This window comes from Panthera tigris, chromosome D2 (assembly GCF_018350195.1).
Source record: "Panthera tigris isolate Pti1 chromosome D2, P.tigris_Pti1_mat1.1, whole genome shotgun sequence".
In the NCBI taxonomy this organism is placed as follows: Eukaryota; Metazoa; Chordata; class Mammalia; order Carnivora; family Felidae; genus Panthera; species Panthera tigris.
In genome coordinates, this window is record NC_056670.1 from 78,124,831 (window position 1) to 78,196,770 (window position 71,940).

Sequence of the window (71,940 nt, forward strand, 5' to 3'; positions counted from 1 at the left end):
TTTCAGTGGATTTCGTTTCATGATGCGTGATATTTACACGGTTTTGCTTAAGTGAGCTTTAGGAGAATTTGGATTCTTTCTTGACTGGATGATTTCAGAATGTCTCTTATTGGAGCCTTCTGCCCAGTCTAGTGGACAGAGCCGGGTTGCATTTTTAATGCAAGTGTCCACTTGAGGCAGGGAGTGGAGCGTGGTACCATTGAGCTTGGGCTTTGGGGGCTAAGACCTGGGGCATGGAAGTCCCTCCTTCCTCCTCTGCAGAACACTCACCCTGCCCAGTAACCAGGATCTGTAGGTGAGTGCAGTGAAGTGCTGGGTTGGGGGTGAGGCTTCTGGACCTGTTCCTACTAGCTGTGTGATCCGAACAGTGGCTTGATTTCTCTGGGCCACTGCTTCTCATCTCTCTAAGACAACAGAAACAGAAGAGCCCGTGGGAAGCGCTTCTGGAGGGGTGGGTTTCACAGTCCCATCTCCTGGTATCTCTTTCTGACTCTTGGACTGGTTCTCCCCAATGGCTCAGTGTCCACATGTGTTCCCATATTAACCTGCTACAGGCAGTTTTCCACTGTATTTTTGATTGGTTTTGAAATGTAATGTTAGGCCTCATCACGCTGCTTAAAAATAAATTCACAGATACAGACACGGCCGTTGGCAAAGGAAATCGGGACAGTAGCTGAGCACTGAAAGGGAAAACACGGTGATAAAACTGGAAAAGTAAATTAGACTTTTACAGGCAGGAAATGAGACCAGCCCTAATTGACCCAGCCATCTTTGCGCGAACCCTCGGTCGCACACGGAGGCCTGCCCTTTCTGGTACAGCTGTCTCTTCCCCCAGTCCTGAGTCATCCTCAGCTGGCTCTGAGTTGCAGCCTTGGGTTTGGCAGCTCATAATAGGCGGTGGAATTAGATCTGACCTTTACAATTGTGGCTTTTTTTTTAATTATTAAATTTAAAAATGGTTAAATCTCAAATGAGCTGAAATCTTTTGTATGAAGAACCCGTCTATCATTGCTTTGGTCCATAAAATATATTTAACCTCAACCACGTAATTAACGCCAGTGAGTCCGCCAGGCCAGTTGGGTTTATTATGTGAGCAGAGAGCTCAGCCGTTCTCATTTGCAAAGGACAGCACCCGTTCCCTCACGAGCATTTTCTTGAGTTGCTTGGCAAAAGCTATAGGCAGGAAGTTGAATCTTATCTGGACTAGCTCCCACTTTGCCTCCTTCTGTTCCCTCCACAATCCAGGTTGAGCAGAAAATGCTTCACAATTAGAGAGAAATGTCCAGCAAAGGATAGTTAGCCAGGCTGATAGCACGTTCCGGGGAGAATATGTGTCAGGGGCAGGGATTCGTAGGCCCCAAGTCCCATCATAAAGCCCTTAAGCTAAGGCCCAGCCTCAGACACCCAGCTGCAGTTTCCAAGCAGGGCAGAGAAGAGGTCTGTGGAAGTCCAATGGCATCTGCAAAGGAGATTCTAAACATGGTTCCAGGAATCCAGGCTTCCCCAGTGATACCGAAAGAGCATTGGCTTGAGAGTCCAAAAGACTTGAATTAAGATTTATAACTTTGCTGCATTTAATGTGTGCATTTGGCAAGTCATTTAACCATTTTGAGCTTTAATTTTTTAATTTATAAAATAAAGGTAAATAAATAAGTCTCTACTTTGCAGGGTTATTGTGACTTAAATTCTTAGCACAACAGTTGGCATGTGGAAATCAGCTATTGTTCTTCTTTTACTTTTCTTCTTCCTCCTCCTCCTCCTTCTTTTGCTTCTGGAAGATGGGTCTGTCAAACTGAAAATTGCCAAATAAAAGTTATACGTGCATGAGGTCATGAGGTGGGGAGGATGCCTTCCCTTTCCAACAACATGAGTTATTAGAAAGCTGCAGTCATTGTGATAGTGCAGTCCTGGTCCAACAAAAGACAACACTCCAAGGAAACTGAAAAAGAGCCTAGAAGCAGACCATGCATAAATAGCACTGTGGACCATTGGTGGATATCATGGACTACTCAGTAAAAAGTGCTGGGAATGCCAGTTAACAGGGTAGGAGAAATTGAATGGGATCCCTACCTCACACCGTATGCAAAAATTGATCCCAGGTAGATTAAATATGAAAGGCAGGGGCACCTGGGTGGCTCAGTCGGTTGAGCATCCAATTCTTGAGGTTGGCTCAGGTCGTGATCTCACGGTCATGGGATTGAGCCCTGTGTCAGGCTCTGTGCTGAACGTGAAGCCTGCTTGGGGTTCTCTCTCTCTCTCCCTCTCTCTCTCCATCTGTCCTCTGCTCACTCTCTCTCTCTCTCTCTCTCAAAATAAATAAATAAATAAATAAACATTAAAAAATATGAAAGGCAAAACTTGAATATTTAGAAGAGAAAATAGAGGAGACCACTTTATAACTTCATGGTAGGACAGGGTCTCTTAAGCAAAGCACAACGTATTGCTAAGTTAGACCACATTAAACTTCAGAACTTCTTTCAACAAAAACTTAGGTAACATATAAGAAAAGATTGGCATTTGGAATATAGACAAATGGAAAATAATCTATAAGAAAAAAAAAAACAACCCCAAAGAAACATGGGCGAAAGACATGTAGTGGACCTTTTATGGAAGAGTAAATAGGATTGGCCAGTTGACATGAAAAGATGCTCAATCTCCATTGTAATTAGGAAAATGCAAATGAAATCTATAAGGGAATTATGTGAGCTGCTGGATGTGTTAACTAACCTTATTGTGCTAATCATTTCACGACGTATACATAAATCACAGCATCGTACCCCTTAAACTTACACAATCTCAAAAATTTGGGGGGGAAAAAGCATTACCAAACCACCAGTGACCTTCTACAACTAATCCCACTCGTTTCACACGACCAGTCCCTGAAGTTTTCTTTCTTTTCTGATTTTTTCCTAAGTATTACTCATCGGCTTTAAATAACAAAGATACAACTGTATTTAGGCACCAACACACAATATACCAAAACCCACAAGACCCACAAAGGTCTAGCATTTTATACTTGCCAGGTTGATCAAAGTCAAGCCTGACAGAGCCACTCACGGGTGACGATGTGGAGACTGGAGACTCATATATATCTTGCTGGTGAGAGAGTAAGTTGGAAAACCACTTGGAAAATATGTTGGCAAGGTCTTGTAAAGCTATACACGTGCATCCCCTAAATCCCACTCCTTGGTGGATACCTCAGAGAAACCCTTGTTCGTTCGTTCAGGGGGACGTGCCGTGAGGACTTTCACAGCAGCACCATGGGTAAAAGCAAAACACTGGAAACCACCCTCATGCCCATTGATAAGAGAATGGTGAAAGACACTAGGGTGTGTCACACACAAGTGAAAATGGATGGGGCATAGCTACGCACAGACACCTGTGTGAATATTACGAACATAACACTGAGTTTCAAAAGCAACCTGTGGAAGGCCACATCGAGTAAAATGCCACTTTTTATGAAACTAAAAAGCCAATCAACACTAAAGACGATTTATTGTCTAGAGGGTGAAATGGTGAACGCACAATTCAGAGCTCTCTCTTTTAAACGTTTAGTTAATTGATTTTGAGGGAGAGAGAGAGGGAGAGGGCAGAAAACTGTGCCTGTGCATGCGTGTGTGCACATGTGTGCAAGCAGGAGGGGAGTCAAGAGAGGGAGAGAATCCCAAGTAGGCTCTCAGTGCTGTCCGTGTGGAGCCCGATGTGGGGCTTGGTCTCATGAACTGTGAGATCATGACCTGAGCTGAAACCAAGAGTCAACCATTTCACTGAGGCCCCCAGGCCCCCCAGTTCAGATCTCTTTGGAAGAGGCAAGGGGTGAGTTAGGATCGAGCAAATAGGTGACGTTACTATTGTAGGTAATGTTCTGTTTTTCCGGGCCAGTGCTGGATTCATGACATGCGTGTTATAATTATGCTTCATACGTACATACGTGTTTTGTGTGTTCTTCCGTGTGTCTAATAGGGGGTAGAGATACAAATGGAGTATCTTTACTGGGGGAGGGGGTGGCTAGGACTTGACTGGCTGCAGCCACAGTCCCAGGTTGGCTCCCTGGAAGCTGAGGAGTGAAGGGGTGCCTGTGCGGTGTCACCAAGGAGGCCCTACTGGTGCGGGTGGATGAAAGGAGGGGAGCTCTCGTGGGAGCCAAGCTTGAAAGGAACTGCAGCTTCCTTCCAAGGTCTAACAGCTTTGGTGATGTCCTGGGAAAGGGGGGGGGGGGGCAGGGGAACTAAATGTGGAAGCAGGTGCGCCTCCAGCATGTTGACATATGAAAAGAACAGAGCCTGGAGTTTCTGGTGAGGGGACCTGTTGTGCCAACCAGGGGCTCTTGGGATCTCTCTGCCCACTTAGTGTGTGGTATTAGTGTTGTACAGTGTTTCCTGTTACTGAACTTCTCGGCACAAAAAATAAAGCTGCTGTGACGGGAGAGTGTCTGTGAGTTGACCTGTCTATAGGGATGTGGAGCCGTAGGAAGGGACGACAGGAACATTCTATGTTCTATAGGTCTGGGGACCCAGTGGTTTTGAGGACAAAGACAGTGGGAGGGGGCTAGTTAGCCTTTTGAAATACCCATAGTTCTAGAGACTTTTCAATGAACTCAAATAAAACAATGAAAATGTAGAGCATTCTTTCAATTTTAGGGCAATTTTAGAGTGAAGGCTGTTCGCCCTGTGAAATGAGGATCAGGCCCCCGTCGGGGGTGATGATATGACTGTTTCTGGGGCTCCCAGCCCTCTGTGATCTTTCCTTCTGGGTGTGTTAAAAGTCCCCTGCTCTTCGGTATAATGGACGTGAAGAAGTGTGACTACTCCATTGTTTCAACTGAACAGGGGTTCACACTCCTGAACGATGCCTTGACCGGCTGATACCCAGGCCTCTTACGGACCCGGTTGTGCCATGGCAATGACCGGGAGAACACTTGGAATTTGGGGTGCTCGGTGTGGGTTCTGTTCCTGGTCATTTAGCAAAGTCCCAGTATGATCTATTGTCTTTTGTGACAAAAGAGGTAGAGGGCCCACATGACCGGCAGAAGGCTAGTCTTCTGGGAGCCTTGGTTTTCTGCTCACGCCAACACTGCTGAAGCCGTGTGACTTTCTGAAATGCCGTCCTAATGAAATCACCAGCACAGAGTAGCAGGGGGAGCTTACTGCTAGAAATCTGAATCTGATCGCTCGTCAGGGATTGTGCTTCTTCCTGTGAAGTTAACACAGGATCCGGCCCCCTCCCTCCGTCCTTTTCCTGCTGTCTTCCGTACTTAAGTTTGGTTAAAAACGTCCGCCCCAAATTGATCTGAGCAGGGCTCAAGGAACAAAGCCAATCTCTGGCTTACAGCAGGTACACTTTAAGTGCAAAACCTAACTTGATAACGCATGGCTTCTCCGTGCTTTCCAAAGATCGATTTTTAAATGTGTGGAACATCAGGATACAGAAAGCCTTGGCCACCCCTGACCCCTGCCGCCGAATACTTGACATTTTCCCAGTGCTTAAAAGATGGAAAAGGTAACAGTGAACATCGTGCTCCTAGTGTGTGTGGTGACTCCAAATAGCTCATGGGCCTTCTGTATGTATGTTGGAAGCAATAAAGTCATGTTTGCTATTATTGCATTAGATAAAGGAAGCAGCTCAGATCGTGGCATATGGAGATCTCTTTCGCAGTGACTGGCAGAACCATGGGGAAGCCCTACCTTTCTTTCCCTTCACGATCGGCTTGAGATCTGGGAGGAGGGGCAGGAAAGCCTGGAAAGCCGGTGGGCTTCTAATTGTGTCTTTACAGCCAACTAGGCTACCAAAATGATTGTCTTTTTCTCTCCAAGCCTTACTGACCTGTGGCTAATGAGATTTGTGCTTCGATTGGTTGTAGAACATAAATTAGCTAATCAATGGCAATGGATTCACATTATTTCTCATCCATGAGTTCTGCTGCGGTGATCTGTATTGAATATTCAAATCAATTTCGAATACTCCAGATGATTCCCTTGACGTGGCCCGCTGGAATCTGGAGGCATCTGTAGCCTTGCCGGAGAGGGCGAAGCCAGGCCCAGCTACCACACTTGCCTCTCGTGGTTTCCGGAGCTCTGCAAACTGCCTTGTTTTCCCTTGTACACAGTAAGGGCCATACAGGGTTCAGGAGAAGGTTGTACGTAAAAGGCAAGAGAGACCCCCGGAGAACGCACAGCCCGAGGTGGCCTCTTTCCCGAAAAGGGACAGGGCTAAATGGACATCAAAAAAGTAGGTGAGCTGCTTTCAGGTTTTGGATACGCAAACTTTACACGGAGTAAGTCTTGGGTCAGCATCTTCACTTTTCCGCGCTGGGAAGCGTTTCCTCGCGCTCTGCTGTAGTTGTCTCGTCTGTACAATTAACCGGCATCTTGGCATAAAATGTGGAAATTTGTACAGTCTTTAAGGCATCTGTGGGCTTTATGGTAGAAGGTTCTGTTAGTACTGAAGCCACAGAAAATTAAATGTTCCCCAAAGAACTTCCAGATGTGCTTTATTCTAATGGGGTCATTATGCAGTAAATTAAAAGGCAGGGTAAATGGAACTGTAAAATTTAAATTACTCTAAAACCACATCTCTTTGCTTTGAGCATTCATTTGTGGGGTTGCATTTGCAATAAATGTGAATTAGGCAGCTGCAATAACTGTTAATCATATATTTATAAAATAGTAATGAGGAAATGAATAGCAGAGTAAGACAGCTGCACATTTCTCTAATAGTGTGTCAACTGTGAACATAATAAGATGTGGAACATTGTTTGGTGCTGGGCTGATAATACAGCTGAATGTAAGAGATCGCTTCAGCCTCTTAACTTTACATGAAATTATACGTAAAATCCATAAAAGCCCATAATAATGCATTATGCCTCTGAATTGTATTCAATATTTTTCTTTGCTTTGATTTTCTGAAATGAGCTCTACTTTCACCAAAGCCATCTTCCAGGCATCGGTGAGGCTTTTGTTTCAGGCGGTGTCGGGCTTCGAAGATTGCAATTGGATTTAAAGAAAGCAGGGCCGGTGCAGGCGAGAAGTTAATGGTAGGGCTTTGTTTTGCTGTCTTGGGGTTGCTGTACACAGCCGAAGGCACGCCTTGTCCTGGGTGAGGACGGTGGGTGGACAGGCCTCCCCAGCCGCCCCCTGATGTCAGGATTGTGGTGAGAGGCCACTCCCAGCCACTCCCAGTCCACCAGAGACCTCGGGCTGCAGGTGACCTTCGGCCACTGTCCAGACAAGCATCTCCTCTGGGGCCGGGGATGGGGGCGCGGGTGGGTCTAAAAAGATGGGGAGCATCCTATGGACCAGAGTTTGGGAAGGATGGCTCTCCTGGTGGGTGGGAGGATGGCTATTACTCAGAAGCTTTCATGGCCTGGTGTTTGGACAAACCCCTTTGCAGTGACCATCTGGAAACTGGGGCTTTGAGGTAGATTTCCCCCTGAGGGCAAAGAGGCAGGGAAGGGGATGATCGAGTGCTCATGTGGAGAGCTGGTTCTAGGACGATGTCCTCCCTAGCATGGCTGGGATAAAGCGGGAGCTCCTTGTAGAACATTCGGGCCTCTGCATGGGCTGACCCAACCGAATCTCTCCCATCCCCACATTAAACACCCACAGGGTGTCAGATCTGCCACACCCTTGGGGTTTGGTGCTTTGAGAATGCTGTTCCTTTTGTCTGAAATGTTTTTCCCTGCTTGGCAAATTCCAGTTGTTCCCAGACTTCCCCCTTGTGAAGCCTTCCCAGACTCTTGGGCATCTTTCCCTTCTTCCCTGGTACTCATCGTACAATGTGTGCATCTCCATTAAAATAGCAATCTTAACTGCACCTCGGGGTACTGTAAGCTGGTATTAGCATTCCCCTCTGACTGAGGGCTCCATGATTGCATCCTGGGTTTTGGTGCTTGACACGTTTTGTTTTGGAAAATGAGTGCAGAATATAGTTACTGGAGATTGGTATAGGTTTAGCGAAAATGGCCTGGAAGGGTCCAACTTGAAACTTTGTTGGTGTTTCTAAAACTAGGATGGGTTCCCCTTTTCTTTTTTTAAAAACAATTTTTTTTTTAAAGTTTATTTATTATTGAGAGACAGAGAGAGAGACAGAGCATGAGCGTGGGAGGGGCAGAGACAGGAGAAGGGACAGAATCCGAAGCAGGCTCCAGGCTCTGAGCTGTCAGCACAGCGCCCGACGCGGGGCCCGAACTCACAGACTGTGAGATCATGACCTGAGCCGAAGTCGGACGCTTAACTGACTGAGCCACCCAGGCGCCCCGGGTTCCCCTTTTCTAAGGGCAGCCCCCAGTTCTTGGGATGAAAGGTGGCTGTCTGCAAGGGCTGAAGGTGCAATTCTAATGGTTAGAGTGCCCCTACGATGTTCATTGTGGGATGTTTCAAAATAGAAAGTCAAGAGTTCATAACCACTCTCCCATCACACAAGACTTTTTTTGTATGCCCTCACTGAATACGGTGTATTGGCAGAGACCGGAGCCCCCCATTCCCCCTGAGAGGGAGGGAGAGAAAGAGAGAAGAGGACAAGGGGAGGAAAGGCAGGGGGAGGAGGAGGAGGGGGAAGGAGATTGTTATACACACATACACTGAACATCCTAAAATCTCCTCCTAAACAATATTTACTTCCCAGTATTTCAGTACTGAATGTTTTTAACCAAAAATTTTTTGTTACAAACATATAATATGGTCATTATTGCAGAAAATGTGGAAAACAGAACATGCACAAAGAAAAAAATAAATGTCACCCACAACCACTCCCTTACCTGGAGATAATTCCCATTAACATTTGACGTACTTTCTTTCAGTCTCTGTTGTACTTGCATTCATATTCACCGATCCAGATACGATCGTACTGTGCATAATAACATTTTGAAACTGGTTTTTATGTGATATAGTACGGACATCTTTCATATCATTAGATATTCTTCGACCTCACAATACGTCATTCAACATGACCTCATAGAATGTACAACATAAGGAATTCCATAATTTATGTAATAACCATTCTCTTTTGTTTAAAAATTCCGTAGCTTAATCATTCTTTGCATGTTTAACCGTTCTCTTACGGTTTAGCCATTCTTCATTTGTTGAATATTTATGAACATTTTTTTGCTCTTTTAAATAATGTCATTAGAATCCTGAAAACCCTTTGCTAATTTCATAAGTAAAGTACGATGCGTCATTGTAATTGTATTTTTACTTTATTTCTAGTAAAGTCGAATTTTTCTCTTTGTGTTTTGCTTACTTACATGCATTTTTTCTTCTGAGATGATTAAGTACAGCCTTATTAAATTAGGGAACAGGGCCAGCACTGAGTGTTTATGGGATGCATTATTCATTTAGTCCTCGTATTAACCCCATTCATAGACACTGTGGTCCACGTGGGATAAGGGGGACCAAGGCTCGGAGAGGTTGAGGGTCCTCCCTGGGACACAGCCAGTAGGTAGTGGACCCCGCTACGTTGCAGTGAATGAGGCGTCATTTTTCTACTGGAATGCTGATGGCTTTCTTTTTAATTTAATGGAGCTGTTTCCATAGTAAGTATTTAATTTTCTGTCCATATATATATATATATATATATATATATATATATATATACATATATATATATACAGCATAGTCCTTTGAACGGAAACTGTCATGTCCCAAGGAAAGGACTCCCCCTAGAAAGCCATTGCTCTTTCCATCCGACTTTGTTTAGAGATTCACCTGCTTAGTGGTTCCACTTTTTGGATTCTTCCCTCTTGTCATCTAGTGATATTGTCACCATTTGCAAGGTTGGGGGAGTGATGACTATGGTTCGTCTCCTTCATGTGAGGAAATTGAGGACTTCCCGGTCTTAGAGATTTGGCAGGCAAGCCAGTTAAAAACAAACAAAATCCCAAATAGCATTAACAACACAGACCAACAAATCAAAGCAACCAGAACAAAAATACCCCAGTGTGGTGAGTCAGTTGGTTTGGATTGTGGGTCGGCTTGCCAGGTAAAATATAGAATGCTCAGTTAAGTGTTAGCATCAGATAACCAATATTAAAATTACTAAAAATAGTAAAAACAAAAAAAAAAAACCCTGAAAAATGTTCTGTGCTCTATTTGGCACATACTTACCCTAAAAAATTATTGTTGTTAGCGATTTGTTAGGAGACTTTTAGTCTTTCTACGAATATAATTTGGAGCCCTAACATATGTAGCAGCTAAAAAGGGCATTTTAGCAGTATAAATTTATTTTGGAAGTTCAAATGAACAATATTTTAAAATTGATCAATAAGAACCATAAAACTGTTTTGCATTTGGGCCTGTGAGTTACCTTCACAGCTTATAGCAGCCTCAGCTCCAATTCAAGTGAGATTCTGTTTTTTTTTTTTTTTTTTTTTCATGGCAGTGAGTAAATCCTCTTGCAAATGGTAATTAAAAAAATAGATTACCTTGAAATTAGAGGATGCTCATCAATTAAAGAGTAATACAGGAGAATATTTATTCTGAGATGTGCTCAGAAACAAGTTGCCACAATTGTTAATACATTTGACTATCTCCACTGTGCTCAATTTCTGAAAGGCATGTGGCTCTGATAAAAGAATATGTAGAGTAAAAGATGAATTTGATTCAAGTATTCAAGACCCTCTGAGTATTCAGAAGAGCCCCAGGCTAGAGCAACACTTAAAACTTGGGGTAGCCTGCCCTTGTCCATGGCTTTCTGGACAACAAGGCTGTGTTGTGCAGTTGGGGTGGCCAGTGCCCAATGCAAAATTGTTGGTCGTCTTGACATCAAGAAGCTCTTCTTGGGGCACGCCAAAGCTTGCTGTGGTAGCCTCAGTGCTGGCTCCAAGGGAGGGCCTGTGTATGCCCGTAGGAGCCTGTAGGTGTTCGATCACTGTCCGCTTTTCCCTCTGGAATAGTAATGGCTACCCCTTATTGAGTGACTGCTAAGTGCCAGGACTCGTGCAGTGGCTTTACCTCGCTGAAAGTGTACTATGGCGGAGAAATGAAGTGTGCTTACGTAACTCCCAGGCAGAGGAGTGAGTGCGGCTGGAGGAGACTCTGGAAAGCCCTTTATGGGTGGGTGACCAGAGCCAAAGGGCTTTCTGGGCGGGTGGGTCTGGTGCACCACACAGCCTTGGTTTTGATGAGCGGGCTAGTCCCCTGCAGGTGGGACGCCATCCCACGGCCTCCCTTCTGCCTCCGCTCCACTAAGCAGGGTAAGGTATGGCTGTGATGGCACCAGAGAACGTCTGTTGAGGAACAAATGAATAGCGTGAGACATTAGACTGCTAGGGGACGTGCCCACGTCAGTCCAAGCCTGCTGGAGGATGAGCAGACCAGTAGTAGCTTGAAGAAGGTTGAGGTCAGAGGCCACTTCTTACAGTGGTGAGCCAGGCACTTAACCTTTCTGAAGTTCAATTTTCTCGCCTGGAAAAACATGGGGCAAACAACCACAGTGGTGATAATAGTCACCAGTTTAGGGGATACTCTCCGGGAATGCGTGTCAGACGCGGTTCTCAAAGTGTCTCCTGTATCAATTCATGTAATTCTTGCACTGACCCTCCCTATGAGATAGGCAATTTTACCCCAGTGTACAGGTGAGGAAACAGAGACGCACAGGACCTTGTGCCCAAGGTCACACAACTAAGGCAATCTGGCCTCCCCGTTCATGCTCTTAATTTTTGTGTCCTGCGTCTGTGCAAAAGGTGTCTTGGGGTATCTTCCAGGCCCGTTCTCTGCTTCTCTGAGAATTGCCCCTCCCCATCTCCCATATGTCCTTGCAGCCATATTTATGCTGTGATCTGTTCCTTGGCCACGGATCCGATCACAGGGGACCTTAGAGCCAAGCTGGGCCTTGTGTTCTGTCTGAGAATATGGAGTTGGGACTCTGGGATATAAGTTGATCTCCACTGTTTACGTAAACGTATAGTGCCAGGTGGTAGGGGGTGTCTCTGTTTTCCCCCCTCAGTGTCCAAAGCAGAGAAAGGAGAGAGTGGGTATCTGATTCCTGCAAAAAAGGGGCTCTGATGTGAAGATCACATTAAACAATGCCTGTAGACAGGACTTCATATACTCTGATCTTGGAATAAATGATCATTTAGGATGCTTTAAAAGTTCATAGGTATTACGCCCTCGCATCCTTTTTAGATTAAGTTTAGCCAAGATGAATTCCCTGCGCTATGTTAGTTTGACGGGAGTATTCTTATTTCACAGAGATGATGCTATGCCCACGGGGCCATTTTTCCACATGGGGGATGGGTGGGGACACCCGTGAGACTCCCTGAAAACGCCCATCTCCCCAGCAGCCTCAGCCACATGGCTTGAGTTCCATTGGTAACATTCTGGCGGCAACAAAGGAAAAGGTTGCGCAGGTCGCCGTGGGCCTTTGTGGAGGACTGCTAATCTCCCCCAAATCACTGGCCTTTGAATCTCTATTGCATCCAGCTTTCTTTTTGTATATCGGCTCCATTAAAAGTGATTAAAGTGGAGATCTGATTGGATAAGGTCATCCAAATTCTGTAAACGCCACTTGCACACAAACGGACGCTTGCAATCAGTTTAATTTTTCAAATAAGATGATTAAATTCTATTATCGTCAGACCATTTTTTATTAAGAAAAACCTTTTAAAATGTTAATTATCGGGGCCCTTGAAACACTTTCATCTTCCCCGACTTCACTCTTGAGCGGGAAGTATCTGCGTGTTCCCAACACCAACCAAAGGGAGGTGCAGGCTCCCCTATTTTACATCTGCAACTATTTTCCTTTGCTCTAATATTTACGTGAATTTAACTTTAATTTTTCTGCCTTTCATCTTCTGAATTAGTCGTATAATGCACAGATCGCTCCTTCGCGGCTTCCTTCCTGTTTATTTGCCTTGACAATAGATTCATTAACTAGATTTGGGTGCTCAAGCCATGCGACCACATTCATTTCAAAGGAAGATTTAATGGCATTTCATATTTTTCTACATTAAGGAAGATTAAAGTATATTACAATACCCTTTGCTGCCCTATTTTCTTCATTTTAGAAGTGGTCAGTTTTAACATTTTTTCCCCCCTCTCTTTCTTTCATCTGCAGTGTTCGATAAATTGTCCAGGCCCTTTCAGATGATAGGCCCAGCAAATTGAGTTCTATATTACGACTCAGAAGCATTGTTTAGCCCATCAGCAGTCAGATAAAGCACCCCTATTCACACAGGACATCAAAAGAACAAATATATGTTCGAAGTGGGTAAAAAGAGGACTGAGGCTCAGATACTTCATTTTCTTAATTGTTAGTGATTATTGGGCCAGTTTCAGGGTGATCATCTTGCGGACTCTGAACCTATACTTACTTGCCTGATGTAATAGTGCTGTGAAATCTACATCCGTGTCTGCATAGACCTGGATCCAGATTCATGGCCACAAATGACACCATTTGCAGACAGGGCGGGGGCGTCATCTTTTTAATAGCCCAAGGGGCAGGCACACTCACCTTTTAATAGTGGGCAGTAGTGTGAAATGCAAGATTCGAACTTATGCCTTTTTATTTCAGCCACGTACCATCTTGTGAAATAGTCAGGAGACTTTGAGGCATTCTCAAGCTAGAACAAGGGAGAGATTAAGATTGAAGCTTTTTTATTTTTATTTTTTGTAAGGTAGGGGAGGTCAAGGCTGTCAGGTGGCCCCTGGGCCGAAGTTTTATTCAGGAGTGCCATCCATCAGCCCAGATCATCACAGGGAGCCCTCCCCCATCTCAATAAATGCAGCATAACCTCGCTGGACACAGACCCTAAACAAAAAGTTTGGGGATGTCAGTGCGATGTGGGAGGAGAGGGCAGAAGACAGATTTTACGACAGTACAATCATGGGGTGTGGGTTTTAGGCAATAAGCAGGTAGCCTAGTTTTCTCAAAAGAAAAAAGAAAATAATGGAAAAGTGTAACATTCATTCGGAGGCCTCAAAGGCATAAAAAACCCAATTCCAACTGTTATAGGTCCCTGCAGGAGTCTACAAAAGAACTAAGCTTTTTAAGTAAGAAAACTAGATTCTGGCCCACAGGGCCCTGTCACAGCTGCTTAATGGATGAAACTCTTTGGATATAAATATGCTGTTTACTTCTCAGCTTCAGCTTTCATAAAATATAACCTTTTTATGATTTACGACCCACAGAAAAACTGGAGGATGGATTTTTAGCTCTGAATTGGTTGGATGTCAACAAGAAAAATATAGACAACATATCGAAGTAGCAGGGTGTTAATGCCACACAAAATGATGAAATTATTTTTGTTTAGAAAAGTTAAGTTTGTTCTTAAAGTTGTTGGCGGATGGCAGTTGTGAGAGGCAGGGCTCATGAAAACCTGTGAAATGTCTCCTGTTTTCATGTGCTTGGCCAGTGGCTGAGAAGTTCGGGCATATTGACTTCAGTCCTCAATCAATAATGTCTTGTTGAAAAGTTTAGGCCAGCCACAGATTCTTGAAAAGCGGGAACGGTCCTTCTTTGTCTAAATCATTCATTGCTACATTTTGGTTATGTTTCCCCCTAAGAGACGTAGAAGCTGCCCCTGATCCTGCCACAGGAGATGACAGAAGAAGACTTTTTTCCAGAAAGATGATTGCAAAAATGAAAAGCAAAACAACAAATAAGCAAACCAAAAATCAAGTGAGCAAACAAACGAAACCCCCAAATAAGCAAGCAAGCGAGCAAAAGCAAAACCCTCGAATCGAAAGCAACTACAAACTCCCCCTAATCAATCACAAAGGCCAACCTGGTCTTTGGGTGTCAGACTGGAAAAAGATTGCATGCTAACTTGGCATTCAGGGATTTCTATTTGTTTTACAGCTTTTTTAGTTTAGTATATAAATATATATTTCTATATCCAGTTTGTCTTTTGTTCGTCCCTTAAAAAAAATCATATAACATTAAGGTTCATTTTTTTTTTTTTTTGATGGGTGTGGAGAGAATCTGATACCAGATAGATTGGCTAGAAAGTTTGAAAATAGGATTGCCAGTTAAAGGAATGAGGTTGTCAAAACCAAAGAGCTTTTCTCTTTTGACTCTTCCAAGCACTGAAAGAAAGAATTTACTGTGTGCTTTGAAAGCTACACTTAGCAAATTAAAATCTCTTGCTCTGGACGTTGGAAGACCAGACCTTTAGTCTGTCTACAGTCTAGAAAGAGCAGAGGTGTGAGGCCATGCCTTGGAGGGCTGTCTTGTGGTGACCCGAATGGAAGAGATCCTTCTCATCCACTGTTCTCTCATTTTAGACAAAAGATCCACCAAGAAGAACACCAAAGATGCCCACCCACATCCTTGGGCAGCCATGCATAACCTCTGTCCCTGGGAGAGACCTGTAGCCCTAGAAGGTAGAGCTGCCACAGCCATGTGGTTTAGGGGGACAAAGAACATCGGCCAGAATTTTCATGAGTGTCAGCACCTACCTGTAGAATATCTCAACTCTTGTATTCTTTAGTCAACCAAGGTTCAGGAGGTAACTTCAAGAAGTCTCCTGGCTTTCTGTTTATTTTTAGAGGAACATGCTGTTTATCTTTGGTTAGAAGTCCTCAGGGTGGGGACGCCTGGATGGCTCAGTCAGTTAAGTGTCTGACTCTTGATTTTGGCTCAGGTCGTGATCTCACAGTTCATGAAATCAAGCCCGAGGGGGGCTGTGCACTGACAACGAGGAGCCTGCTTTGGATTCTCTGTCTCTCCCTCTGTCTCTGCCCTTCCCCTGTTCACTAGCACATGTGTGCACATATGGTCTCTCTCTCTCTCTCTCTCTCTCTCTCTCTCTCTCTCTCAACATAAATAAGTAAACTTAAAAAAAAGAAGCAGAAGAAGTCCTCAGGGTGGAGAAAAGGGCTGTGTATTCTCAGCCAGGACCACTCAGTCAAGCTAGGAGCCAGTGCTGAGTTCAGGCAATGTTTTGTAAGCAGTGAGGAGTGCCTGAGGGCCCTTAAGGTCTGTGTTGGCTGTTAGGGGAATATTAAGATAAATTTCCTCATGTACTCAGTCCATATAGATTGTGTACTACAAACCAGATGCAATACAAGGTGTTTGGACCTAAAATAGTGATTTCATTCCCCATGGGACTCTCATTTTAGAAGGGGGATCTATAAGCCCACAGGCAATTACGATCTAAGTGGATCAATTTTTAGGCCCCTTTGAAATCACATGGAAAGGGATTGATAGGGATAGGGGTGGTTATCAAGGAAGGCTTCCTCGTGGGAGAAGCAATCGGTGTTTCTGGAAGCAGTGGAACCACACCACATGGAAATGTTTGGAAGTCGACAACTTTATGGAATGATAAAAGAGCAGACGAGATTCAGGACGGCCCGAGTATGGAGTATACTTAGATTAAGCATCAGTTCATAGTGCAGAATGGTGTTCCCCAATCTTTAGTGAGTGTGTGGTGGGGTGGCGTAGGGTGTAAGGGAGAACTCTTGAAAAACATGGACTGCTGAGTTCCAACCAGAGAATGGGCTTGGCCCTCCATAGCCCAGCACGCATGGCCCAAGGCTTCAGGTTAGAGACCATTCAGAAAACCCATGAGAGCACATGCCTCCGAGTCAGAACCTTGCATGAATCCCTGCTTAGACCGGAAAAGTCAGACCTGAGGGGTGCCTGGGTGGTTCCGTCGGTTAATTGTGCAACTTTGGCTCAGGTCATGATCTTGTGGTCCATGAGTTCAAGCCCCACGCCAGGCTGTGTCCTGACAGCTCGGAGCCTGGAGCCTGTTTCAGATTCTGTGTGTGTCTCTCTCTCTGACCATCCCCTGCTCACACTCTCTCTCTCTCCAAAATAAATAAATATTTTAAAAATTAAAAAAAAAAGGCAGACCTGAGATTGGCCCAGATATTGTCCAGGGAGCATTGCAAACCTTGAGGGGCAGTTCCTTGTAACCTCGTAATCCCACGAGGTTCACCCTCAACCCCAGAGGCCAAACTTGACCCTCTCATGTCTTCCAGAGCAGACTGAGGGTTTGCTCTGCCATTGATACAAACAATGTCCGTTTATTCTGCACATATTGGGTCCTTGCCTAATCCTGTGGTGTGGAGAGGGATGTGGCCATGTTAAAGGCCTTGCCGCACCGGCGGGGACTTCAGAACAAGGTTTTGTTACTTTTCCAGTTTAAATGAAGTAACTCCAATGCTCATGGCTCCTGCTTCAAGAATCCCCTTCTTTGCTTTCCAAGGACCTCCTCCCAGGAACACAGGCATCTATGCCTAGTCCAAGGGATCAGTCCTGTGACTCTCCCCTTCCTAGGCCTTGTATCTATCTGGACATAACCATAATTGCACATGGTATCAAAACCATCAACATTGTCTTCGTCACCATCACCACCGTCAGCATCAACATCAGCATCATCATGACCGCATCCTAGAGCTGCTTTATGCACACAATTGCTTGCAATCCCCCTAACAGTCCTGGGGGGCGTGTGGGGTGGGATTATTGTCTCCATCTTACAGATGCAGAAACTGAGCCTCAGAGGTTATGGCTTTTTTTCCAGATCACGCGGAAGGCGTGATCCCTTGCACACAACGAAGCCAGCTCCGCCTGCCAAAGAGATGTCAGGAACGAGAGCTGAAAAGAACGTTTCCGTTTCGGGCGGGGGGCACTGCCGTATAGCAGTGCCTTGCAGAGAAGAACGTACCAGCTGCCAGACGTGCCCCACGTATGCTAGCTGCCCTCAATCTCTCTGGGTCAGGGAGAAGGCCCATCCAAGGGGGTAAACACAGGCTGCAGAGCTGGGAAGTCAGAGATCTCTTTGCCTCCTTCAGGGCTTAGTTTAGGAATTACAGATGCTCAAGGAAGAATGAAGCAGGCTTGACGCAGGCTGGGGAGATGCCTAGGGCTGGGCTGAGGGCTCCTCAGGAAGGATCTCTTCCCGAGGATCCTGACAGCAATGCCCTGGAATTATTCTTCCCCAAGACCTGGGTCAAGAAACTTACCAGACATTCTTAAAGAACTGATAGCTCAGTGTGGTCCTCAAGAGAGGTTTGCAGACCTGTCCTGGGAGTGCGTGTGAATCGGTGGGTAATGAGGCGCCTTCGCTGCTCGGGGCCACAGGGCCTTGGGGCGCTAGGAGCCAAGTAGGGCTTCCCCTGTGTATCCTGCCACCATGCCGGGCAGTCTGGGATACCAAGAAACGGAGATAAGAACGCTTCCTGCCCCTGGGGAGAGGGTGTGGGTGTGAGGGTGTGGTGGGCATTTTGCCGTCCAGAGACAGGTCACAGAATGCACTCATTTGAGGAGCCCGTGAGGCTCCAGCCCAGGAATCACCCTGTGTGGAGGCTTGAGGACCAATGGGGCAGAGGGAACAGGTGCTCTGAGTTGGAGAAGAAGGAAGCTTCTTTAGATGGGGATACACAGCCTTGATCTGGGCGGGCGTGAGGAGGGGAGCTGGGGATAATGGAAACCCCAGCAATGGCGAGTGACACAGCCAGAGAGAAGCCAGAGAGAGATGGACTGTCTCTAAATGTCACTTTCTTCATCTAAAAATGGGGCTCTGGCACCTGCGTGGGTAAGTCGGTTAAGCCTTTGACACTGGCTCAGGTCACGATCTCGCGGTTTGTAGGTTCAAGCCCCACTTCGGGCTCTGTGCTGACAGCTCGGAACCTGGAGCTGCTTCAGATTCTTTGTCTCCCTCTCTCTCTGCCCCTACCCCGCTTGCACGCTCTCTCTCTCTCTCTCTCTCTCTAAAACAAAAACATTAAGAAAATTAAAAAAAAATGGGGCTCATGATGTGTCTCTTCATGCACAGTGGTCACAGTCAGGTTGGGAGTTGTTTTCTTGGTTGAATTAGTTCTGGTTTTGTTTTTAGTCTTTTCCAGTGCAAATCTCTGGGGGCCCAAGGGTGCTCAGTAAATATTTGTTAAGCTCTTGAAGGCGGAGCAGGGGTTCGTGTGGCCCGCAGGGCAGCCATAATTATAATGGATCAAGAAGCCCTACAGGCCCGTCTAGACACGGAGTGACGGCAGGAATCGATGGGCGTCGAGGAGAGGGAGGTGAAGGAGGTAAGACGGGCTGAAATGAGCAGTGGCTGGGAGTCAGCCATTCTGGGTTCTGTTCTCATTCTGCCTAAGGTTTCAGGGTGGCTTTGGGTGAGTTCCTGAGCCGGTTTCCTTGCTCAGAACAGAGGTGGGGGGTGGTCTTCAAAAGGCTCTTCCAATGCCAACATTCTGAGAATGTGTTTGGCGTTGAACTACTGTGGACCTAGAGACTGCGCCCCGCTGGACCCTGTCCCCCAGGCCACCATGTTGTGAGACAGGCGTTTCCATTTTACAGATGTGGAAACTGAGACCAGGGCGCAAATCTGGTTGTCAACAAATGCAGTGCTGGGTCCTGCTCTGTCGTCTTAGGTGGCGCTCTAGGTCGTAACCCTGTCAACCAAGGGATGCCACTGTGCCAAGCTGCGGACTGGAACCTCCGGGGCGACCACGGAGCGTGGTCCCGCTGCCACCTACATCCCCGCTTCCTGTCAACCAGTAGCCTGGTGACAAGCAGTCCATGCCAGTGTCCTTACAAGCTGTAGAGTGCAGAGTGTTCTGAGGGCCTGTGAGCCGTGAGTCTTTCTGCATCAGAGGACTGTAGGGCCAGGAGATCATTTCTGTCTCCTGCTCACTCCAGGATGTGGTGGGTCCCGGAGAAAGAAGACAAGCCTAGAAGTCAGGTCACTTGTCCCCAAATAAAAGTCTCCCATTCTTTCTCTCTTCCCCTTGGAGTTCTTTCATCTTGGCTCACAGGGGGCGTCTTTTGAAGGTGGGAGCTCAAACTCCCATCTCCTATGGCTCTTCTGGTTGAACTCCAGGAAAACCCATCCCTATTGCTTTTTGACCTTCAGCTCTCCTCAGAATCCCGGCCCCAGTTTCCAGGCTGGCCCTGCCACAGCTAACTAATATCCAAAAGGAACAATCGGTAGGAAAAAAAAAAAAAAATCTTGGTGCTTTAATTAAAAACCCATGTTTGGCTTGTGTTCAGAGGCATATTTTTGCATCTTAAAATGTTTCTTTTCCCTTTGTAGTTGGGCTTTGCTTATAAATAGGGCTGGCTTGGAGTCACATTAATTTAATTTTATCTGTGATCCAGATCAGCCTAGAATGCTATTAATTTGGGTTTGACTGCCAGCAGAAAACAGCATTCACTAATATCCACTTTTTAGCTAGGTAATCGTGTAGTAATTAGGATGCGTGTTGTACATAATCTTGATTTAAATAATCCTCGGTTAGTTTTTTGTCTACATAGATAAAAAAGCTATTTTGTCAGTATTTTGGAAGTAGGAAATCATCTTGATTATTTTAATCAAAATCAGCATTTGTGAATTGTGGCGTTCTTTTATGAACAATTAATGTACAAGGCAGAGATTTGTCTCCCTGCCCTGCGTTGTAGATCTGTCTTGAATGCATTAAGATAGAGGAGAAGTGGCAGTCTTGAGGCCCCCAACCCACACTGGTCTCATCTCTAGGTCTTGGTGGCCTGAGGGTTAGCCCTGGAGCAATTCCAGGTGATTGCAAATCCTGGCTCTGTCACTCAGAAATGGCAGGTAAGGTAAGGACCTTGGCAGGTACTCACATGACCATGACGGTTGTTCGGATTCCTCATTTGTAAACGCGGAGACTGATACCTGCCTGGGGATGAGTTGTGGCGTGTTGAATTCCCCCCAGTGTCCTTTCCGTATGCTTTCATCGCCAAGAGGCAGTGTCCCACAGTGATCCAAAGCAGGGATTGGCAAGCTTTTTCTGCAAAGAGCCAGACGGTAAATGTTTTAAGTTTTGCAGGCCGTACATTCTCCGTTGCATCTACTCAGCTCTGCCGTTGTAGCTCAGAAGCAGTCATAGACAATACACAGATGAGCGGGCGTGGGTTTGGGCCACCCGTCACAGCTGGCCAAGCTCTGCTCTGGAGAAAGGCTTAGGAATCAGACGACCATAACGTGGAATCCGGTCTGATACTCAACTGTCACGTGTGACCTTGGACAGAGTATGTAAGTTTTCCTTTGTCCATACCAACCACAAGGGTTAGGGGCGGAGAGAGAGATACACACACAGAATCCCAAGCAGGCTCCAGGCTCTGAGCGGTCAGCACAGAGCCCGACACAGGGCTCGATCTCACGAGCTGTGAGATCGTGACCTGAGCCGAAGTCGGACGCTCAACCGACTGAGCCACCCAGGCGCCCCAGTCACTGACATTCTTACTCGTGATTGCCTGTGTCTCTTTCCTTGAGCTTCATCCATGTCTTTCCTTTGTTTCGGCTAACAGGAGTGATGTAGGGGAAGTCACAGGGCCAGTGGCCTGGGTTCTGGGATCTGCTGGGGTGGACTGGGAGCTCTGTGGCTGGAGAAGCTGGTGTTGGGGATGTGGAATGCTGGTGCTACTCCCACGACGGCCGCTGGGCTTGGCAGAGGGGATGGTCATTTGTAACATGTGTCCTTTGTAGTCTCTTTAGTGCCACCAGGTTTTTCACATTTTGGTGCTTTTTGTTGGTGATCTTAAAACAGCGCCCAGATGTAGGGAAGTGCTGTGTAGTACCCCCAAGAGTAAGAAGGCTGTGATGTGCCTTACATTAGATAAGTTTCATTCAGGCGTCAGTTACAGTGCTGTTGGCCGTGAGTTCGGAGTTAATGAATAAACAATGTATATTAAATAATATGTCTTTTGGGGGCGCCTTAGGGGCTCAGTCGGTTGAGCGTCTGACTTTGGCCTGGGTTGTGGTCTTGTGGTTTGTGGGTTCAAGTCCCGTGTCGGGCCCTCTGCTGTCAGTGTGGAGCCGGCTTCGGATCCTCTGTCCCTCTCTCTCTCTGCCCCTCCCCTGCTTGCGCTCTCTCTCTCAAAAATAAACATTAAAAAATAAATAAATAAAATGTCTTTAAACAGAAACACACATAAAATAAAGTTGTCTATTTACTGATTTTTGAAACTGTGCCCAGGGGCGCCTGGGTAGCTCAGTCAGTTAAGTGTCTGACTCTTGATTTCATGATCAGGTCATGATCCCAGGATTGTGAGATCGAGCCCTGTGTTGGGCTCCATGCTGAGTGTGGAGATTGCTTGGGATTTTCTCTCTCCCTCTCTGCCCCTCCACCACTAACATGCACGCAGGCATGTGCTCTCTCTCTTTCTCTCTAAATGAATAAACATTAAAAAAAGAAAGAGAGAAAATGTAATGGAGTTGCCTACATGAGGAACAGTTTGGTTAGGAGATGATACCTGTGGCTGGAGCTTTGTGGCTTTCCATTGAGACTGATATTTGAATATTGTGTCTTTAAACCCTGTCCGTTTGGTTGGATTTACCAGATAAAATATAGGATGCCCAGTTAAATTTGAATTTCCAGTAAGCAACAAATATTTTTTTAGCGTAAGTATAGTCCACGCCCGACTTTCTGCATCAGACAACTCTCTACGTTGCTTCAAATGTTTGGTCTCCCTGCTCGGATTGGGGTCATGCTGGCGTCTTGGGACTCCTGTTTCAGGGGATAGAGGGCTTTGGGATTCACCAGCACCTCTCCCTGAATGAATTTCAACCTGACACATAGGTCACTTACGAGTCAGACCATTGCAAATATACTAAAAATCCAGCTCACCAATTATAGGTGGTAAACTAGCATTCAGAAAGAAACCTAATTTCATTCTCAATTCCATGGCACTTTTCCTGGCAGCACAGTAAGGAATGAGGCAGGGTAGGTTGTGGATCTGGAAACCTGTGGATCATCTCACCTTTGTCCCTGACCTGCTGTGTGACCTTAAATAGGTCAGGTCCTCCTTCCGAGTCTTGCTCTTTGGATCTGAGTCAAGATATTGCGTGGGGGTGGTTCACAAGGCCCTTTGCAGCCCGAAAACCCAATGAAACATTGAAAAATAGGCAGATATGATGGTCTTAATTTAAAAACCTAGAATTTTTCCATCTGGAGGGGAACTTACTTGGTCATGATTAAAAAAAAAAAAAAAGATGCGTTATATTTGTTTCCTAAATGCTTAAAAACATGATTGACTATAAGAAAGAAAATCCCCAAACCCTTAAGGAAACATTACATTTTATGGTGTATCCTCTTTTCCATTGAGGGACCATTTGCAATCTGTTTAGGGTAGAGTAGTGTCTGAATCATTACCACGACTCTGCACCGAAGGCAAGCATTTTCTCCAGCTGGAGAATGCCTGGGACTGATGCTGCAGCTCGCGGGCAGCTATGCAAATGCATCCTGGTGTACAAACCTGCGGAGGCAAAGCAAGGCTGAGGCCAGGGGCCACACGCATGATTAACAGCCACAGAGCTGGTGACAGTAAAGACTTTCTTGTGCCCAATGCTTCCTTTGTCTCCGGGCGCCGTTCTAGACCGACTCTGCGCGCTTTGTCTTTGGTTCCCACTATGGCCACCACCGCACAGTGGTCCACGCAGCATTAGCCTTATTTCTTTCTCTCTTCTTGTGCAGAGGGGAGTTGGACTGGGGGACCAGGCAGGAGGAAGAAGGCTTCATCTTCCAAGGCTGGAGAAGAGAAATAAAATGTCTATTATCCTTATTTTAGAGACGAAGAAGCTCAGAGAGATAGAGAGAGAGAGAGAGAGAGAGAGAGAGAGAGAGAGAGAGGTTAAGTGGCTTTCTAGGTCTCCTGCCTGCCGGCAGCACAGCTGGTGTTAGAACCCAAGACTCTGGCTCAGAAACCTCCTCCCAAATGTATCTTTCGCCTGGACCCGAAAAGGGAAAAAATTCAAATGGTATTTCGAATGTTGACACTTTTATTCCCAGGGCCATAGAAATGAAGAGCTGTGAAGTCAAGAGCATTAGCCTTGATTACCGGCTCCAGGAGGTGAAAGCCTATTTGTGTTTCACACATAGATTGAATTTCTTGAAGTAGTCCCGGCAAACACTTCCAGGCAGTGGACTCTCTGATTTAAGGTAGAAAGCTGTAATTAAATATACCCATCCTTGTGAATCACAACAGAGATACGCCATGCTAGGAAGTCTTCCCTGCTGTGCGTATCTTGGCTCTTTGTAATGTGTAATGCATTTGCATTTATTTGCATGCATGCTTAATGTTTTGAAACAGTGCATCACGTCAGGGATGGGTTGCCTCATTCCTGAGGACTTGGGTGGTGCAAAACAAGCCAACTTTTCCATTCTGAGGAGGCAGTAAAACCCAAGAAGAGAGAGCATGAGACCAGAACCTTGAGTTCAGATCGCACGTTGGACCCTTAGACTCTCTAGTGATGGAAGGCATCACCTTCCTCTTTGAGGCAGGGCCTTTGCACAAGTTGATTCCCTTGCCTGGGATGTTCTTACTAGATATGCTCTCAGGTACATGAAGATATTCAGGGGCTGACGAAGGGAAGAGCCTGGCCTAAAGTGGGTACAATCTCCAACCCATGTCACATAATCCCTGTTTCCCTTTTTCTCCTTAAGGGGAGTTGACCTTGGGTGACCAGGGAAGGCAAGACTGATTTACTTCTACAGTTGCTAGGGGCCAGGCTCCAGGGAACGGATGATGAAGGAGGTAGGACTTCACCCAGAATGAGCTCCCAGCTGAGATGAGATGAGGAGAAAGGTGTCTCACTAGAGGATAAAAAGCGGTGCTTGAAAGTTTGATAGGAGAGTTCTGAGTTGGAAATTTTTCCCGGGGGCATAGTTGTGCTATTGTGAGAGTGTAATTCCTCACTTTGAACTATGAGAATGAGGCTGGATTCCTCTATCAGGTTCGAACCTCCTCCAGAAGACTCCATTGCCATGTAATCTGAAGACCCAAAGTGTAAAATTTGGTTCAGTAAAAATGATCAAATTTATTCCAAAGCAATCATGCCTGATATGGGAGGAAGGCCTGTTAAACACTTCACGAGGGGCATCTCATTTAATTTTTACCACACTTCTGTGAGGCCCAGACTCTTACTCTCATCTTACAGGTGGGGAAAATTAAGGCTCAGAGGCTCAAGTAACTTGCTTGAGGTCACACAGCTATGTAAGTAGTTAGTATGGTTTGGTTTGAAGACTTTGCCATTGTAATAAACCATCTAAAAAAGTTGAGACATGGCACAAAAACAGACACTCAGATCAATGGAATGGAATAGAGAACCCAGAAATGGACCCACAAACGTACGGCCAACTAATCTTTGACAAAGCAGGAAAGAATATCCAATGGAAATAAAGACAGTCTCTTCAGCAAGTGGTGCTGGGAAAACTGGACAGCGACATGCAGAAGAATGAACCTGGACCACTTTCTTACACCAGACGCAAAAATAAACTCAAAATGGATGAAAGACCTCAATGTAAGACAGGAAGCCATCAAAATCCTCCAGGAGAAAGCAGGCAAAAACCTCTTTGATCTTGGCCGCAGCAACTTCTTACTCAACACGTCTCCAGAGACCAGGGAAACAAAAGCAAAAATGAACTATTGGGACCTCATCAAAATAAAAAGCTTCTGCACAGTGAAGGAACAATCAACAAAACTTAAAGGCCACCGACGGAATGGGAGAAGATATTTGCAAACGACATATCAGATAAAGGGTTAGTATCCAAAATCTATAAAGAGCTCACCAAACTCCACACCCGAGAAACAAACAATCCAGTGAAGAAATGGTTAGAAGACATGAATAGACACTTCTCTAAAGAAGACATCCAGATGGCCAACAGACACATGAAAAGATGCTCAATGTCACTCCTCATCAGGGAAATACAAATCAAAACCACACTGAGATAAGACCTTCTGCCGGTCAGAGTGGCTAAAATGAACAAATCAGGAGACTATAGATGCTGGAGAAAATGTGGAGAAACGGGAACCCTCTTGCACTGTTGGTGGGAATGCAAACTGGTATAGCCGCTCTGGAAAACAGTGTGGAGGTTCTTTTGCGGCAACGTGGATGGAACTGGAGAGTGTTATGCTAAGTGAAATAAGTCATACAGAGAAAGACAGATACCATATGTTTTCATTCTTATGTGGATCCTGAGAAACTTAATAGAAGACCATGGGGGAGGGGAAGGAAAAAAAAAAGAGGTTATAGAGAGAGGGGACCAAACCATAAGAGACTCTTAAAAACTGAGAACAAACTGAGGGTTGATGGGGGGTGGGAGGGAGGAGAGGGTGGGTGATGGGTATTGAGGAGGGCACCTGTTGGGATGAGCCCTGGGTGTTGTATGGAAACCAATTTGACAATAAATTTCATATTAAAAAATAAATAAATAGCTTGCAAAAAATAAATTAAAAAATTTTTTAAATTTTTTAAAAAATTTAAAAAAATTTAAAAGTTGAGACAAAAGGAACTTGATCTGATAAGATATGTAGGACTTCCCCTGGGCAGACTTTGTAAGAATCACCATGATAACATACCTTTATGGGTTAAGATTTTACATTTGACTTTTAATTTTTAAATTTTATTTCTGTATTTTTTAAATTTGACTTTTAAAAAAGAAGCCATCGTGCCAAAGTGGGAAGGTTTCAACCATGTAGTGAGTTCTCCAGATTCTCATCTAGAGGCAGAGTAGACCTGGAGAAATCATTTCCTCACATTAGGACTTCCCTTTGTATGGAGTATTTAAGCTGCAAGGAGCTTCAGGACCTTGAGAGACATCTTGTCCTGTGGGTCCACTTCCAGTCCAAGAATGCCCTTTGAACACCAAGTTTTTCCTGAGCACATAGCTATTCTTTCGTTTCACCTCTTGATAAGACTCCATAGTGTAGGGGTTCTTGAGCCCTGTTAACAATAATTCTGCTGTTGTCCTGATCCATTGGGAACCCCAGGAGTCTAGCTCCTCCGGGACCGCAGAAATGGGACTGGCCCGGGGGCACAGGATGCCATCCCTAAAGTCACTCAGGAAAGTGTGGGCACAGGTGGCTCTTATGCCCGGGCTCTCAACCCCTGGGTTTGTGGGCTTTTGGCAGTGCCTCACAAACACTACCTAGCACGTGAGACAACTAGGAAGAAGCTGCCTCTCCTGAAGTCCTGTGGAACTGAGAGCTTATTATAAGACCCAGCGAGAATTGCTTACCACAATGTCTTGCTGAATCTCCTTTGTGAAGTTGGAAGAGTCCAGAACATTCTCCTAGTGTTGAATCTTGAAAACCTTGACAGTGGTTATCAGAGGCTTCTGGATTTTCCTTTTTCAAGGTTAAGTTTCCTTATCTTGGGATGAGAGAAAGGAGCATCCAGGAGAAAATGAAGGGGACAGGGAAGGGTCTGGGAGTCCAGAAACATGTCAAAACAGACTGGGGGCGGTTGGGCATAGTCATTCTCTGCAAGGGCACGAAGGGATGCTTCTCGGAAGAAGGAACTGACTTCTTTCTTAATGACCACGAGAAAGGCTGAAGTAAGGCCAACTGGTAGACCAGATGAGCCTTGAGCTACCTGTCAAGTCAGAGATCCTGTGGCTTGCCATGCACAAAACCCCTTCCTCATCCTTTAATTACTCTGATCTCCTCCTGCAGACTCTCTCCTTCCTACCACATAGGGACCAAAATGGATCCTCATATTCTAATGTCTGATTTAAAAAAAAAAAATAACGAGAGATACCATTATAACTGGCACAGGAGCTACAAGACAGCACAATTCAGCTCCTTCATTTCCCTAATAATGAATAAAATCACACCAGCAATTTCCCCTTGAATACATTTGTCAATCAAAGACCCAACACTTAGAGAGCTCCCCCCCAGAGTGTCCTCCAGGTACTATCTGTAAGCGAGAGGAAGCACACTTCTCAGCATCGTTATAACTGGAGCAAATAGGCTGAGAGCTTGTTTAATTTTTTAAAAGAGGGTTCTCCAGCTTTTGGCTAGTCTAATGAAAACCGGTCTGTGTCTACTTTGGCTGAATCCTTTGCACAATGACACTGCCCTGTTCTATAATTTCTGCTAATTGCCACTTGAACAAAAGCCACATTGTATAGCTTCTGGACTGCTCTGTAGTCTCAGAGTACAACCGGCCAGGATATCTAGCGCATTCTCATCGTGAAAGCTTCTTCCCCACGACTGGCTGTATTTATCTATACTGCAGGGGCTGAAAGCCTATTTTCAAACTGGGTCTGAGTATATTCCATAGAAGAAAAATTTAAGCAGACCATGAATTGGCAACTCAAATATTTGCATGCTGATGACATCATCTTTTAATATTTTTGTAGAGTAAGAATAATTGTGACCTAATAAGTGAAGCCTTCAAGAACTTCTATTTTGAAATGAGCTCATTTGCTTTAGAAACTTAAGAGAGTTCATTGGAGTTTAGAGTGTTCAGGGATAGTAGAAAGTAAAATGGTGATGTTAGGGGGATCTGGCATGAATTTTTTCTATACCTTTGGCTTCTCGGTGACTTCATGAATGTTTTCTGGCTGTGAAGGGCCCTGTAAGTGAGCTTAGACGATTATCCGTGCCCAGAGAACCTTCCGTGCATGGGGTCTTGAAAACAGAGGCATGAAATTGTAGGGCTAGGGTAGAGGTCCTTATGGCCCAGTCACTCAACCATCCATTTTCAGAAGCTAATTTTAGTATCCTTGGACTAAATCAGAGAGTGGTCATCTGTGAGGTCCTGATAAAAACTATGTAAACTATTTCCAATTTTAAGTATTTCACAGACATGCTAAAACCTAGACATAAACTGCCCTAACTCCTCTATCGCCCCACAGAGCACATTTTAAGAAAATCTAGCCTGGATAAATATGGTTGATCCAAGGACAAGGTCGTTATGGTGACTGGGCTGGGTGGGCTGCTATAGACTTTTGCAATTCACAAAGCAATCACTGTAAAAAGAAGGAGAGAGAAGTTTTGAGATAGAGTTGCCAATTTTTAATTTTGCTGGGTGAAGACATAAAAACAAGATCATCCACTATCGCCACCTTTCCATAAAAGAAAAAAAACACATTTTAATACAAAAAAGTAGTAAGGGTATATTCTTGGAATAAAGGAGAATCCTTTAATTGAGGAAATTTGGTTTTATTAAGAAAATATTAAATTTTTCCTTTTTAAAAAATTTACCCCAGATTTATCAAGCAGTGGTCTTGGTGTTGGCAACCACAGCCATAAGGATTTTGGCCATTTCTTTCTTTGGAAAACAGTGTAGAAGCTACACAGAAAAGGTTTTGTTCGAGGGGCAATCGGCAGGCACAGTGGAGCAGGACAGGGGCACCATGTGAAGGATTTAGCAAAAGCAGATTCAAATGCCCTGTACTGTATCTTTGCCCACCCTTTTCTCGGTGACTGTACAACCTCTCCCTGATCACAGGCAGTGGAGGGAAACTTACTATGTCTAAAACTGAATTTTGAGGTTGCTGTAGTTGTTACAAATCATTATGGTGAACTGAAACCCAATACCCACCCATTGTCCCTTGGTCTACCCTCTAGGGCCATAGGAAACAAGTTTAATTCCTTTCCCTTGTGACAGCCCTTCACAAACCTGAAGGCAGCCAGTCTGACCTTTTCCTGAAGACAGTCAGTGTGTCCTTCTTCCCCACTCTCTTGCCCTTCACCATGGGAAACATTTTGAATCCTTCCATAATTTCAATTCAGCTTATCATCCTGATTGTGGTATGTTGGCATTCAATTCGATTTGTCTTAAAATGTGTTGTACAGAACTCCGGACCTTGGAGAGGCTCCACTGTCTTAGAGGAGGGGGGAATTATTGCCTCTCTTTTTCTGGATGTAGTTTGGTTTATTTGTTTTTAAGTAAAAACAATCTGATTTTTGAACTCAAACTTGAAACTAAAACCAGTAAAGTTTTTTTTTTTTTTCCTAATGTTTATTCTAAGGGACAGTACATGAGCAGGAGAGGCTCAGAGAGAGAGGGAGACACAGAATCCAAAGCAGACTAGCACAGAGCCTGATGGGGGGCTTGAATTCACAAATTGTGAGGTCATCACCTGAGCCAGTCAGGCATTTAACTGACTGAGCCATCCAGGTGCCCCAAACCAGTAAAATTGTTATTCATATGTGGCCATTCAGTTGGTTGTCTCATTTTACAAATATGCTCATCTCATCTTCTTTTCCTGAACTTATTTCTGCCCTTACCACTCTCAACTATCCAAATTGATCCCTCATCAGGTCGGTGTTACACTAATTCAAAACCAGAAAAAGACAGTACAAAGAAACAAACCAAAACTATACTTCAATAAATTTCATAAATATAGATGCAAAAATACTTACAAAATATCAGCAAAATGAATTCAGCAATACAAAAAAAGGATAATACACCATGATCAAATGGGGTTTATACCAGGAATATAAGGCTAGTTTAAAATTAAAAATCAACCAGTGTACATGGTGTGGCCAAGGGCTTGAGCTGGTCTTCTAGGGGTGGGTCTCTCCAAGTGAAATCTTGCCATTGGCAATGACATGGATGGAGCTAGAGAGTATTATACTAAGAGAAATAAGTCAGAGAAAGACACATACCGTATGATTTCACTCATGTGCAGAATTTAAGAAACAAAACAAACATGGAATGGCAGGGGGGAAGAGAGACAAACCAAGAAACAGACTCTTAACTGTAGAGAACAAACTGATAGTTACTGGAAGAGAGGTGGGTGGGGGGGATGGATTAAATAGGTGATAGGGTATTAAGAAGAGCACTTGTGATGAGTACTGCTGTTGTATGGAAGTGATGAATCGCTAAATTGTACACCTGAGACCAATATTATGCTGTATGTTAACTAACTGGAATTTAAATAAAAACTCGGAGACAAAAATAAAAAATAAAAATCAATCAATGCAAATCACCATTTTGGCAGAATAAAGTAGAAAAACCATATGATTATTTCTCTATATGTTGAAAAAATATTCAAAAAGAAGTCAACACCCATGCATGATTAAAAAAAACCCTCAAAGCTAACTACGAACATGAAGAACATGTCTTCAAATTGTTAAAAGGTATTTATGACAAACCTACACTGAATATCATACATAATGGTAAAAGACTGGATACTTTTCTGGTCAGATTAGGAAAAACAGGGATGTTTGCTCTCACCACTCCTATTCAACATTGTAATTGGAGATCTTAATACAAGAAGACAAGAAAAAGAAATAAAAAGCATCAGAGTGTAAAGGAAGAAGTAAAACCATCTTCATCAATGTGATTATTATGCAGAAAATCCTAACAAATGGATAAAAAAGTCTACTAAAACTAATAGTAAAGTGTAGACACAGGTCACTGTTAAAAAAAATCAATAGAATTTTTACACACTAGCAATGAACATTTGAAAAATTAAATAAAAATACTCTTCATGGCATAAAAACACCAAATACTTACGGACAAATATGAAATACATATAAGACCTATTTACTGACAACCTCAGAACATTACTGAGAAATTAAAGAAACTAAATAAATGGGGGCACCTGGGTGGCTCAGTTGGTTAAGCATCTGACTTCTGCCCAGGTCATGATCTTATCTTGTGGTTCGTGGGTTCGAGCCCCACATCGGGCTCTGTACTGTCAGCACAGAGCCCGGAGCCTGCTTCAGATTCTCTTGTCTCCCTCTCTCCCTGTCTCTCCCTCACTCGCACTCTCTTTCTCAAAATTAAACATTAAAAAAAATTAAAAAAAAAAAACTAAATAAATGAAGAGGTATACCATACTCATGGATAGGAAAACTCAATATTGAATTACAGTGTCAATTTTCCCCAAATAAATAAATCTGTTGATTCAGTGGAATCATGGTCAAATATCTTAGGCTTTTTTGTTGTTGTTGTTGAAATTGACAAGCTAAAAATAATCAGGGAAAAACCCCAAACTTGGAGAACTTATGTTATTTCATTTTAAAACTTACTATAAGCCTATAGTTAACAAGTAACTATGCTATTTTTCTAAGTGTAGAAATATAGTTCAGTGGAACAGAATAAAGAGTCCAGAAATATACCCACATATCTATGGACAACTCATATTTGACAAGGATGCCAAAATAATTCAGTGGGGTAAAGAAAGGCTTTTTCAACAAGTGGTGTTGGAAAACTTGATATCCTTGTGGGGAAAAAAAATGAACTTTGATCCTGACTCATACCAGAACAAATATTAACTCAAGAAGAATTATGGACCTAAATGTAAGGGCTAAAACTCTAAAACTTCTAGGAAAAAAAATGTGAGAAGATCTTTGTGATTTGGAAGTAGGCAAAGCTTTGTAGACCACAAAAAAACCCGACAAACTATAAACAAAAGAAATGATACATTGAACCTCATTAACATTTAAAACTTGTGTTCTTTGAAAGACACCATTAAGAAAATGAATAGACAAGTCCCAGACAGAAAATATTTGCAATATATATATTTGAAAAAGACCTTGTACTTAAAATATACAAAGAACTCTTCTAGCTCAATAATGAGAAGACAAACAACTTAATTTTTTAAATATTTGAAAAGATATTTGACAAAGGAAGATTTATGAATGGCCAATAAGTACATAAGAAGCTCAACATCAATAGCCACCAGGAAAATGCAAATTGAAATCATGAGACACCCTACTCATTCACTAGAGTGGCTAAAATTAAGAAGACTGACAATGACAGTAGTGGTAAGCATGTGGAAGCAGCTGGAACTCTCACACATTCCTGGTGGGAGTAAACAATGGAAGAGTCCCCTTATAAACCATGTTGAAAGTTCTTTCACAAATTAAACGTATGTTGTCATATGGTCCCCAATTCCACTCTTAGGTACTTACGCACAAGAAATGAAACATTTCTGTATGCAAGAAGACACGTACAAGAATCTTAATGGAAGCTTATTCATAATAGCCTCAAATATCCATCAAAGATGAATAGACACACCAATTGTGCTGTAGCCACACAAAGGAATACTTCCAGCCGTAAAAAGAAATGACCTATGGATCCAAGCAACACGGATGATTCTGAGCAAAACCAACCAGACACAAAAGAGAACGTGATGTATGATTCCATTTATATAAACTTCTGTAATAGGCAGACAGCCTATTCACAATATAGTGACAGACAGCACAGCGGTTGTTGCCTAGGGCTGGGACTGGGTGTGGGGACCGACCACGAAGTGACATGAGGAAACTTTTTGGAGTGATGAAAATGTCCCACATTTGGATCTTCATGCTGGTTATTTGGGTGTGCACAGGTTTCAAAACTCTTGTAACAGTACCCTTAACGTAGGCGATTTCATTATATGTAAATTATACCTCAATGAACACATGAAGACACCCCTGTGTCTTCTGTATCCCATGTCACCTGGGCTCTTGCTCTGAGAGGGAGGGTAAGTGGTTAACTCTCAATCCCTCAGTGCGAAACTTAAAAGCCATTTTCAGTGCAGCATTTCCAGAACATTCTCCAGCACGCAGGAACTGCTGTTGTCAGGGTGAACGCACTGTCTGTCTGTCTGGGATGGTCCCGTTTTACTCTGGTTGTCTCTGCCTTGCGTTAACAGTGCTGTTGCACTCTTCCTACTGTTTCTGGTTTGGATGCTAAGTTATTTGGCTGCTGGTTTGCCCTGGCCTCTTACCTAAGGTGCTGAGAAATCAGGCCTTCAAGAGTGTGACGATGAGCCTGTGGGCTACTGACCACCTTCTCTTGGATGCCCTAATGCAGCTATCTGGAACTGGGATTCCTTGATCCCAGCCAGTGGTTGTCGAGGGCTGCCCACGTGCCAGGCGCCCTCATGCTGCGTGCTCTATGTGGCCTGATAGCCTCCACTTCTCAAGTTAGTCCCTGGAGGGAGGGACCCCCTTTGTAAATGACAATTTTGAAGTTTAGAGAGCCCAGATAACTCCCAGTCATCAGACTGTGTGTGTGTGTGTGTGTGTGTGTGTGTGTGTGTGTGTGTGATAGGGGGTGTCGAGCGGAGCCTCAGTGTTCACACTCTCCGCCACTCAAGATATGCCACAGCCTTGATTCAGAGATGGACTTTGATCTGCGGCAATCAGAAGAATTTTTTTAAGCAAGATAAAGCTGGGCAGCGTTAGACACAGTGATGTCATAATGACCTCTGGATATAGCTCCTCAGCATAAACTCCAGTCAATAAGGTTGCTTTCAGGTCGGGAGTTCAACGACTCTGTTTGCTGGCTGAGGGACCCAGGTGGGGAGAAGGATGGACTTGGGGCCGAGTGGAGACACGATTCATTCTCCTGCTAAAGTGAGAAATGGGTAATTTTTTTTAATTTAAATTTTTAAAATTTAGTTTTGAGAGAGAGAGAGAGACTGAGCACGAGTGGGGAAGGGGCAGAAAGAGAGGGAGACACAGAATCCGAAGCAGGTTCCAGGCTCTGAACTGTCAGCACAGAGCCCGACGCAGGGCTCGAACTCACGAACCGTGAGATCATGACCTGAGCCGAAGTCGGACGCTTAACCGACTGAGCCACCCAGGCGCCCTGAGAAATAGGGAATTTTTTTCTTTCCTTAATGTTTTTGCTTTATGTTGTTTATTTTGTCCCCCTGTATGTTCATTTGTCTTTTCCTGCTAAGGTTACCACCCTTTTTCCCTCCCTGTGTGAATCCCCATCCACGAAGAGTGTGCCCAGCACTGAAATGCCCACACTGTCCCAGGCAGGAGACCTTGGTCACCGGACCGCAGCTTCATGGCATCTTCCTTTGGGAAGATCTCCTTTGGGACGGAAATCCTGTGTCTCCTGAAGAGAGGAAAGGGGATTTGATGCCCTGTTGGCTCAGCTCTCATGCACAGGGCCAGTCAGCGTGGCGGCCGATGGGCACACACCGCAGTGACCCCAGCCTGGTGGCCCTGCCAGGGTCTCCTGCAGGGGTGTCAGGATGAGAGTGGAGTTGAGAGGGTCCCAGACACAGGGCATGTGGTTAAAAGCTACTCCCTTTCCATTCAGCTCTCTAATTTTCTGATTAAGTCCAGGACAAAGGCTCAGTTTGTGACGGCATATCTCTAACACTTCGATAATGTTCCTAAACACCATTTGGTTGGTTTCTCTTAGATTTTTTTAATGTTTATTTTGAGAGAGCGAGAGAGAGAGAGAGAGAGAGAGAGAGAGTAGGGGAGGGGCAGAGAGAGAGGGAGACACACAATCCCAAGCAGCCTCTGCACTGTCAGCGTGGAGCCTGATGTGGGGCTCGAACTCACCAACTGCGAGACCAGGACCTGAGCCGAAGTCAAGAGCCAGGCGCTTAATGGACTGAGCCACTCAGGCGCCCCTGATTTGTCTTGTTTTTAAACAAAGGGAGAAGGCACCACATCAGAGCCCTCCTCAGGGATGGGCATCTGGCAGTTTGAGTTTCCGTTTTATGGCCGACAGTGATCCATAAAGCCACTTTTCCAAACAGTAAAGATTTTAAAAATAATTATGAAAACTTGTGTAAAAATTTGAAAATATGGAAAAACAGACAAAGTAGAATTACTCATTATACCCTCCACTGTAATATTTTGATGTTTTTCTTTTTTTGAACGCAAAAGTCGAATTCATATTCTTTTTATCCTTCTGTTTTCTTTCCCACCACATAATAACGTACCACCTATGGCTATGTTGTCATAAGTGCTTTGTAAACATAGTATTAAAGACTTATTTATTTATTATAAAAAATATAAAAAGGCAAAAGAAGGAAATAGCAACATAAGAAGTAAAAATACAATTTCTTACGGAATGTCACTATTAGGATTTTAATGTATTTCTTTTTACTTTTTTCTCTTATAGGTGTGTATTTATAATAAATACCTGTAATTTAAAAATTGAATCACACAGGGGCACCTGGGTGGCTCAGTGGGTTGAGCGTCCGACTTCGGCTCGGGTCATGAGCTCACGCTTCATGAGTTCGAGCCCCGCGTCGGGCTCTGTGCTGACAGCTCGGAGCCTGGAGCCTGCTTCTGATTCCGTGTCTCCCTCTGTCTCTGCCCCTCCCCTGCTTGTGCTCTCTCTCTCACTGTCAAAAATAAATAAGCATATAAAAAAAAATTTAAAATTGCATCACACAATTTTACAATAACTTTTCTTTTTAAAGTTTATTTCTTTCTTTCGAGAGAGACAGAGTGTGAGCAGGGGAGAGGCAGAGAGAGAGGGAGAATCTCAAGCAGGCTCTGAGCTGATGGTGCCCGATACAGGCTCGGACTCAAGTAACTGTGAGTTCATGACTTGAGCTCAAATCAAGAGCCATTGGCTCAACTGACTGAGCCACCCAGGTGCCCCCAGTAACTATTTTCATAGTTGCCTAGTATTTAACCCTATTCTGGTTTTAATGTTTATATATCACACATTACTTAACCATTCTGTATTCTTGTGGCTTGAGGTTATTTGATGTTTTGTGTACATATGTTGCTATAAATACTATCTCACTAGACAATGTGGTAAATATTTTTTAAATTTTAAATTATTTGGTTGGGTTAGAGACCCCAGAAGCATTATTAATTCAAGGGGTGAGCGTTTTTAAGGCTCCTATATGTATCACTAAATTGTTTTCTAAAAGAGGGGTTTTATTTTCCACAAGCAAAGTATCAAAGTTTATCGCATCCTCCTCAGCATGTAGTACTTTCTGGTGTGAGATTTTAAAAGCTCATCCGACAAGCAAAAGGCTGTATTTTCAGTTTTTCCAATTTGCATTTTTTTTTAAATTCCTGCTGTGGCGGACCCTTTTCCCTCATGTGTGTGCAGTTCGTTTCTTGTCACGCCAACACTGTGGGTCCTCGGTGGGCTTGCCAGGTCAGGAGGGGTGGGTTTGTCTCAGTTATTTGGTAGAAAAGTGAAATCTTAGGAAGTTCACCATGAGCACACGAAGCTGCCATTGGTTTTACCACATTTCACGTCTCGGCTGTGGCCTCAGTCTGTTCACGCAGCGTCTCAAAAGCCAGAAAATTCTTTGGTACCCGAAGAAAGACGGGAGAAGCGAGAACAAGAAGTGACGAGCAAAAGAGACAGGCAAGCAAGCTGATGAAAATTTATGAAAACAAAACAACACCCCCCCCCCATAGAAAAAAATTAGTATCCCAGGATATGTCAGGATACATAAGGGTTCACCCCAAAGTCTAGCATATTCTAAGGAGACAGAGCTGGATTTGAAGGTGTACAGAGAGACCTGGATTAGGATCCTGAGACCACCACCGTCAGGCTGTGTATACCTGGACAGGTTGTTTGGCTTGAACCCAGGCTCTGCATCCGTTGTGGATCCTTTCTTCTCGGGCCTTTGGGTGATCACGTCAGTGTTCATTAAATGAAGAAAACCAAGGCTGGCATGAGTAGGCACTCAGTGAACAAGAGCTTTAACAAAAATTTCAGATCTAGGATTTTGCGGGGTTAGCAGTGGTGAACTGGAGGAATAAGTTTGGAACCGTGCTCTGAATTATCAAAAAAAAAAAAAAAGGAATCAGTTATACTTCTGGTAGTTTATACAAATCTTTATTGCATTTCAATATTTGAACAAACTGGTGAGACAGTATTAGGATTTTATATTCTGAGGAGCTTTCGATGTTCCCATCATTGATGAAAGTACACATGTCAGTATTTACTCAAAATCTGCTGGAATTTTTGGGAGACGATTTATCTCTACTGAGAACAATAGCATTTAGTTTTCTCAAGAATCAAGAATCATCTGTTTTTCTAAAATTCTGTCTTTTTAATCATTCAACAGATCAAAGTTATGGCGTTAAATTGCTTTTGTTACAGGTTGGGTTTCATTAAGTGGAAGGATCCTATTTCCTGCTTGTGAAGCGCTCCCCCCTCCCTCCCCTACACTTCCTGGGAACTCACTGGAGTCAGGATAACAAAGGGGCACTTGGAAATGCCACTCAAGGTCAGAGCCAGATGCATCAGGTGATCAAGCGATGAGCTAGGGAAGAGCCATCCCGACAGTGTTAAAGTCTGCTTGTATGGTAGATGTGTGTACCGACCGTGGCCACGAACCTACGAACTGTGAGATCATGACCCGAGTCGAAGTTGGACGCTTAACCGACTGAGTCACCCAGGCACCTGGGTTCAGTGGTCTTGAAGGATGGACTGGCATTTCCCAAGCAGATAGGGGGCATGGAACACACTTCATGCTTTTATTCTGCAGAGCCTAATGGATGAGAAATGCAGCTCTGGAAACAGACGGGGCTGAGTTGGAATCTGCGGGGCTCTGTGCTCTTGGGCAAATGACAACCGTCTGAGCCTGTTTCTTCACCTGTATATTGGGAGAAGAATACCCCCTACCTTGTAGGGTTGTTTCAAAGACTATATGGAAACCGCATGCAATGCATGACCCACAGTAATAATTATATTCGTTTTATATAATAAATATATGAGGGATGAAACAGTTGCGGCTCTGATTCAGCCACAAGCCAGGCGAGCTGTTTCAGTTTAGATCAAATTCCTCATCTGTAAAATGGGCACATTGGGCCACATGACTGCCATGCTTTCTTCCAGCTTGAACATCATATGAAATATTACTTTGCATTACTATTTATCTTCTCCGGTAGGATATTCTTCTTCTAAATGCTTTTTGAGCCTTTGCTATGCCTAGAACAGTGTCTTGCTCATAGTTGTAGCTCAGTAAGTAGGAGTTGAGTAATTACCACAAATTTGCTGTTTGCTTGAGTACCACGTGATCACAAATATGGTTCTTATCTAAGGGTTTCTTTTTTTTTTTTTTTAACATTTATTTATTTTTGAGACAGAGAGAGACACAGCATGAACGGGGGAGGGGCAGAGAGAGAGGGAGACACAGAATCGGAAGCAGGCTCCAGGCTCTGAGCCATCAGCCCAGAGCCCGACGCGGGGCTCGAACTCACCGACCGCGGGATCGTGACCTGAGCTGAAGTCGGACGCTCAACCGACTGAGCCACCCAGGCGCCCTGATCTAAGGGTTTCTTAAGACATGTGAGAGTTCAGCTCTTCCAACAGGATGGATATGTCCTTTACGTGACTGAAAAGGGTGTGAGGCTTTGAAGAGTCTGATACATAACTATATTTTCAGGGCAGATTTAGGCAGAATGCTTGTTTCTGGTACCCAGGGCTGCATATGGGTAGAAGGAAGAACAGAAATGGTACTTTCTTGGAGGTTCCAGTTGTTCCTGTTTGAGGGGCCACAATGAGTACTTTGGGTCGTAGCTGATACTCCTCTGTACTATGCAGGGTGGCAATTCTCGGCGCCCAGGCTTTGGTCCCAGTTCACTTGTCTGCATTTTTGGTTAAAGCGTGGTATTTCAGGCTATAAGAAACTATCCTAGGGGGCGCCTGGGTGCTCAGTAGGTTAAGCGTCCGACTTCGGCTCAGGTCATGATCTCGCAGTTCGTGGGTTCGAGCCCCGCTCGGGCTCTGTGCGGACAGCTCGGAGCCTGGAGCCGGCTTCGGATTCTGTGTCTCCCTCTCTCTCGGCCCCTCCCCCACTTGCACTCTGTCTCTGTCTCAAAAATAAATAAACACTAAGAAAAAAACTATCCTGTGGTTCATGGGCATGAGCAATCCCAATTCTGGGCCATGAATGTTCTTTTTGGCTTTTTTATAATCTTAATTCCAGTATAGTTGGCACACATTGTTATATTAGTTTCAGGTATACAGTGTAGCGATCCAACAATTCTATACATTCCTCGGTGCTCATGGTGGTAAGTGTGCTTTTAATCTCCTTTATCTATTTCACACACTGCCCCCCCCCCCCCCCCCGCCACCTTCCCTATGGTAACCATCGGTTCTCTGTAGTTAAGAGTCGGGTTTTTTGGTTTGTCTCTCTTTTTCCTTTGTCCATTTGTTTTGTTTCTTGAATGCCACAGATGACTGAAATCCTCACCCTTTGCAGACCCTCCCTCAAGAGACGTGGAGCCCCGGGCACCTCTGTGTGAATGTTCTGAGTCACCAACATGACTTCCACTTTGTCTGTAGGCGGATGGAAAATGCATTCCCCTAATGAGTGTTCCTGGACTTTATTAAAAGTGATACCACTTTCCTCTTTAATAGGAACAGCAAAATGGCCCTAAATTCGAATCTGTTCTCCTGGGGAAGATAGTATCAGGATTGAAAATGAAACAAACATTTTTTTTTTTTTTCTGACGACAGCGTTCATATTTTGATCTTGAAGACTTCTTAGGGTCCTGGTCCTCCGTCCTTCCTCCTCGCCATTCATTGCATTTACGGTGCACTGCCGTGATACAGTTTTTCTGTCTTAAACAAGGGCCGGGGCCCCGTCCCGGGTTGTCTGTGGGGCTCCAAGGCTTCCTCCAAGTCCCTAAATAGGCTGAGGCGAACAACGTTCTGCTGTTCACAGGATGCGGTTCTGCGTTAAATGGCTGCTGAATAATCCCAGCAGAAGGAAGAATAGGATGGCGTGGCTACCTGCTGGCGGTCACGGCGACGGCCTCTCGGCATCGGGTTCCCCTGGATTTAGGGTTAGGCTGGTGGTACCAAGTCTGTTGGTTTTAAGTAGAAGGAGGAGGGAGACACCCAGCAAAATCCCTAAAACCTTTCCGACATCTCTAATGTCCCATTTCTGCCAACCAGAATCTCACACCGGTGATTTGCTCAACAGCTGGGTGATGACATACTTTTTGGGTACAATATATACACTAGGCCATTAGTCTGCAAGCAGCAGTTGTCAGCTTTGTTCCCATTTAGAGTAATTTTCTCACTAATATGGCATATTCTTCAGGGATAAAATGCATTTTCCAGCCAGATATTCCCCCTAATAGTGAAGTTGGTTTAATGATCGGATTTCAGCCAAGGGAAGGGAAGCCTGCGATTGCCGCTGGTTGTATATTGAAGCTACCAAAAATGAAAAGGCTTATTTTAAAACACATTCACCTGAACAGGCAAAAGCCTCTCCTTTCCAGATTAATGAAGCTCATTCGAGGGGAAACTTAGGTATGAATTTAAGAGCTAAGTAAGGTACTTAGAGCCTTTCGGTGCAAAGCGCACCTAGGTATAGATTTTTGAACTGTAACGATGGCTGGTGGGGTTTTAATAGGGGCAGTGATAACCGGCGAGATACAAAAAAGGCAGCTGTCTGCAGGCTGACCCTCGCCGGGATGACAACATAGGATTTTTTTTCCCCTCTCCACGTACAGGCCTTGAATATTCAAATCAATTAAACAATTAATTCCCACCCTGCAAACTTGCACGTCAAGCTTCAGCCTGTGGCCAATTTCTTCGGTTGAATTATAACCCCCCTGAAAAGCAGCAGTTCCTAATGGAAAAGCTGACGGAGTCTTAAGTACATGCGGTGAGTGGAGCTGCTCTAATTAACTCTGCTTTGGATCCCCCTCCCCCATTAATATTTTAAAGATTTTTAATTAAAATAATTACACGAATTTATGAAAAATATTCAAGCACCTAGCGTATTTCTATGGTGCCCTGGTCTCAGCGATTCTCCTTCCTGGGGTCCCTTGGGTGTGGATTTCCACCCCGGTCATTATCGCCCTGAGCCCAGCTGCGGGGGAGTGAGATTTATTTCTGAGGCTGAGAACTTCTTCTTCCTTTTACCTTAGTTTACAGAACTGCTAAGGGGGTAGAGTGCAGTGGGGAGGCGGGGGCTGGAGGGTGGTGTCGGCGCACTTTCTCTGTAAAGGGCCAGGTGGGAGATACTTCAAGCTTTGCGAATCGTGTGGCCTCCGTCGCCACTCTGCTCTGCCGTTTTAGCCCAAAAGCAGACAGAGACCATACCTAAGTGAGGGAGCGTGGCTGGGTGCCAATAAAACTTTACTTATGGACATGGAAATTTGAATTTCGTATCATTTTTACATGTCACAAAATATCCTCCTTTGAATTCTTCCCCAACTATTTATTTACATATGTCAAAACTATTCGTACCCAATCAGCCATTACAAAATAGCCAGCCGGCGGGATCTGGCCCTCGGGTCATAGTTTGCCTCTCCATAGTGGTGCTTCATCTGGGGTCAGACCGCTTGGCTGTTCCCGGCTCTGGAAAGGTCTTAGCTGTCTGTGCGACTGTGGGCCAGTGGGTAGCCTCAGCTTCTTTGTCTAGAACTTGAAGATGGCAGTGACAGAGTCTCCCCTCGGAGTCTGGTTGTGATTTATTTATCGCATTTATTACGACAAACAAAAACCTAAAACACCCAGGCTTGGGCCAGAGCATCCAGGGGCCGTGTCTGATCCCCTTGGGGTGAGCACTTCTCTTATTGGCAACAGGAGGGTGGCCCCGTGGGCTTTGCCTCTCGGTGTGTTCGGATTCAGCAACTGTTGAGCAAACGTCCCCTAACACAGGACATTGAGTGGGGAGCTGACGTCTCTGGGGCACTCCTTGGAAGAAAGGACTGGGCCCTTTTGTTTGTGTGATGGCTATTCTGATGGCTGTTACCATCCCCGTCGGCCCTGTGTTATACACCATGAAATAAACTGGGAGGGGCTAACACTGACCCCAGACCACTCGGGACTTTGAATCCAGGTCTTCCTGTCTCCAGAGGCCAAAGCTGAATCATTCTCCTTATGGCTGTTGCCATGTCTATATATCATCTGTACGACTGCCTACGTAATATTTTTAAAATAGTCTCGGTGTTTGTGCTTAGGTTCCTTTTTAAGAAATTTTCTTTAGAGCCAAATTTATTCTGTAGTACGGATGTGCTGTTTGTATTTTAGCCAATAAACATTTTTTACAGAGTAAAAATGAGTTTCTAATGTGGACCGCTGAAAATCATCTTAAGGATGGTTGGTTATCTTAAGGGTGTCTGCTCTGTTTTTAAATGTCTATTTTTGAGGGAGAGAGAGAGAGAGAGAGAGGCAGTGAGAGAGAGGGCCAGAGAGAGAGGGAGGGAGAGAATGCCAAGCAGGCTCCGAGGTGTCAGTGCAGAGCCTGACGTGGGGCTTGAACTCGGGAACCTCAAGTTCATGACCTGAGCCAAAGTCGGACGCTTCACCAACTGAGCCACCAGGCGCCCCAAGGGTGTCTGCTCTTCAAAAAACATTGCATTACGCTCTGTGCTCCTAGCCAGATGTGGCCAGAGCCTTGGCATCTGGCCAGTCCTTTGGATGGCTCAGCCCTTCCTCTGGCCTGGGCTAACATCTCCAACTCCTGTCCGTCTCCGTGCTGGGGCTAGCACTCGACAGAGGACTTCCTCCTGTCACTTCCCCAGCTGGCCACGAAGCCATATTCTGCAGCTGCCAGTCAGACTAGCTCCCCAGTCACCAGACTGGACTCTAGGGCTGGTCTTGCCATCTTTCCTGCCACCACTGCCCCCAACCCCATACGGGGATGTTCTGGACTTCTAAGTGCCTAGGAAAATGTCCACTTTGGGTCCCACCAGCTCAACAGCTCAGTGCCATGGAAATAATTCCAGCCTCACTGACACCTGTGTTCTGACCCAAATGGGCCTCTTGCCAGCTATGTGATCTCACTTGGAAAGCCTGACTCCCGCTAAGCCTCAATCTTCTTACCTATAAGATGGGGGTATTAGTAAAATGTTTTTCGGGGATATTATGAGGATGTACAAGAGAAAGGTCTTGAACGTGCTCAGTAAGAAGTACTGTGGATCCAGAAAGAGCAGAGGCTCTGGGGGCTGACCTGCGATCCCGCCCCACTCCCACCCCTCCCACTGCCTCCTGGTGTGTAAGCTGGTGAGCTAGAACACTGATAATGGTCTGCCCGTGGAGTCACAGACCCCCCGGCATTTCTTTGTCTACATATGGCCCTCCTTTGGACACATCCATCACTAAGAGTCTTCCCCAGGAACCCGGGAGCGTCCAAGCAACCAAGTTGAGCCGCTGTGGCTGTCCGCCCGCCCCCACCTGCCTGAGAAAGCAGGCGGCGGCCCTCTGCCGCCCCACCTGGGCCAGGCCCCAGCCTAGCTACCATTGACTTGTACTTGAGTCTATCTCGTGTTGATTTTATGAGAACTTTCCCTGAAAATCCCCATGTTCGAAAGACGACACCGGGGACCCATGGAGCAGGCTCATCATTTGAATAATCAGCCATTTAGTGACATGCCTAGCCTAGTTTAATGACTGAATCAGTCAAAGTATGACCCCGAGTGCCGGTTAACTTTTAAAATAGCTGTGCCCACTGCATGACACAGCCAACAGGAAGCCATTAAGGCGCTGGCAATTACTATTTCCATCCATCGGCAAAGTCCCTATTTTATTTTAATCTGCGTAAGTGCATTTTCTGCACGAGGTTAAAATATAAATCCCTTCTCCTGAACAAGACTGGTTTTCTGGCTGACTTGAGAGCACAATTTACAACTGATTTAATTTGTTCTTCACAAACATTCCTAATGACATTACCCCGGTGCATATACAGACTGCCTCCTCTTATTCCATTAACTCCCAAATCGGGTTTAAAGACCATATTGATGCTAGATGTTATTATGGGTGATTATCAAAACAACAGACAACTCGGCAAAGTGTTTACTAACTGGTTTATATATAATTTCTGTAATAACGACAACAGATGGTAATGCTACAAACACTAAATCACGCTTTTCGCTGCTGAAACAAATTGGCAGCCTGCAGCACAGAAATGGTGTATGTAGCTATATACAGATGCTTCACTCATCAGCTATGGTGTTCATCTTATTAGGAAATGGGTCTGTTACCGCTATTACAGGTAATCTTTCCATTTACAATTACAAAATGTATATTTTCAATGAAAATGGTTTTCTGCAGCTAAGCTGCCTGAAGGATATTTCCCCTCTAATTACCAGCCCTGTGAATGTGCGCCTCGGCCGAGCCACGCACGGGGGTGTTTGTCCCAGTTAATGGTGGCGGCTGCATTTCGCTTACGCCAAGATGAGTCTCCTCTCAAAGACCCTCCACCTCTGGCTGGAAAGGCCACCAGGCAGCCCTCCGAGGTGGGTCCATCAGTGCTTTAGGGGCAGGGTGTGAACAAGGCGACAAGCAGCCCAACACGGAGGGGACCCTTCCTCGCCGTGGGTTCGTGTGGCCTGTGATTCTCCCATCCCCTGAGTGAGTCGTGATGTGGGAGAGACCGTGGCATTGATCAGCTCTGCCTCCGTGTTTTAAAGATGGGAAGCTGACGTCCAGATGGCCCAGGGAGGAAGGGGCTAGCCCAGGTCGTGGAGTGGCAGGGCTGTGACACTCGTGCCACCCCTGATTGGGAGCGCGATGTTTCTTTTGTCGCCCGTGGGAGCCCTCTGCCAGGCACTGTTGGTGCAACCCGGGGCACCCCATGCTAAGAAAGACAGGGGTCTGAGTCTCAGCGGCCCCATCGCGAGCCCTGCCCACGCATCCCCCTCACTGAATTCCGCAGACGGCCGGGGAAACTGAGTACTGCTGTCTCCGCCTTACCGCTGAGGAACCCCTGGGACACCAGGGTGAAGTCACTTGCCTGCCATCCTGTGAAGCTGTAGGATTGAGATTTGAATCCAGGCTGTGGACTGGATCCAAAGGCTGGGCTTAATCGCCGAGCTCTGCTGCCTTTCTAGAGCCGGGCATCCGTGCCTACGGTCTCTTAGGAAAAACAAAGGAAACAACATAGAGGGGAGCACAGGGGCAAAGGGCAGGCGACGCCGCGGGCATTTCCGACAGTGTGGGGCCCCCGCCTTAAGGCCCTTTGACCTTTCACATTTCCCATCAAGGTGTCAGCCGGTTCCTACACCAACCGGCTGAAAGCCAGAGCCACACGGCTGGGGGGAGAGGCTGTGGTGTGGACACCGAGGAGCTAGATTGAGAGTCGGGTCTGGGCCCACTCGCCCGCCTGCGTTCAGCTCAGCCACTTACTGACCATGGCACCTGGGGGACTCGCTCACCTTCACCTTCAACAGCCTCCTCTGTGGAGGGAGGCTGACCCTGGTGCCAGCCTCCTAACACAGCGCAGGGTGGGGGTGGGGACTTGGAAGTTGACCCCTAGGGAGTCAGTACAATGCCTGCCGTAGAGCAGGGGCGTGAAGCGCGTTGGCTCCATTCACTCTGCAAACCACCGTTTTGGCCGGGATGACTGTCCACGTGCCCACTCTTGGCTCTGGATGGCCCCTCGGGGAGAGGGGACATTTGCCTCTGCCAGCCTGGTCCCCATTTCTGAGTGCCTCCGCACCCCCCTGCCCACGGGCATTCTCTACTGGTCAGTCGTGGCTTGCGGTGGCTTTGTTCCTGTCCTCTTTAGGGCCTCCCTTGGTCTGAGGCCTGGTCACTGAGGGGACAGGGGTCCATGTGCCTCAGGTCACAGAGCGCATGGAGGGGGACAGGTATATTCCACAGATGAGGAAATGGAGGCCAGAGCAGAGGCAGCTTGCACCAGCTGGAGTTTAAGTGCTTTCTGGCTCAGCTCACGCCCAGTGCTCTGGAAGACACTGCCGTGCCTCTGAGGACTGACCCCGGACAGGACCCTGCCACGCTCTGGTGAGAAGCCAGTCACGCGCTTCCCAATGGCCACTTTGTGAAGGGACAAAGAATTGTTTCCTCCCTGTAATTTTCTGCATGGAGGTCTCCCTACTGTCCCCCCGCCACTTCCCCCTGACCTCGGAGGCGGCCCCGCGCCCCGGCCACACGGCACTGTCTTTTCACTGGTACAATGAGCTGCTGTTCTGGGGTTTGTTACCAAAGAGCAGTGCCCGCCCTTACTGGTGTGGGAGGAAGCACCTGGTCTGGGTACGTTTTCGGAAGGACCCCTCCTGGGCCCGGGGCCTCACCAGCAAGGCTGTGCGGCCTCTGCGGGCCAGGCGTTCGCCACAAGAGCGTGAGCTCGTAGATCTGCAGGCCTCACTTCAACCCCAGAACTGGTCTTTTGCCTTGGGAGGGCCATGTAGCTGGTGGAGAAGCCCCTCGGAAATGAATTTGAGTTTAAAGCCCGGCTTGTGGCTTATTTGGCCAATAACAAATAAGCTTTACCTCTTTGTGCCTCAGTCTTATCTTTAAAGTGGGGACAACAGAACCTCCATGGGACCACTCAGCACGAAATGGGCTGTCACAAAATGGAAGCTCTTATTAGCCACCTCTGTGATCTCTGTGTGATTTGTGAGATTATTAGGCATTTGACACGTCTTTCCAGAATCCAAGCCAGTGGGAAGGCCAGCTCTGCTTCTACAGTCTCTGTGCCTTCTCCAGTGGCTGTGATCTTGGAAGCCTTTCCTTGGCCACATCCTAACCAAACTCGGAATCACAGACTGATTTTAACCCATTAACCATTGCAAAGGAGGAGCCTCTTTGTCTTAAACACAACACGCTGGTTGGGACATGGGAAAATGTGATCTGTGTTCCATGATACGGAAGAAAATATTTTCTTTCAATGGGAAACTTCATCCAATGAAATATTATGAGAGAGTAGACAGGAGACCAGAATTTGCAAAACAAAAACAAAAACAGGCCTGATAAAAAGTCCTCTCTCTACCCTATTGTAGCCTGAGAATCTTGGACCTCAGTTTCTGTATCTGCAAAATGGGGGCATGGGCAGGTTTGAACTCTTTGGTGCCTAAGGATCTCACAGCTCTGACGTTAACTGTGTCTGCAACTGTTGGGAAGTCCAGTAAGCAAATAGAATTCCAGAAGCTGCCTTTGGGACCCACCATCTAAGCAAGAACGAGGCTCTCTGCAAGTTTTCTGGGCTGCGGAAGCCGGCTCAGGACCGCCTTAAATGTACAGCCCCAGAGGACTGCGATTCTCCCGGCCGCATCACCACGCTGGCATAATTAACAGGCATGTTGCAAAGTGTATCTAGCATATCTAGCAGGTTTTAAGAAATGCCTCCCAAAGATTATAAAAGACTTTAATTAGAATTTCACAAAGGTAGAGGCCGAGGATTTGCTAATTGCCATTGCCGATTTTTGTTTCAGGGTTCGGTGCAGCTTCAGAGATAGGAAAGAGCCAGCAGTGTTTTAAGGCCACGGTCCAATGTGACAACAGTGACAGATATGCTAATTTCTTCATGCACTCCACTTCACTTCTTTTATTCTTTCCAATTAAAGCAAATGCTACTGAAACTGTAATTAAGCCAGGGCTGGGCCCTGATTGCCTGCTGTTTTAATGAAACCCTATTGATTTTTCTTTCCTTTCTCATGGCCACACATGGTGCTCGACGGTCAAACGCAGGCCCTGCGACAATGTCCCCGGCAAAACTTAATTCTGGCCTGGGAAAATGGAGGCCCGGTGGCGAAGCTATCAAAAATGACGTCAGTGGGGAAAGGCTGTACCTTGTGAGGCCACGCGGCGTCGAGAACCACCCATGACAGTGGGACCATCCAGAAGAAACGCATTGCCTTGGGCGAAGAATTCAAATGCCCTTTTTCATTCTAGGGCTGTTTCCATAAGATGCAGCACAGTAGTTAAACTCTAGTGGTTTAACTAAGCTGGATGTTAAAATCTGGGCCATTTGGAGCCCTGGAAATGTATGTTATTGACGGATGTTCACAAACCGGAGAGCAGTTTTGGGGATGAAGTATTGGAAAAACATTTTACTTCTCTTTGGCATTAATTTGAGAATGAGTTTGTTTGGTTTTTTTTTTTTAATGAAGCATCTCTCTGAAATTATTCCTGCTCACACCCCCCTACCCTGCAGTGAATACGTAGATGTCATGCAAAGAAAATGAGGGGGAAGAGTATTGGAGTATTGTTGAGCATTTCAGGGGCTCCACAGATATTTAATGGTGGCAGGTTCAGATTCTGATGGGGAGAAGTAGGGTTTCAGGTATTGTCTGTGGTTTTCTGTATCTAACGACAGGGTTCCCCGTGCGGGACTTGGAAGGAAGAATGAAGTCCCACCTTGTTTGAGCACAGTCGATGCCCGGGCTCCCTGCCACCCCTCAGCCGGTTCTTACCTGAGTCCCCCATTGGTGCCACTTTGGGTTGGGGAGTAGGAGGAACAGGGAGGCGGGACACCCATCCTGAAAAAGCACATCTTCTTTTCCTTGGTCTGTCTTCTCATGCTCCCTCTCCGCCTCTCCCCACCGAATTCTCCTGGGTCTGTGAGCTTCTTCCCATACGGGGGCGACGGGATGACGTTCCCAAAGTCTGAGTGGACGCATTCTTGCTGTTGTGATAGAAACCTGCCAGAGCCCGAGACTTACACCCTCCCCACCCTGGCCAGAGCACTGGGGGCATCCTCCTGATCAGGGCCGCGATGCTCGGATTCATCCGCTGCCTACTGTGTTATAGGTGTTCCATGTGGCTTATGTCCCTACCGTCCTATTGGACTCCATTGAATAGAAGAAGAAACAGGCCAGAGGGAATCAGGGCGATCACTAAAGTTATGTGGCCGAGGTGGGGAATGTGGGTAAAAAGCAGATTGCTTTCCAGCGAGGATGAACACGGATGAAGGATGTCCGTGTAACGTTGGTTCAAGCCTTGCCTTCATCATGAACCCTGGGGCAGTGGTGACCTGGCCCAGCCCATTGCCCCTTGCAAGGTAGCCGGTCTCTCTTCCCCGCGAGTAAGATGTGAACTCTCTGAGGGTAAGGTGGAGGGCAGGGCTTGTCCCCTTCAGCATGACTGACATTTTGGGCTGGATCATTCTTTGTCCTGCTGGCGGTGGCGGCAGGGGACAGGTGCTGCGCTGTGTACTGTAGGCTGTTTAGCAGCACCCCTGGCCTCAACCCCCTGGACGCCAGTAGGACATCCCCAGTCGTGACAACCAAAAATGTCCCCCAACCTTGCAAATGTCCTCTGGGGGAGAAAATTGCTCCTGCTTCAAAGTCACTGGTCTGGGCATTTATGTTTTGTTTGCTTGAAGCATAGTGCCATTTTAATTTTTTTAATGTTTATTTATTTTTGAGGGGGGGGAGGGGCAGAGAGACAGGGAGACACAGAATCCAAAGCAGGTTCCAGGCTCTGAGCTGTCAGCCTAGAACCTGATGCAGGGCTCGAACTTACAAACGGTGAGATAATGACCTGAGCCAAAGTCGGATGCTTAAACAACTGAGCCACCCAGGCGCCCCAGCATAGTACTATTTGAAAATATACACACCAAATGCTTTGTTTTCATCTAATGGCTTATGCCATTGTTTACAATTGTGTAACAATATTCTTCTTTTGAATAAAAATGAAAACTCAAAATTCAGGTTTAAACACTAGAAAAGATGATTCGGATTTTTTTTTTTTTTGAGACCCTAGAATCTTCTTTAAGGAAATTTTCAAAAAAGAGCATGGGCTGGGAGTCAGAAGACCTTTGTGTGGTCTCGGTCTGCTTCTTGCTGGCTGGTATCTTGGCAAGTCCCACGTCCCCCGATCCATGAGTTTTTGTCATTAATGTGAGGAGGATGTTGTAGTGATTCATCTCCGAGGGTCCTGGTAGGACTGACATTCTTAATAATTGAACAGAAGCATAACGAGTAGTACAAATGTGGGATCAGGGAATTTCCAGTTACGGGCAAAATTTGTGTCGGCCGAGCAAGGTAAGGAGAGAGAGAGAATAAGGAAGATAGCTGAAGGAGATGCTGGTGCCCAATTCACTCAATAACCTGGCTTCCAATCATCAAAGGTTTCCATGCAGACTCCTGGATGCCCATGTCTTTGTCTAAGGAAAGGCGTCGGCAAGACTGGATTCCTTTTACAGAGATTTGCTTTACCTTCACATCAGGACAGTTAACAACAACAACAACAAAAGTTAGTTGCCTTGTGGTCTAGGACCAACCCTGCTGACACTCTCGGGGTTGGGGAGAAGCCTGTTCTGAGATGTTTGCAGGATTCTAGAAGCAAGGAAGCAGATGGCACCTCAAGAGTGGTTGCCAGAGCCAACTTGCTCAGAGAAGAGAGAGAGAGAATTTAGAATCGTTTAAGGAGCAAGGGTAAGTTCTCTTAAAGCTGCTCTTCCCAGGGCAGATCCCCCAAAAGCAGAGCGTTTCGGGTTTTTCTCCACTACGTGCAAGAGAATAGCACCTGTTTGGGAAAGAGCTGGCTTCCCGTATGGGCAACCAAAACCCCCTTCTGGTCTTGCTTTGCCTTCATTTTACCTTTTAGGACACACATCTATAGAAGCAAGCCGTTTTTGAAACCCCACAGAACCAATGACCTTCGTTTTACAGATAAAGAGGAAAGGCAGATTTTTTTTTAATTGGTTTTTTAAAAATTACATGTACTTTTGACAGAGACGAAATACCCCATTCCTTGGTGTTACCTCAGACATCTTGCTTGTTAGGACCAGAGCGAGAAGAAAACGGACCCCAGGAATGGAGCTGCAGGGACCCTGGAAAAAAGGGGACACTATCACGCCACCGCCGAGTTCTGTCAACTGTCAAGTTAATTAGAACGAAATTAAAAACACATTTGCCAAGATGTTCCGCAGCCAAACCAGTTAAATAGAGATTTTAACAAAATTGAAAGCACATTATACTGAGATTTGTGGATCCTGGCCCGGTGAGTGAGCGCCGAAAGTGTGATAAAATAACAAAATTGCTGCCTAATAATCTATAGAATAATATTGTCAACTAATGGATTATAATAAAATAAAAGCTGTTATTAGGGTAAAACATTATAACAAAAATCCAACTTTATTTGCAGCGCCTCCCCCTTAATGGTTTTGGGCATTTTGAAAGGTAATTTAAACAAGTACATTGTATCCTTATTGAAACTGCTTCATCTCGCTGGCTGCTGAAAATGGCTTTAACCATCTCTCTGAACAAAAGCACCCCTAATAAGACAACAAAAAAAACCCCCAAAGCAATGGCCCAGCAGCGTTGGGCTCTGGGAGGAGTGGAGCCTCTAAGGCAGCAGCTTTCTCCTTGCATGTAATTAGATGAATTAAAAGGACAAAGTGGTTAATGTAACTGTTGTTGGGGGGGGGGGGGGATGGCCCTTTTCATCCCATCCATTTCAGACAAGAACCTGTGGCTTTTGCTTGAGCAATGCAGAGAAGAATGTTGGCGGTAGGGAAATTAACAAGCTTAATCTACGAGGAATCTGCTCTGAGTCAGGGATGAAATGTATCTCCAGCAACGAAAGGCTACTCATTCCTGCTTCCCTTTTATATGCCTAATAAAACTTACAATAAATTAACTGCATTTTAGTTTGCAGCCAGGCTCTGTTAATCAGGGATGAGGCACCAGGTAGTCAAGTCACAAGGAGCCTTCAACGGTGCATTTCAGCTATGCGGTGAGGCGGGCGGGAGCCCCTCTAATTAGCCTTCCTTCCGGTGTTGATGTTTCAAGTCCTGCGTGGTCACTGGGCTTCAGGTTTTTCAGTAACAGGGTAGTGAGAAGAGGGGGGGGGTGTATGTTACCACCCCAGGTCACTTGACTGCGGGAGGCGGGAGGAGTTCTTGGGGGAAAAATCTAAGCCAGATTGATTCTCTGTTTGCAGCCCTTCGTGTAGGATCCCGGGAAGTCCCCTTGGTAATATTACACATTGTTGGCCAGTCCCGTGCCTCATACTCACCTATGCTACCATCACGGTGATATCTCATAGTAAAAAGCAAAGCAAGTTCTCCTTCCGGCCTTTGGTTTCATTCTCTGCAGAACTGGGAAACCGATCCAGTCGGGTCCAGTGCCCGAGAAACTCTAAAAAACAGCGGCGGGATCCATGGGAGGGTTTACTCCATTGCCGTCTGCCATTTTGTACTCTTGGCCTAACACGGACTCAAAACAGCAACTCGGAGCCTTCCTTGACCTATCGGCAAATTAGGACTTTGTTTTATTATAAAAAATAGAAAGGGGAAAATTAAATTCATTAGCTCCAATGACTAAATGATTCATCTGGCTGGTTAATGAAGCTGCACATTATGCTAACAAGGTAAAGGCAAAGAATAACATGTGGGCATCAGCGGCTACAGGCAAGCTGTGCTCTGCTCCCTTGGAGACACCCAGCTGAGATGGATGGCATGACTTGGGGGAGCTGGCAGGGGGGCCCCGGAAGGGAGAAACCGGAAGAAGGGGTGCTTTGCCTGCCTCTCAGGGAGATCCGAGGAGGCTAAGTCAGGGCTGACAACACTCCGGGGGGTGGGGGGAGGGCCCTTCTCTCCCTTTCTGGGTGGGAAAGGCTGATGGAGAGTCCGGGGGAAGCCCTGTGTTGCTGTCAGAAATGGCGGACCTCCCAGGTCATCCCAGGGAGGGTTGGGCCCAAGGCTCAAGGCCCTTTAAGGCTCCGGAGCTTCAAGGAACCTCTAGGTTGGGGATATGGGTCGTTAGGAACAGAGAGACTGTGGAGAGGGTCCCTGTTCTCTATGTTCTCAGACATTTTCTAGGCCATGGTTGGGATTGGGCTCACAGTAGAGGTAAGGCTGGATCCTTGAGCCAAACTGCATGGATTTCAATCCTGGCTCCCCCAGATCTCAGCTTTGGGACCCCAGGCAGACTTTTCCTAATCTGTAAAGTGGGCACAATCATAACACACACCTTGTAGATGTAAGTATCAGTCTATTTTTTTTTTTTTTTAAATTTAACTATTGTTAGTAGTAGTTGTGGTCCTATGGCTATCACCTCTTCCACACCCATCCTTTGGGTCTCTTCTGTGCCACACCTTTGCTCTGATCACATCCGTTGTTTGTAACAATGGTGCACCGGTAACCCCAGTACCCTTTGCACCTCTGGGCCCCGGGAGGCGTTTGATGAATACCGCTTATGTAAAAGGCTTCCCAGATCTTTCCATTCAGTCCCTCTGAGCAAACGAGTACTTGGGTCATTGCTGAAGCTCTCCACTCCGGCAGGCCTCTCCTCTCCCCAGACTTCACTGTCTCCACTTTGCTGCTTGGAATTCTGGCTCCCGCTCTCTGGTTTTCCTGGGCACTCACCCCTAACTGGCTGCCACAGGCAGGTGGGCATCCAGCTGCTTTGCGAATGGCCACAAGATGACTCTGTCATTATTCCCACCGCTTGAACTGAGTCAATCTGATCCTCCTTCTATAAAAAAACATTCATCAAATAGCAAGAAAACCCAATTTTAGAGGCAACCTATTTCTCCTTCTCCCTCCACCCCTCCCCTGCTCACACTCTGTCTCTCTTTCTCTTAAAAATAAATAAACGTTAAAAAAAATTTTAAAAAGAAAGGGGGCCGCCTGGGTGGCTCAGTCGGTTGGGTGTGTCTGACTTTGGCTCAGGTCATGGTCTCACAGCTCGTGAGTTCAAGGCCCATGTTGGGCTCCGTGCTGACAGCACAGAGCCTGGAGCCTGATTCAGATTCTGTGTCTCCCTGTTTCTCTGCCCCCCCCCACCCCAGTTTGCACTGTCTCTCTCTCTCTCTCTCTCTCTCTCTCTCTGTCTCTCTCAAAAATAAATAAACATTAAAAAAGTTTTATTTTTAAAGGCAACCTATTTCTATGCTGCCTGGCAAAAGAAACCCAGGACTTTGAGTTTGAATCCCAGCCCTGCTACGTGCTCTGTCACTTCAGCCAAATCCCTTCACCTCTTGGGGACTGGTGACAATAATGTGCCTTGCTGATGGTGGGGGGAGGTCTCGAGTGAGGCTCTTTGGAAGGGCAAAGGGCTAGGTCACATGTCCCCATGCGCACACGGGTCCCCTTTCCCGTTTGCTGCAGTGGCGGGAAATGGCGCCTCTCTGAAGTCCCATCACTTCCTGCTTCCAAGTTTCAGTAGGAGCTGGGCCAGTAGGTGTAACTGTAAGTTGCCCTTCAGCGCGGATCCCGCGGCGCTTCCTGTGCCCAGCGCAGCCAGCCTGTGGCGGGCAGGGGAGCAATGCCAAGGGAACCATGCTTCACCCTCTCCCCCGTCACCCACGTGGGTGTGTCAACGGCCCCTCCCCTCCCGAGGATCAGCGCTTGTATTACTTCTGTTGGCGTCAGAATTGTCCTTATCTCAGTCATCGTCATTTCAGCCGCAACCGGTCGAGCACTTCCTAAGTGCCAAGACTTCCGCACGTGACCCCCGCCAGCCGTCACCGACAGGTGACGAGAATCCGGGCTTTCCTTTATCAGCTAGCTCCTGGTATGGAAAGATTTGTTTCTATCTGTGTCCAAGGTACAAAAGAAAAGAGGCGTTTTAACGCTGGGCAGAGTGTGAGTCAGAGACAGCTTCAGATAACCTGAGGTTTACCCACGCCTTCCGCTGCCATCACCACTCACGCTCATACCCCACGCTCCAGGCGTCGCAAGGCAAGGGTGGTAAATCTAGAGCCATAGTTTGTCAACACCGCTGAGACTGCCAGTCTCTGGACAAGTCTGCATGTTGCTAGTAATTGTGGCAATCTGGCTTCTGTGGGCACCAAATGTCTTTATTCTAAAAGATTACAATTTTGCAAAATTATGTTAAACCAATTAGCAATGCGAATGGACTTTGAGGACCTCTTGTAACTGGTCTTCTCCTCAATACCATTTAATATAAACATGTGCTTTACAGGGTGGAAGCCTACGTGTTACAATGTCCCAGAAAGCCAACGGGAAATGAAATGAATGTGCGAACCTTAACATCTTTTGGAAGTAGATATATTAAAAAGAAGCATGGAGGGGCGCCTGGGTGGCTCATGCGGGTAAGTGTCTGTCTCCTGATCTCAGCTTAGGTCATGATCTCATGGTTCGTGAGATTGAGCCTTGCATTGGGCTCTGTGCTGACAGCAGGGAGCCTGCTTGGGATTCTCTCCCTTTCTTTGCTTCCCCCCCACCCTCCCCGGCTCCACATGCTCTCTCTCTCTGTCTCTCTATTTAAATAAACATTAAAAAAAAGAAGCATGGATAATATGTTGCTTTGGACTTTGGGGTTTTGCTCTGGTGGTTTTTACTGCTTGGTTTGCTGTTGTTGTTGTTGTTGTCTGTTTGCTTTACTCCTTGGTAACAACTGTGTTTAGTGTGGAGGATGGAAGGGCATCGAGACGGTGGGAAGGCAGAGAGGGCTGCCATGGAAGGTTCGAGGTGTTGGCAGATGATGTGGATGAGAACACAAGTGACATATGCTTTTGCACGCACAGCTTTGGGTCTGCCACAGTGCAAGAGTCAGGAAGAGTTTTCGGGACAAAGTGGGCAGTGGGTGTGGGGCAGGGAGCCAGGCAAGGGCAAGGCTGACAGGTTGATGAGTTCCTGAGCACAGAGCCTATAGCTCTAGTGAGTGAGACGTTTGGCCTCCTTCTTGCGGTGTGCCTGTGACCCTCAGCTCGCAGGGGTCTCATCGGGCCCTGATGCCAGAAAGGGGAGCCCAGGCAGGGGCCACGGGAGGCCATGATCCTGGGAACCAGGGGAGCCTGCTGCATGATAGTGTCTGCGTCCGCTTCCTGGTCGGAAAGCGGGTCACCCCGCCTTTCATCTCGGAGACTGGGAGGGGAGGGGCAGCAGAGACCCCAGGCTCTAGGCTAGAGCCGCCAGCGGCTTATCATAAAGGTAAGATCAGGACTGGCGGGAGGAGCCATATTCAAACATGAACTCGGTGAATTTATGTTCGAAAACACAGCAGAAGTGACCATTTCCGATTGGCGGCCCTGCTGGTGTGATGCGTTATAGCGGGACCAGTCATCGAGGCTCAGATCGTACAGTTCCACTGAGTAAAGGCTCCTTCCTTGGCTCCCAGTTAGGAAGCTCAGGAAGCCGGAAGGCTGATGGATGGAGATGGGAGGGAGGCTCAGGGAGTGAGTCAGCAGTTCCCTCCGTGTATGTGCGGCCCACGGCTGGCTTAGTTCGGACCGTCATCCATTTGTAGTTCTGGATGTTTCAAAAATATTTGCTGTTCATCTTTCCCCTCTGCCTAAGAGTCTTTTAGCAACGCTCTTGTTGGGACTGGAAGCATCCTCTGAAAATCCTCAGTGATGCATTTGGGGAAAGCTCTGGAAGCAGACACTGGGTCACTGTGCCTCCCATCCCCTCCCCTACTCACCTTCTAAAGGCCCCACGGGGCATCCAGCTGGCAACACCCCGAAGCTGCCAGAGCAGATCAACTCTACGTGAGCGTGTCCTCCGAACTCTAGGCCCGTCCCAGTGGTCCACCCCCTTGGCCTCACCTAATGAACCGGCTGTGAATACAAGCCACAAATATTCCAGAAGGATCTTGGGTGCCAGGTGGTCACTACTCTCTGTTCTTTAAATGCCACTGAGTAAGTTGGGTGAGGAAGAAGCCACTACCCTTGGGCTTTCTGCTGCCCGTGGCTGGAACGCTTCAATTGTCAATTGATCTGAGAGGCTTTTCTGATCACTTGCCCGCAACAGCAACCCTCCTGTCCATCTTTCTTTATCCTCCATGAGGCGATCACCATCTGGCTTCCTGTACGTTCTACCTGCTTACATGGTCCTTGGCCGACTCTCCTCGCTAGCACGTTCCATGAGGGCACGGCTTTCGGTTCGGCTTCCTGCTGTACCCGTGATGCCTGCCATGCAGAGTATGCTGGGTGAGAGTTTACCGAACTCACGAATGGGCGTAGGAGGCCTCGGGTGGTGCCTCTTCTCCGACCGAAGCTGCCTTTGGTCGTCCCCACGGTGCTTGCTGGGATTGGGGAATTGGGACCTGGCATTCTCCCCTTCCCTTCCCACGCTCCTCTGTCTACATTGTCCTTGGCTCGTCACACGCTCGGCCACTTAGGGTGTGCAGCTACTTGACGAAAGGGCAGGAATATCATAAAGTGCACGGCAGAGCAGGAGAGATCATTGGTCAAAATGAAACCGGCCCATCCAGCCTAGCCTGCCGAGCCTCTCCCTCAGTGTATCTATTATATTTGTTCAGCAAATATTGAGTGCCCGCTGTGTGTGAGGCATGTGCTGGGCCCTGGGGCACAGCAAGGGGTGGAAATGGAATGATTCACCCCCACATCGTGCTTGCTTGCCACAGGGGAGGCAGCCATCGATTAAACACGAGTCACACAACTAAACACATTTCTGTACCTAGTCATGAGGGCAAGGAGGACAGATGCCACAAGGGTGGATCAGGAGCTGGACTCGGCAGGTGCAGGGGGCATCTGGGCAGGCTTCCCCGAGGAGGTGAGGTTTGAGGTGGGATCCGAAGGAGAAGAAGCCAATGAGGGGTGAGCCGGTAAAGGCGGCCACAGGGGGAAAGCGTTCCAGGGACAGGGACCAGAATGTGTGGGGATGCACCGAGACAGGAAGGATTATGGCCCAATCGAGGAATTAAGCAAAAGACTGGCGATTTTTCCCCCTGTCTTCTGCCAGATCCTTGTGGAACCATCCGCTTCTTTCATTCTGGGTCGAGGTTTCAGAATGAACTGGCCTTTTCCAAAACTTCCCAAATGAGCCACTTGTGCCTTCCAGAATATGCTTGACATCTGCTGGTTATCCATACCTTCTTAGGCCTGTTCTGCCCAGGACAAGCCCTACGCTGGGAGCCACGGGGAGCCAGCCCCTCTCTGAACCCTGTCTCTACACAGTCGCAATCATATCCCCTGGTGTCTCTGGGAACCTCTCCAGTGACATGGCAGCTCCATTTCTTAGGGAAGTTTTTAATTAAAGGGTAATTGGGCTGGGGACACAAAAACAAACAAGTGCCAGCCGGTGACGCAGCGAAATCCCTTTTACCGCCTGAGCGGTAGAACATGGAACTAACGTTCTGGGGCTTCTGACACATGCCTCTCCTAAACACGCAAAATATAACATCCCGACTGTATGCTCATTATTTAATAATATAGTTAGTTAGGCCTGAGTTGTGAAAATCCTGACCTGGGTAATTACAGTGCCTGATGCTCTCTAATTAATGGCTTTAGAAGATCCATTTTCTAAAATTAGGTTCCCTCTGTGACTGTCATGAGCGAGGGCACCATTTTGGTGGAGGGACAAGGCGGTTTTCCCCGTGACCCAATACTGACCTTGGTGGTGATTTCTAACGGACTATTATTGGCTGCCCAGCGAGGAGCGGCCGTTGCTGCACGGATACCAGGCCACAAAGCCAGAGACCATCTCTGAGTCATGTGGCATCTTTCTAGCAGAGGGGGACATAAAGTCATCCTGCCTGGGTCTTACTTGAAAGTCAGGCATTGGGAGCCTTCACCCCGCAACAAGGGTTCAGCCCCGTGATGCAGTGAGGCCCGTGCGGGTGTATTGGGTATGTAGGGGGTAAAGCCCAAACAACAGGTCCAGCTTGGCCCCCACTTTCGGGGAGCGCTTCACAGCTCATTCTCTTCACAAACGTATTTTTTGAGCGCCTACTGAATACCAGCTCCTCTGTGAGGGTTCCCGTCCCAGAGGGGTTCCCAGGTGGTCAAGGAGGCAGGCAAGGGGGCAAGCAAGGCACTTTACGGTGTGAGTGCCAGTGCGGGGTATTCGTGGTCACCCTGCCCGTCCCGAGCACCACGCGAGCCTAAGACAGCGGCTCCTGGCCTGCGGGTCTCAGATATATGGAGAACCAGGGAGGCTGAACCGAGCTGGGAGAGGAAGAGGGGATGGGAACAATTCCAGACATCTCCAGTAGTCTCTCTATCCCCGGTGGCCAGCCCACATTTCCTGGCAATAAAGGAATATGCATTAATGGAAATCGTTACTTACAAAAAAGTTGGGAGCTGAAATATATATTAGTTCAGTTTGGGCAGATGGATTATCCCACCCTGATTAAAAGCACAGAAGGTCTTGTTATGCACATAGTTAAAAAAAATTTTTTTAATGCTTATTTATTTTTGAGAATGGGGGGGGGTTGCTGTGCAGAGCGAGAGGAGAACAGAGGATCTGAAGCGGGCTCTGTGCTGACAGCAGAGAGCCCGAGCTGGGGCTCGAACTCACAAACTGTGAGAGCCGTTTAACCCGCTGAGCCACCTGGGTGCCCCTGCACATAGTTTTTGAAAGTGTAACTGCTGTGTCCCATCTCACCAACTTGAGTACAGATCATTAAATTTTTTTTTTTTGATCAATCTCTGAGGGATTTTTATTTTGGAGAAAAACAAATATAAGCTGAGAACACACATGTGATTACAAATTTGCTTTCGCTCTTTTTTTTTTTTTCAATATATGAAATTTATTGTCAAATTGGTTTCCATACAACACCCAGTGTTCATCCCAAAAAGTGCCCTCCTCAATACCCATCACCCACCCTCCCCTCCCTCCCACCCCCCATCAACCCTCAGTTTGTTCTCAGTTTTTAAGAGTCTATGCTTTGGCTCTCTCCCACTCTAACCTCTTTTTTTTTTCCTTCCCCTCCCCCATGGGTTTCTGTTAAGTTTCTCAGGATCCACATAAGAGTGAAAACATACGGTATCTGTCTTTCTCTGTATGGCTTATTTCACTTAGCATCACACTCTCCAGTTCCGTCCACGTTGCTACAAAGGGCCATATTTCGTTCTTTCTCATTGCCACGTAGTACTCCATTGTGTATATAAACCACAATTTCTTTATCCATTCGTCAGTTGATGGACATTTAGGCTCTTTCCATAATTTGGCTATTGTTGAGAGTGCTGCTATAAACATCGGGGTACAAGTGCCCCGATGCATCAGTATTCCTGAATCCCTTGGGTAAATTCCTAGCAGTGCTATTGCTGGGTCATAGGGTAGCAGATCAGTAATTTTTTGAATAAAAGGGACATGGATGCAAACTGGCCACAGTCACCGCAAGTCCGGTGTCTCTCTTCCCCCTTGAGTGGGACAAGAGTCTGAAGAGGCCAGACCTGCCTTCAAGGTCACGCAGAAAGAATTGGAGAAGGTGGTCAGTTCACTGGGGATGGGGGACAAGGGTCAGTGCCGAGCTGTGGGTGCCTCCATCTTCGTCGCAGGTGTCACTCTTGCAACTGGACCTGCCCTGTCCGCTCCCTCGGCGGCGGCCAGGACAAGGCCCTCGCTGGCCCAGGCCCCGTGTGGGGAGCAGTCTGGATTCCCACGGTCAGGACTCCTTACTGATGGTCAGGTTCCTGCAGGCTCCCCCATGCTGTTCCTCTCTCCTCTGACCCCAGCCCCCTGCTCCTGGATAATTCTCAGAATCCTTCAAGCCTCAGCCCAAACGTCACTTCTCCCCGTGTCCCTGTGCCCCAGCCCTGCGGGCGTCATGTTGTTACGAACGTCCATCTGCGAATACCCATAAAGCACACCGTCCCTCAGTGCGCACACCCTGTCTGTGCAGGGGTGCGGTGGATGCGTGCCCCTGGCCTCCAGCAACACCTGGCCCCGTTAATAACTCCACTCTTGGCAAGGTGGATTGCCTCCCAAGCCCTGTGGGAGGCAAATAACCTACCAGGCTGACGTGCGACACCAAGGCTTTTGTAAGGAATAATGAGAAATTAAGCACGAATAGATTCTTTACCCCTCGTTTACCACATTAATGGTAGTCCAGACTTTTCCACCCGAATATCCTCATCTTTTCTTTACCAGCTCGGTAGCTCTTCATACCACGAGGCCGAAGCAACCCGGCGCTGGTTGAAAACCCTGGATCATAGCAGACTGGCACTCGGGAGATGGTGCTTTTGCTTGATGAGCCTGATTTTTCACTTTTAAACTAGCTGTTTTGGCATGATATGGACAAAACCCCAGGAAAAGCAATAATTGAGTATTGAACCACCTTCTGCACTGACACAAACAGCCCTGATGATTTCCAGGGTCCCGTGCTGTGTCACTGAATGGCTAATTTGATCGTAAATCCTCCTGGGTCCCAGACAGAAACCCTCACCAATGGAAGCGTCCGAAGAAGGACCCCTTAGGGTAGACTGGTGGCTCCCGATCTGGTGTCCTAGTTAATCAGTCCCACACTCTCATTTTCCCTTTCACACGGGAGTGTACTATACCTGGAAGCAAACCAACAGATGTTTGTAGCCTTTTAAGGACAGGATCCATTACATAGGCTCATTCGTTCCAATTTAAGACTCTTGCCATCTAGCTTGAAGAAAGGCTGAGACAGATGGAGGTGGTAAGCCATCGCAAGGGCTTCATTGCTGGATGTTTCCTGCTTGAGAGGGGAGGTCACTGGCTGTGCATGCCTGGCGTCTCCCCGTTGCTTTGTGGGAGTGGCCTCTTTTCCTTTGGGGACCGCTTCTCTGCTCCGTGCAGCTGCCGTGGGGTTTCGAGCCTCAGTGCACTTGCGCCCACCCACCCCCGGCCACGGGGGGCAAGTGTGTGACCTCCTGATGTGGGGGCGAGTGTGTGACCCACGAGTGGTAGTAGTGTACCCACCTGACACGTGTGATGAATCGTGTAGTGGACATGTGGGGGCTCAAGCTGGGGGCTCCAGGGTCCTGTCCCAAGGCTGCTATAGAGACGATAGAAAGAAGAATCTCTCTCTTTACGTGGGGCTGGCTCAGCTGGGGCTCCCGGCGGCCATGTACCCAGAAGTCAAGAAGGTCCCTCCATTCGGCCCCATTTGTTCACCCCCACACAATTGGGTTGCAGATTCCAATCCTCGAGGTACCGATTCTTTAGCTCGCCTTGGATTTTGGGCCACCTCAACCCAGTATTCCTGTCCCTCAATAAATTCCTTCTATTTGCATGGTGGTCAGAGGAAGGTTGCCCTCACTTGAGAACAAAGGCGTTCTAAGTAAAACTAGGAGGCAAATCTCCAAAAACAGCAAGTCCTTTTAGTTGAGCGATGTCGCAGGACGCCGTCGGAAGAGACACATGACAGGCCTCCAAAGATTCGAGAGCATCGGCGTGGGAAAGGACCAAAGCTGCCATCCTGTTTAGCATTTCCCAAGCTGTGGTCGTTGGGAGGTGGCAGCTTAATGGGACTTACGAGAGGGTTCTTGAGAAATATTTGGCAGTGACGGAAGTGGGAAAAGGTGGATTGAGTAAGTTGTGGAACGAGTTTCTTTACTGCAGGACTTCTCAGAGCCTTTACAGTGCTAAGGAGACGTGTGAGTCTTCAAGAGGGGAATAGAGGACATAGCACCCCCCAAATGTTTATTCCTGAAAGGCTTTTAAAATTCATTAACATTGGCTGATCGTAATGTGGCTCAAGTCATCGGTGGCTGAGCCTCCGTCATTGAAGTGACCCAGTTACTGTCTGACCTGGAAACGGGGACCCTGCTCAGAGCTCTTCCATCCCCTTCCACCTTCTCTCCTGCGGAAAATAGAGGCATCCGGACTTGACAAGGAGGGGCCTGCCTGCCAGGCCCCTGCCTCACAACAAGAGTCGTGTGTGTCTCTGGCAATGACAGGAAGCACTGGCCGGGACATGCACGCGGCCAGGAGTAGCAGGGTCTACACCAGAGCCCGTGTCATCCTAACAAGCAGCACAGCGGGCCCAGGAGAGCTGGGCCTAGGTGACGTATGGTCACTATAATGGCACCCAGTTGGCCAAATGTCTTCAACGGTGATGGATATTCATCTGGAAGGTCATTACCACAGGCGTTAGAAATGCCCCCTAATTTTAGAAACACTAAATAATTCATGTTGGCAGCTGAGAAAAAAAAAAAAAAATTCAAGGCTGGTCTGTATCAATTTACCCAAAGTGAATTTTGGCGCATTATTGTCGTTTTCGCCATTGTTTGGTGTGGAACAAGTTATAGCAAAGCAAGGGGATGGCTCTGGGTCTTGGTCCTCCTGCCCGTGAGCCATCAGCGGGTGTCGCCTCTTATGATGGCACGTCACTGCTCAATGTGGGAAGCTCCACAGTGCACAGCACATGCTTTTTCTCTTCTGTTTTAATTTGCGGGTCAGTTTTCTTCAAGTTCATCCTTACAGGTTGCGTGTGTGTGCGTGTGTGTGTGTGTGCGTGTGTGTGTGTGTGTGTTTAGTCCATTGGTTCATCCACAACTGTGATTTGAATGTTTCTTTAGGCTTTCTAGCGACAGAGGCCCGAAGGCCATTATAGTGGAAGAAGTCCCAGTTTGGTGGCCCCAATATCATTCTGTCACTGCACGTAGGAGTGGGTTTGAGTCAGCCGGCTTGAACACCCATTACAAACAAGGAAAAGGAGACAAAGGGAAGCACTGGGGTCCACCTGGAAATCTGCAGCCGTCCGCAGAGTATCAGCGACTTGTGGCCGGATACGCACATCTTAGATGAAACCGTAGGCTCTTTTGGTCAGATGGAGGCAGTTAGCGCCGTGGAACTACAAAGACAACAATTGAGAACTAATGACACAGTGAGAGCTAATAACGAAGGAGCACTTTCCTCTCCATGTGTCTGATGCTCTACTGGTCCTTTATATGGAAAGGACTTGGCCTTTGGAGCAGGAGAGTTGGGCTCACACTTCAGCTCTATCACTCCCCACCAATGTGTTCATTGGCAAGCCGGCCATTTGTCTGTGCCTCAGTTTCTCCTTCCACAAATGCCAATGATAAAATCTTCCTTGTGAGTTTATTGTCAAATACAAATCCACGCCTACGAGACAATTCAGATCAAGCACATTGTGGTAGGTGCCCAATACGGAGTTTCCTTTCTATTGGGAGAACCTGTTAGGGCTGGTTCTCAATGCCAGATGAAGCCATGTATGGAGGGTGGGGGTTCAATTTCAATGGTCCTGGACGCAGGGCTCGGATCGGGCTGTACTCGTGGTTTGTCCTGAGCTTAACCTGCACTGAGAGCACCAGAGGGTCTGTGTCGGTGGGTTTTGTTCACTCCATTTCAACCAGAGCCTATGTGACGAGCCAGGCGCCCATGCTGGGCACAGGGAGCTTGGGGGCGAATCAGATATGTGGTCCTTGGATGGAATAGATGGGTCTGTCAAGATCCTCGTCCCCACCCTTAATCTTTCTTAAGCCCCCGCTTGAAAACCTCGTAGAAGGCATACCTGGGAGCCACCCACGTCCTTCTCCCGTGGGAAGAACCTCATGTGTTCCTGAAAGGAACACAGTGTCCACACTCCAGTCCCTGTGCTCTAGACCCCACAAAGCCAGCCACCCAGAAGCGAAGGGGAGGGGAGGCAACTGCCCGGATTAATTGAGACAAAAGTGGATTTTCTCTTCTTTCTTTTCTTTTGGTCCCAAATAATGCAAGTCACTGGGGCTGTTCTCGCTGCTCTCACAGAAAGGACCACCCGGACCCCATCTGAGTGTCCGTTTGTTAACCAAGGGCCCCAACTCCTGTGGCTCATTAGGACAGTAAGCAGAGATGGTGTATCATGGGGGCCGTTGTCCCTCTGCCAGCATTAAATCGTTCTAGTAGCTGCTTGATGGGGTAAAGCAATTACGATGCATTTTTCATTCAATCAACTGAATCAATTAATTGCTTTACTCACATAGGAACAACAAAAAACAAATCCCAAAGCTTTCTTGTTAAACAGTAAGCATGCTAGATAGGCTGCTTTTAAATCCAACATTTACATGAAATTATCTTCTTATATAATTAACAGCTACCAGTTAATAAACATGCCTCAGATAAAAGAGTAGCCCTATAAATGAACAAAATGAAAAAGCACCATTTAGCATGGTAAAGGTAATAGGAACAAGCAGTCTCCAGGAGGGCCCTGCTGGAGACGTTTCCGGAAGAGCTGTTCTCAGAGGCCATGTGGACAGTTGGAAATGAAAGGGAGAGAGAGAGAGAGAAGAGAGAAAGAGAGAGAGAGAGAGAGAAGAGAGAAAGAGAGAGAGAGAGAGAGAGGAGAGAGAGAAAAGAGAGAAAGAGAGAGAGAGAGAGAGAGAGAGATTGGGAAAGTCTATCATTCAAAAATCTCTTGAATGAAAAATACAGTGCACTTCTTGAGAGATGAAGTGTGGGGAGGTGGTGTTCCCCTAGAAAAGTGCTTCATATATTGGTACATGTTTTGTTCTCCCAAATCGGAAAAGGTCTAAATTTCCTGGATTGTCCACAAAAACGGGAAATTGAGAGAGAGGTAGCTGCAGAGTCCCCCGCTGAGCAGGCCTGAGATGTGGTTGGTCAAGTTCACCCTAAGAAGAGTAGCAGCATTTGAAATGAGAAGGTCTGCATTACTCCTTGGGAGCTTTTTTTGCAAACAAGCACGTAAAAGAGTAAGGTCACTGCAGCTCTGGGTGAGATTTTACCCAAGGGGATTCTGCAAAGTGGGAGGCGAACGATTCCACCTCTGGAATCTAATATTTATACCTTCATCAGGGAAGAGCTCATGACCCTTCTCTCCAGTTGTAATGGAAAAAAGGGCACACATTGAAGGAAAAAAAAAGTTTTTAAGGAAATCTCCCTCTAAATGAAGAGGGGAACTCCCTTCAAACACCAAAATGAAACCCAGGATGGCGGGAACATCCTGTTTGGGTATTTTGAAGGAGGCGACGCCCCCACTGCCAACTGGATCTGGCAGAACATCCTATATACTTGGCAGGGAAATGGTCTGTGTCAGGTTAGGATGATTTGTGTCATGTCCAAGGTGCAGTTAGACCCCAGTCGCTCGTCCGGGTATAATTCAGGGACTCTACTCATAATAGTGAGGCCCCCCTTGCAACTCAGAGAGGTGCAACCAGTTTGAATGACGGGAGCCCACTGTTAGTGGGACCCAACCAGCTCTGTGGAAGGAGGGAATGGAATGCCTTCTGACATCACAACCCTGTCCCAGCTCCAGAGAGCACAAGGACACGGTGACTTCCTAGTGACCCTGCTCTCCCAGTATGGGGCCCTGGGCCCCAGGCCCGCTGCATCCTGGGAAGGTTTCACTTGAAATAAGTAACGCCTCATGAGTGAGTCTCTCCCAATCCCGAAAACAAACAGAAAGACCACGATGGGGAGCAGAGGTGGTCTCAAATCTAGAATACAGCTCTGCACACCTGAGATGGAAGTCTCTTCTCTTTCATAGTGTGATCAAACAAGATAATGGAAGGCGAAGTGCTCAGGGAAGCATCTCGGGCCAGCACAATGTAACATAATTAGTGTCATCATTTCCTATTTGCAACATAAACCCAATTTGCTTTCCTGGGACCTCCATAGGTGATGTGCCTGATACAGGTGTGAAAATTGTAGCTTTCCAGTGGGAAGCGGTGGGGGGGGGGGGCGGGATCATTCTGCTCATCTTCAAGGCGCTTTAGGTGAAGATGTGCAAATGTTTCCTCCTGCTTAACTCTGTCTTGGCATCCTTGGTATCCAGGGACCGATCATGGGTCTATGATCTGCTCTTTTGTTTTTTTGGGGGGGGGGTGGATAATCACAGTTTTTACTGACTGCTTACTACGTGTTTGGTACAGGACTGAGCATTTTACAGCTCTTCTCTTACGGTGTTCTGACAACAGTCCCATGAGGACAGGTTCTATTATTAGCCACTTTACAGGTGGGGAAACAGGCTCAGAGCTCCTGAAAATCTTAACGACGAGGCTAGACTCCCTAACGGTTCTAATGAAATAACACCCAAAGCGATACCTGATATTTGTGTGTTTCGTTTCAGCAAATCCAGTGACCACTCTTACATTCCAGGATTTATGCGGGACGTGGACACGCAGGAGAAGTCAGGCTTGGTCACTGCATTTGAAGAGTGGTGGCTGGAGTACAAGGGGCAGATGTGCAAAGGACAGATTATATACCACAGAGAGCGGGAAGCCTGGAGGGTCAGGGCCCAGAGAGGATCAGGTCGCTGCTTGGACAGTAGCTGGCGCAGGACGATGAATGGGCCGGGTGAGCGAAGGCAGCCCCAGAGAAGTTACATCTAAACTGGTCTTAAAGGGCCAAAAGGGGGGTTTTCCCATCAGAGAAGGCGTGAGTGAGCCTTTAAAGCTAAGGCACAGAGCCATGAGAAGCTTGAGGCATCCGTGGAAAAGTTCTGAGGTCCTGGAGCACTGGCGGGCATGGTGGGCAGCCACAGGACTGAGCAGGAGGCAGGCGTCCTGGGGGCAGGCAAAGACTCCCTAACAGGACAAAAAAACCTCACCGATCAAAAGGGAGAAATTGACACATGGAAAATTTTAAGGCAAAGATGTGGCCTCAGTCAGCTTGGCTGCTGTAACGAACACCACCGACTGGGCCCCGTAAACAACAGACGTTTGTTTCTTACAGTTCTGGAAGGTGGAAGTCTAAAGCAAGGTGCTGCAGGTCTGGCATCTGGCGAGAGCCTGCTTCCCCTTCACAGACAGCTGCCTTCTCACTGTGTCCTCACATGGCAGGGAGTGAAGCTCTCTCTCCCGTGTCTCTCTTTACAGGGGCCCTAAACCCACTCATGAGAGCTCCTCTCGTGAGCTGATTACCTCCCAAAGGCCCAGCCTCCAGATACATCACATCCGGGCCGGGGCTTCAACATGTGAATCCGGGAGGGTGGGGGCGGGGGGGACAAAACCACTCAGCCCACAGCAAAACTAATGTTATCAAAAGACACCCTAAAAAGAATGACAAAACAAGCGGCAGAAAGCAAGATTTACGAGGCCCTCCAGCAGGGTTGCAATTTGAAAGGTGGGCAATCCCAAGTGCTGGCGTGGGTGGGAGGAATTCTCAGGGGCCGCTGGTGCAAGCGTAGCTGACATCACCACTTGGGAACGTGGTTCGGCTACACTTTCTAAAGCTGAACACGCTCCGTGCCCAGCAAGCCCACTCCCGGTCATGCCCCGAGCGGCACTGTGTGCGCACGTGCACCAAGGAACGTATAGGAGGGTGGGTGTTCAAAGCAGCCTTCTTCAAAATACCCCCAGACCAGACTGCCCCCCAATGCCCATTTCCCGGAGAATGGATAAATATGTTGTGGTTTTCCCAATGGTGGAATACCGTATGCAACGGGAACGCATAGTCTACAGCTACGTGCAGCACTGGGGATGATTTGCAAGACGAAGCCCGACTCCAAAGACAGCATAGGGTACCATTTTATTTCTATAAAAGACAAGAGTGGGCAAAACTAGTCTGTGCTCTCAGAAGTCAGGAGGGGACATCCCCTTGGGAAGGGGGCACAGGGGGGCTTCTGGGGGCTGGTAAAGTTCTATGTCTCAATCTGGGTGCTGGGTGCCAGGTGCACTCTCTCAGTGAAAATGTTGAACCCTTGCAATGTGCTCCTGTAGGACACGTCTCACATTTCAGTATAAACTAAAAGAAAGTCGGGGTGCTAAAACGGTGGCCGTGGGCCAGCGTAGTGTTGAATGGTGCCCTCCGCGTCCCCCAAAGACATGGCCGTGTCCTAATCCTTGGAACCTGTGAACGTGACCTGAGTAGGAAGATAGGTCTTTGCAAATGTAATTAAGTTAAGAATCAAGAGGCCGTCATTCTGGATTCTCCGCAGGAGCCTCAAATGCAATGGTGCCTGTCTGTGAAAGAGACACATGGAGAAGACGAGGGGCTGTGTGAAGACAAGCCAAGTTCAGAGCAATGCAACCAAAAGCCAAGGAACACGGAACCACCAGAAGCTGGAAGAGGCAAGGGAGGGTCCTCCCGTAGAGCTTCAGAGAGAGCCTGGCTCTGCTGACACCTCGATTTGGGACTTCTGCCTTCCAGAACTGTGACAGAAGAAATTTCTGTGGTAAGCCATCCAGTTTGTAGTAATTTGTTACCACAGTCCCAGGAAACTAATACAGCCACGTAAACCCAGTTCTTATGGGAGTGAGGGTTGAGGAGATTTTTTTAGGCAGGTAGGGACATGTGTAGGGTGGTGATTTCAAAAGATCATCCAGTTTTCTCGTGGAAAATGGATAGGAGGGGAGGAGACAGGGGGCAGGAGACAGCTTAGTCATGTACTCTTTAAAAAACACAACCCGTGCATGCATCAGTTCCTTAAAAAATGTCCATTTTCTCGTCTGGTGAAAGTTTGGCCAGTGGAAGGTGAGAGAGTGGCCAGCCTTCTCACCTCCTTTCCCCAGGACTCAGCAGGGCTTGTGGCAGAGTGAAGGCTTTATTGAGGCATAATCTACAGAGAGTAAGAGCCCAGATCTTAAATGTAAACTTTGGTGGGTTTGGAGGAACACATACAGTCATGTAACCAGTCCCTTGGTGAATATTTCCATCACCCACTTCCTGTCCCACTCAACCACTGAGCTGATTTCTATTAGCATAGATTAGTTTTGCCTCTTCTTCAGTGAATGTCATACAAATGAAATCATATACAGCAAAACCTTGGCTTGTGAGCATAATTCATTCTGGAGACACGCTTGTAATCCAAAGCACTTGTCTGTCAAAGCAAATTTCAAGAACCATTGCCTTAGTTGTGATCATGTGACAGTCAGGGTCACGTACTACTCGTATTGCAAGATATCGCTCATTTATCCAGTTAAAATTTATTAGAAATGTTTGCTCGTCTTGCAGAACACACGCAGAACAAGTTACTCGCCATCCAAGGTTTTACTGTATTTTGTACTCTTTCATGTCCAACTTCTTTCGTGCAGTAGAATGTTTTGGAGATTTATTTACGTTTTTGCTCAGCACTTCAGATAGTTTTATTGTGGAATAGTTTCCATCATATAGATATACTACAGTTAATCAGTTCTTTTGTTGATTATTGTTCTTTTGGTTATTTCCGGTTTTTGTTTTTATGAATAAAGTAGCTACAAACGTTCTTACACAAGTCTTCGTGTGGACGTATATTTTACTTCCTCTTGGGTAAACGCCTGGGACATAAGTGTAGGATTAACTGTAAAAAATGCTGCCAACTGGTTTTCTAAAGTGATTGTGTCATTTTGAAATTAAAATTTTTTTAATGTTTATTTATTTTTGAGAGAGAGAGAGAGAGAGAGACAGTGTGAGCGGGGGAGGGGCAGAGAGAGAGGGAGACACAGAATCCAAAGCAGGCTCCAGACTCCGAGCTGTCATCCCAGAGCCCGATGCAGGGCTCGAACTCACAAACTGTGACATCATGACCTGAGCCAAAGCCGGACACCTAACCCGCTGAGCCACCCAGGCGCCCCTGTCACTTTGAAATTTTTAGAGCCACACCAACAGTGGATGAATGTTCCCGTTGCTTCACATCTTTGTCAACACTGGATACTATAGGTTTTTTGTTTTAGTCAATCTAGTGGTGAAAAGTGGTGTCTTATGTGGTTTTAATTTGCATGTTGCTGACAACTAATGGTTTTGCACATCTCTTCATGTGCTTATTGGCCATTCATGTATCTTCTTTTGCAAAGTGCCTGTTCAAGATTTTTGCCCATTTTATTTACTGGTTGTATTTGTCTTGTTACTGAGTTATAAGAGTTCTTTATGTATTCTGGATATAATACCTTTGTTAGATTTATGCATCAAAATATTTTCTCTCAACCCGTGGCTTATCTTTTCATTTTCATTTTTATTTTTTAAAAATTAGTTTATTTATTTACAGAGAGTGGGCACATGCATGTGCAAGGGGCGGGGGAGGGACAGGGAAAGAGGGAGAGAGAGGATCCCATACAGGGTCTGTGCTATCAGCGTGGAGCCTGACACAGGGCTTGACCCCATGAACTGTGAGATCATGACCTGAGCTGAAATCAAGAGTGGGAAGCCTGACTGAGCCATGCAGGTGACCCTATCTTTTCATTTTTATTTTATTTATTTATTTTTAAATGTTTATTTATTTATTTTGAGAGAGAGTGTTGGTGGGGGAGGGACAAAGAGAGAGGAAGAGAAATAGATCCCAAGCAGGCTCTGTGCTGTCAGTGCAGAGCCTGATGTGGGGCTCGAACCCACCAACTGTGAGATCATGACTTGAACTGAAATCAAGAGTTGGACGCTTAACCAACTGAGCCACCCAGGTGCCCCGATATCTTTTCATTTTTAAACTGGTTTCTTTTAGGGGTAAAAGATCTTGAGGTTATAAGTTTGAGCCTCGCATTTGATGTAGATGTTACTTAAAAATAAAATCTTAAAGTTATTTGATTAAAAACAATGGTTTCTTTTGAAGAGAAGAAGTTTTTGGTCTTGAGAAAGTCCAACTTATGATTTTATTCTTTAGAGGTAATCCTTTCCATGTCCTAATAAATAGTCGCCTACCTTGAGATCATGAAGATTTTTCTCTTATGCTTCCTTGTAGACTTATCTCAGTTTCAGCTCGTACATTCAGGTCTGTGGTTCTTTTCAGATTAATTTTGTGTATGGTATGTGAGGTGGGTTTAGGTTCATCAATATTTTTCAATTGAAGTAAAAGGCCCAGGCATCCAGGTAAAGGGGGCAGGGAAAGGACATTGGTTTCCAACCATACACCAACCAATTTGACATTTATTTCGAGAACTTCCTGCATGCCAGTCACTGTCTTAAGCCCTAGGGTTACATCGTGGTAGCCAATAGACATGTCTCCTGCCTGTGTGGAATTTGTTATCTAGAACATAAGTAGGTAGACAGGAGAGAATCGCAGCGACTTAAAATGACTCCTCTACCAGGAACTAGGAAATCGAAGTCCCTAGTGTCACATATATTTGGGGAAGGCTTACCGTGAAGACACAAAGGCATCTTGACTGAGTCGAGATTTGCAGGAAAACGAGGGGGTAACGAGGCAAAGGGGCGATGCATGGAAGAAGCAGGATGTGTTGTGTCTGACTGCAGGAGCACATGCTCCTGGGGCCTGGTGGGCAGTGCTGAGAGTTTGTTTTGGTCCTGAGAACAGTGTGAGGGCACTGAAGTTTTGGAAAGTGTGTGTGTGTGTGTGTGTGTGTGTGTGTGTGTGTGTGTGTATGTGTGAGAGAGAGACGCATCTGTTTGCATTTCGCACCCATCTTTCCAGCAA

The 71,940-nt window shown here is 46.6% G+C and overlaps 1 long non-coding RNA gene across 2 annotated transcripts; it reads left to right on the top strand.

The window, feature by feature from the left end:
- The first annotated feature begins 33,858 nt into the window (after positions 1-33,858).
- On the top strand, positions 33,859-48,119 carry LOC122231945. 2 transcript variants are annotated; one of them, XR_006209252.1, is made up of 3 exons: positions 33,859-33,998; positions 40,834-40,988; positions 47,762-48,119. It is a non-coding gene; the product is annotated as an uncharacterized LOC122231945 (long non-coding RNA). The 2 variants fall into 2 exon arrangements; XR_006209253.1 differs by having other exon boundaries at positions 33,859-33,987.
- The last annotated feature ends 23,821 nt before the right edge of the window (positions 48,120-71,940 follow it).